Source organism: Erinaceus europaeus, chromosome 15 (genome assembly GCF_950295315.1).
Source record: "Erinaceus europaeus chromosome 15, mEriEur2.1, whole genome shotgun sequence".
NCBI classification, from domain to species: domain Eukaryota; kingdom Metazoa; phylum Chordata; class Mammalia; order Eulipotyphla; family Erinaceidae; genus Erinaceus; species Erinaceus europaeus.
Window position 1 is genome coordinate 18,101,868 of NC_080176.1, and position 69,279 is coordinate 18,171,146.

Sequence of the window (69,279 nt, forward strand, 5' to 3'; positions counted from 1 at the left end):
TCAAAGGTTCAATCCCCCCACACTACCATAAACCAGAGCTGAGCAGTGCTCTAGTAAAAAAAAAATGGGGCGGTGGTGATGCACCTGGTTAAGCACACATGTTGCAATGCACAAGGACCCGCGCTCTTGTCCCCATCTGCAGGGGGAAAGCTTTGGGAGTGATGAAGCAGTGCTGTAGGTGTCTCTCTGGCTCTCTCCCTATCTTCCCCTTCCCTCTCAATTTCTGGCTGTCTCTATCCAATAAATAACTAAAGGTGGGAGTCGGGTGGTGGCACAGTGGGTTAAGCACATGTGGTGCAAAGCTCAAGGAGCGGCTTAAGGATCCTGGTTCGAGGCCACCGGCTCCCCACCTGCAGGGGAGTCCCTTCACAGGCGGTGAAGCAGGTCTGCAGGTGTGTCTGTCTTTCTCTCCCCCTCTCTATCTTCCCCTCCTCTCTCCATTTCTCTCTGTCCTGTCCAACAGCAAGGACATCAATAACAACAGTAATAACCACAACAATGTTAAACAACAAGGGCAACAAAAGGGAAAATAAATAAATATAAAAAAATAAGGTAAAAAAATAAAAAAAGAAAAACTATGAACAAAATCATGGGGACATGAAAGCTCAGGATACATTTAGTGACTGGCTTATGAGGCTTATAGAATGTGACAACCAGGCAGTGACGCATCTGGTGTTAGCATAGCCACAGGTCCGGTTCAAGCTCCTGGTCCACACCTGCAGGAGGGAAGCTTCACGAGTGGTGGAGTAGTGCTGCAGGAGTCCCCCCATCTCAATTTCTTGATGTCTCTATAAAATAAATAAATGAATGAATAAACAAATAAGAACAGAATACGGTGAAGCATATTGACATATCCCAGCCTGTCATCCCTGTTCCATTTTCCTTTGACTTCTACCCCATCCCCATCACTCCTTGCCCCTCTCTCTATTCTTCTGCCACCCTCACCCTCCTCCCCCATCTCCACCTCCCCCCCAACCCTCCACACCTACCCTGCCACCCACTGGATTCTGACATCAACATTTTCACCTCCCCAAAAAAGAAATGGAATGCACTGCAATTGCCAAGGGAACCCAAGGTCAAGGGGAGTGGGGGTTGAGAGAGAGGAAGAATAGCTTCACCGAGGGAGAAAGCATGCAAATTCACACACAGGACAAGCTTCTGATCTTAGAGTGCTTTACCGGCACTGCCCAGCCCTGGCGGCCGGCTTTGTGCAAAGGAAGAGTCAGACCAAACTCTTTATAGTTTAGTAATCTTTTGCAAAGTCATTAGGAGATTTTTCAGTTTAACTGAGAGGGGCTTTCTTACTTTGCTCTTTATTTTTGGTGAGGGGGCTTTCTTAGGAAAGTTTTCATTGACATCTAACAGATTTGGATGCGGAGCGGGGGGTGGCAGCTCTGAAGTACGCAGCTGGGTGGGTTCTCAGAAAGCAAGCAGCCCTGTGTGAGCGAGCAGGTCCCCTCTAAGTGACAGATTATCCCCAGATCCCCACCTCACTCCTTTACTTTTTTTCTTAGATCATATTTAAAATGTTTTATTTACTTTATTTTAATGAGAGATACAGAGAAAACAAGAAAGGGATAGAGTCTAGAGCATTGCTTAGCTCTGGCAATTGAGTCTGAGACCTCAGAGCCTCAGGCATGAGACTCTTGAAGAACAATTAAGCTATTTGCCCAGACATATCCATATGTCTGTCTCTATCTCTATCTCTATCTATCTCTACCATCTATCTATATATCAGAGCACTGCTCAGCTTTGGCTTATGGTGGTACAGGGAGCTGAACCTGGGACTTCAAGGTCTCAGGCACGTCTAGTGCATAACCATCATGCTATCTCTTCAGTCCTTTTATTTCTTTGTTAACACAAGATAAAGGAGAGGGAGAGGGGGCGGTGGCATACCTGGTTAAAGTACTAAATGCAAGGATCACGGTTCAAACCCCCGGATTTCCACCTGCAGGGGGAACTCTTTACATGGTGTGAAGCAGGTCTGCAGGTGTCTATCTTTCTCTATCTCCCCCTCCTCTCTCAATTCCTTTCTGTCCTATCCAATAAAATGGTAAAAATGGTCACCAGGAGCATTTTAAAATGGCAAAAATTTATCCACCAGGAGTGGATTTATAGTGTTGATGCCAAGCCCCAGCAATAACCATGGAGATGAAGAGAAGAAGAAGGAGGAGGAGAAGAAGGAGAACAACAGAATATCTCTTTCTGTCTGCTCCATCTCTTTCCTCCCCTCTCAGTTTCTCTATGTCCTATCAAACATAAGAAGAAAGGAAGGAAAAGGAAGCAAGCAAGTTTCCAGGAGTGGTGGATTCATAGAGCAGACACTAAAACTCCAGCCTGGTGACAATAAAATAATAATAGTAATAATAAAATAAGTTGGTAATGGTGTACCCGGTTAAGAGCTCACATTACCATGAACAAGAACCTAGGTTCAAGCCTCTGGTCTCCACCCACATGGGGAAGGCTTCACAAATGGTGAAGCAATGCTGCCAGTGTCTCTCTCTTTCTTTCCCCTTTCCTCTCAATTTCTCTCTGTCCTATCTACTTAAAAAATAATAAACAGTGGTCCAGGAGGTGGCGCAGTGGATAAAGCATCGGATTATCAACCATGAGGCCCTGAGTTCATCCCTGGCAGTACATGTACCAGATATCTGGTTCTTTCTCTCCTCCTATCTTTCTCATGAATAAATAAATTCTTTTTTTTTTTTTTAATAGGACAGAGAGAAATGGAGAGAGGAGGGGAAGACAGAGGGGGAGAGAAAGATAGACACCTGCAGACCTGCTTCACCACTTGTGAAGCAACTCCTCTGCAGGTGGGGAGCCGGGGGCTCGAACCGGGATCCTTACATCGGTCCTTGCGCTTTGCACCACATGCGTTTAACCCGCTGCGCTACCGCCAGACGCCCGAATAAATAAATTCTTTAAATAATAATAATAAGGGAGTCTGGCGGTAGCGCAGCGGGTTAAGTGCACGTGGCGCAAAGCACAAAGACCAGCATAAGGATCCCCCCACTGCAGGGGAGTCGCTTCACAGGCGGTGAAGCAGGTCTGCAGGTGTCTTTCTCTCCCCTTGTCTTCCCCTCCTCTCTCTATTTTTCTCTGTCCTATCCAACAAGGACAACATCAATAACAATAACTGCAACAATAAAACAAGGTCAACAAAAGGGAATAAATAAATATTTAACAAATAATAATAATAAATAAGGGCCTAGTGGTGGCGCATCTGGTTGAGCGCTCATGTTACAATGTGCAAGGGCCCAAGTTTAAGCCCTGCTCCCCACCTGCAGGAGATAAGTTTTGTGAGTGGCAAAGCAGTGTTGCAGGTGTCTCTCTGTCTCTCTATCAACCCCTTCCCTCTCAATTTCTGACAGTCTCTACCTTATAAATAAATAAAGATAAAAAATAATAAATACATATTTAAAATACCCCCCGGGGGGCTGGGTGGTGGCACACCTGGTTGAGCACACACATTACTACTCACTAGAACCCAGGTTCAAGTCTCCACTCCCCACATGCAGGGAGGTGATGCTTCATGAGCAGGTGTCTATCTTTCTCTCTCCTTCTCGACCTGTCTTCTCAATTTCTCTCCATCCTTTCAAATGAAAAAGGAAAAAACAAAAGGAAAAGGAATGGTTGCCAGGAGCAATGGATTCATAGTGCAAGCACCCCGGTTCCATGGCTGCCAGTTCTTAGCAACATCGCCCCGCCAGATATTCGTCGGGATGCGGCATCATCTAAGTTCATTTCCCATGTCTACACTCGACGGGACCTGCCAATATACGCGGATATCTTCGCCCACCCTGTCCAACGCTTGACGTCTCGTCACCCAATCTGGTCCCCTACGCCTACACTGAACTTCTCTGTTCCAGACTCTTGGAAACAGAGTTGGCAGTCAGCTGAGGTAAAGAACAAACACCTCATCACAGACCCCTGCAAGCGTCAACCCGGCTTTGACCTAGCACGTTGTGATTGGGCCCTCCTCAATCGCTATCGAACAGGCCATGGCCGGTGCGGCGCTATGTTCCATCGCTGGGGAGCCAGAGACGACCCGAACTGCCCCTGCGGCTCCAGACAGACTATGACCCACATAGTCAACGACTGCCACCTCTCCAGATTCAAAGGAGGTCTCGAAACTTGATATCAGGCTCAACCTGATGCTGTTGACTGGCTACGGAAGAAGGGCAAACGCTAGAAGAAGAAGAAGTGCAAGCATAGAGCCCCAGCAAGTACCCTGGTGGCAAAAAAAAAAAAAAAAAAAAGAGGGCGTCGGGCTGGCAGCGGGTTAAGCGCAGGTGGCGCAAAGCACAAGGACCGGCATAAGGATCCCGGTTCGAACCCCGGCTCCCCACCTGCAGGGAAGTCACTTCACAGGCGGTAAAGCAGGTCTGCAGGTGTCTATCTTTCTCTTCCCTCTCTGTCTTCCCCTCCTCTCTCCATTTCTCTCTGTCCTATCCAACAACGACAACAACAATAATAACTACAACAATAAAAAAACAAGGGCAACAAAAGGGAATAAATAAATAAAATAAATAAAATTAAAAAAAAAAAGAAAAGAAAAAAAATCCCATAATCTTATAAAATGACCACAAGGGGCAGCACCACCCCACTGAGATGCTACTCAGGACCTGTCCTGTCCAACAGGACAGACACCTTTGGCTTCTATTTAACTTAACTCACAGAACATAATATAAATGAATATAAATGACATAAGAAATATAAATATAAATGACATAAGAAAGGAAAACTAGGGGGTCAGGCGGTAGCGCAGCGGGTTAAGTGCACACGGTGCGAAGGGCAAAGACCCGCATAAGCATCCGGTTTGAGGCTCCTGCTCCCCACCTGCGGGGGTGGCGGGGTCGCTTCAGAAGCGGTGAAGCAGGTCTGCAGGTGTCTTTCTCTCCCCCTCTCTGTCTTCCCCTCTTCTCTCTCTCCATTTCTCTCTGTCTTATCCAACAATGACACCAATGACAAGAATAGTAATAACTACAACAACAATAAAACAACAAGGGCAACAATAAGGAAAAAAAATGGCCTCCAGGAGCAGTGGATTCATGGTGCAGGCACTGAGTCCCAGCAATAACCCTGGAGGCAAAAAAAAAAAAAAGGAAAACTAACTCAGGGAGATAGCATTGTGGTTCTGTAAAAAGAATCTCGTGCGACGACATCAATAACAACAACAATAATAACTACAACAATAAAACAAGGGCAACAAAAGAGAATAAATAAATAAATAAATACATAAATAAATAAATAAATAAATACATAAAAGAATTTTGTGCCTGAGGCACCTCCCAGGTTCAAACCCCAGCACCACCAAACACCAGAGGTCAGCAGTGCTCTGGTAAAAACCATACAACCAGGTTGAGTGCACGAATGACAATGCGTAAGCCCCAGTCCTGACCTGCAGGGGGAAGGCTTCACAAGTGGTGAAGCAGTGCTGCAGGCATCTCTCTGCCTCTCTCCTTATCCCTCCCTTCTCAATTTCTGGCTGTCTCTAATAAATAAATAAAGATAATAATAATAAAAAAAAAACCAAACACACACACACACAACAACAACAACAAAACACCCATAAAGGGAAACTATGGACCGCTGTCTCTTAGGAATATTAATATAAAAATCTGTAAAACACGGAGTCGGTGGTAGCGCAGTGGGTTAAGCACACATGGCGCAAAGCGCAAGGACCGGAAGGATCCTGGTTCGAGCGCCCGGCTCCCAACCTGCAGGGGAGTCACTTCACAAGTGGTGAAACAGGTCTGCGGGTGTCTTTCCCCCCCTCTGTCTTCCCCTCCTCTCTCCATTTCTCTCTGTCCTATCCAACAACAGCGACATCAATAACAACAACAACAATCACTACAACAATAAAATAACAAGGGCAACAAAAGGAAATAAATATTAAAAAAAAAAAAACAAGGGCAACAAAAGGGAATAAAAAATAAATATTAAGTGGTCCGGGAAGTGGCGCAGTGATAAGGCTTTGGACTCTCAAACATAAGGCCCTGAGTTTGATTCCCGGCAGCTCATGTGCCAGAGTGATGTCTGGTTCTTTCTCTCTCTTCCTATCTTCTCATGAATAAATAAAATCTTAATAAATAAATAAATAAATATTTAAAAAAATCTGCAAAACAGTGCTCTAGGAGGTTTGAGCCCCAGTAATGCATTTGTCAGAGTGATGTTCTGTTCTTTCTCCCTCTTTCTCAGAGATAAATCTTTTTTTTTTTTCATCAGCAAAATACTAGACATCTAATAGATATACTGGAACCAGAGGGAATTTACTCAGTATACAAAGTCAGTTTAGGGGGCAGAGGGTAGCTAGCATAATGATTATGTAAACAGACTCTCATGCCTGGGTCTCCAATGTCCCAGGTTTGATCCCTCACCACCATAAGCCAGAGCTGAACAGTGCTCTGGTAAAAAAAAAAAAAATGTTATTCAAAGTCAGTTTAGGGACCCAGGAGCTGGCACAGTGGGTAAGTCAGTGGACTTGGACTTGGAAGCCTGAGGTTTCTCCTGGGTTCAATTCCCACTATCCCATGTACCAAAAGTTGTGCTCTGGTTCTCTCTCTTTCCCCTTATTGTGTTAATAAATAAAATATAAACAACAATAACAAAACAAAAAACAAGCGAGAATGCCGTAGTCAGTTTAACATGCACAAAGGGTGGTGGCCTGGGAGGTGGTGCAGTGCGTAAAGCTTCAGACTCTGAAACACAAGGCCCTGAGTTTGGTCCCTAACATCTCATGCACCAAAGTGATGTTCTACTTCTTTCTCTCTTTCATTAATAGATAATGAAATATTTAAAAAGAAAAAGCAGGGGCCAGATAGTAGTGTACCCAGTATAGTGCGCATATTACCAGGCAGAAGGGCCTGGGTTCAGTCCTCCAGCCCCCACTGCAGAGGGGAAGCTTCATGTGCTGTGGAGCAGTGCTGCAAACTGTCCCCACCCCCACCCCATATTTCTGTCTCTATAAGAAAAAAAGGGAGGAAAAGGAAGAAAGAAAGAGAGAGAAAGTTACTGGGAACCTTGGAGTCATGGTGTCAACAGTGAGCCCCAGTAATAACCCTGGTGGAAAAAAAAAGGAAAGGAATTGATAAAAGAAAAATTTCATTGGGAAGTCAGGCAGTAGCGCAGCGGGTTAATCGCACGTGGCCATGCAAAGCGCGAGGACCAGCATAAGGATCCCGGTTCGAGCCCCTGGTTCCCCACCTACAGGGGAGTCGCTTTACAGGTGGTGAAGCAGGTCTGCAGGTGTCTATCTTTCTCTCCCCCTCTGTTCTCCCCTCCTCTCTCCATTTCTCTCTGTCCTATCCAACAACGATGACATCAATAACAAAAACAATAATAACCACAACAATAAAACAACAAGGGCAACAAAAGGGAATAAATAAATAAACATTTATATAAAAAAGAAAAATTTCATTTAAAAACACACAATGAGTGGCAGCTCTGTGACAGCTCGTCAGCTGCTCTGTCAGCGAGTGGGGCTGGAAACCGGCGGGGCGCCCAGCAGTAGTGTTCTGTTCGCCCCCAATTCCCAGGTTGTCAAAGCCTTGTTTGAGTCTTCAACTACTGCATCCACTGACATTAAATAGGAAGAACTTGAGAACCTTCTGGAAGAAGGTTGAATTTGACTTGTGAGCAGGGACCTGATCTGTATGGCAGGCACCATAATCTTGGTGCTAGGATGTGAGGGTGATCTGGCTGCAACATTTGTCACCCCGTTGATTGCCAGGATTGATTCAGCTGATCTGGCTGGCTAGGCGGGTGTCCCCTTCCTCCCTCACCGCTCCATGTGTGTCCTTCCCGAAGCTGTACACTCCCCTGCTAGAACCTCCAAACAAGCTCTCAAGGTCCATTTTTAGGACAACATAGAGTAGTCAAGCTTCCAAGACTCCAGACACATCCAAATGAAACGCTGCATGTGGCAGTCTTCCTTTACACACACATACACACACACACTCACACACACGAAATTTTCATTTTAATCAGAGCATCCAACCTTGTATAATATTTACTGTCCCTGTACACTTCCCTTTTGAAATGCTGTAGGGAAGAATTTCAAAGGATGAAACCTGGGTTTGAAGACTGTAAGTTCCATGGATACATCCATAATCTTTCTGGTTTATATTCCCACCACACATTGGTCATCTCATCTTTCTGACCCATTTCTGAGCTGGTCTAGTGTGCAGATCACCATCAGATTAGTCTGAGTAAAGCACAGTTCTGATACACTGGCTCCTAATTCGGTAGTCTTTAATGGCTTCTCAATCCCAGCCATACACAGTTTAAATCAATGCTACTCGAATGATGATCCTTGATATAGTGCTAATCCTGCAGATCTTTTATTACCTATCTACAGTTAAGTAATTACAGAAATTGAGACTATTCTGAAGCTTCCTGTGTATTTTAACAGAATAAAATTAATCTGAATATAATTTTTTACAGCACATTACTCAAGTGAGCTAGTATTATTATACTATTATTATTGGATAGAGACAGAGGGAAATTGAGACTGGGAGGGGAAATACAGAAAGGTAAAGAGACAGAGAGACACCTGCAGCCCTGCTTCACCATTCATGAAGCTTTCCCCATGCAGGTGGGAGCCAAGGGCTTAGAACCTGGGTCTTTGGGAGTCGGGCGGTAGCTCAGTGGGTTAAGCACACGTGGCACAAAGCACAAGGACCGGCCTGAGGATCCCGGTTCAAGCCCCTGGCTCCCCACCTGCAGGGGAGTCGCTTCACAAGGGGTGAAACAGGTCTGCAGGTGTCTATCTTTCTCTCCCCCTCTCTGCCTTCCCCTCCTCTCTCCATTACTCTCTGTCCTACCCAATAACGATGACATCAAGAACAACAACAACAATAACTATTACAATAAAATAACAAGGGCAACAAAAGTAAATAAATAAGTAAATCTAAAAAAAATAAAAAGAACCCGGGTTCTTGTGCACTGTAGTGTGGGTGCTTAACCTGGTGTGCCACTGCCTGCCCCCCTGAGTATAATAATTTTCAGAAACTGGACTTATGTTTTGTTCCCCTCCCCATTTGTTTATTTGTTGCTGTTAATCAACTTGTGAATCAATGATAAGAGAAAATGGGGGGGTGGCTGGGCGGTGGCACACCTGGTTAAGTGCACACAGTACACAGTGTAAGGACTTGAAAGTATCCTGGTTTGAACCTCTGCTCCCCACCTGCCGGGGGTCCGCTTGATGAGCAGTGAAGAAGGTCTGTGGTTATCTTTCTCTCCCCCTCTCTATTTCCCCTTCCTCTCAATTTCTCTCTGTCCCTTCCAATAAAAAAAAATGGAAAAAATGACCACCAGTCAACAATTTTTTTTGACTTTATATGTTAACTCTCTTTTCAGCCACCAGGTTCCAGATGCTAACATGATGCCACCTGGACTTCCCTGGGCAAACGACCCCACCGATGTGTCTTGGAGCTCTACCTCCCCAGAGCCCTTCCCCACTAGGGAAGGAGAGAGACAGGCTGGGAATATGGATTGACCTGTCAATGCCCATATTCAGCAGGGAAGCAATTACAGAAGCCAGGCCTTCCACCTTCTGCACCCCATAATAACCCTGGGTCCATACTCCCAGAGGGATAAAGAATAGGAGAGCTATCAGGGGAGGGGATGGGATACGGAGTTCTGTGGGAGTTGTGTGGAGTTGTACCCCCCTTTTTTTTTCCGGTTGACGGTTTTATTTGCCGCAATAAAGTGATGGTCGGCTGAGTGTGAAGCTGTCTGACACGCACAGCTGCGTTCACGAGGGACTGTGGCTGCCAGCCAGGAGCGGAGCTACTTAAAGGTGCGTGTGCGGCACTGCCATGGCTGCCGGACAGCACGCAGTCACCAGGCTGTGATGGGGGCGCCGTGGCCACCTTTTCCGTCATTCATACATTTGACATTTCTAATCTGATTTTTTGTCTCTGAATGGGGGGAAATGCTAAATTATTCAGAAAAATCACATGAGCGTTAAAATTAACTCTCTTTAAACAACAGATCATTTTTTAACTTTTTGGTGAGTAGATACTGTGCCAGTCATTGTGAAAAAGTCTTTAAGAAAAAAATTTTAGTTAACAAAAAAAATTAACAAGTTTCACTTAGCAAAATACACCCAAAAGGAAATCACAGTACAAAGAAAGTTTTAAGTCAAGGCCTCACCAATTCCTACAGTATTAGTATTGTGTCTCAATTTTCAAAATTAACTTTTTAAAAAGCTTAAACTTAACCTAAAAGATCTTAAATGAAAATAAACTAAAATGAACAATTCTGAGAAATGCTCCTCTTTGAATTAGGGATCTAGCACCTTGAGGTTTTCCAAAAAAAAGACGTCTCGACCCCAGTGTGTTCTTGGTGGTGTGGGGTCAAAGATCCACATTGAACAAATTCAAAACTACTTTAACTCAGATAACATCACTCTGAAGTACACTGCCAAAATGTTAATTGAGAAAAGTTGAAAATAGTTTTAGTTTACTCAATATCACATGCTAGAAGAAAGTTTGCATGAGAAAACACTGAAGAGGTAATTTTTTTAATCCAGATTTTCACAAACTCATGGTGCAAAATGGGTCCCACAGCTTCGTCTAGAGTAGTATCTGCTTTTCACTGTTTATTGGTTGCATGTGAAAAAAAAATATTTCTTTATTGGGGAATTAATGTTTTACATTCAACAGTAAATACAATAGTTTGTACATGCATAACATCCCCCAGTTTCCCATATAACAATACAACCCCCACTCTGTCTTCTAGCATCCTGCATGGACATGTATTCTCCCCAACCACCCACCCCAGAGTCTTTTACTTTGATGTGATATGCCAATTCCATTTCAGGTTCTACTTGTGTTTTCTTTTCTGATCTTGTTTTTCAACTTCTGCCTGAGAGTGAGATCATCCCATATTCATCCTTCTGTTTCTGACTTATTTCACTCAACAGCATGTGAAAATTTGATTGAAATAATTTAAATGCTTCTACAAAACTAGTCATAGCCACCCATGCTGTTCTGGCCACTGTAGCCAGCCCTGTAACATCTGCTCACTGACTGGCTCTCAAGCCCACTGTAAGCGGACTGGGCGGACACTCCCATGCCTTGCATCATGTGACTACTATCTGCCCCGTCGCTGGCCCCTGTTGTGGAATTCAAGAAGAGTTCTATGTATCTGTGCTGCATGTTGGCCCTGTCTTTGGACATAGCTGTCACAGCTTCCTCATGGGTGGCAAACTCAACATCAGCTTCACCGGTGACTCTTCCATCTGGGTCAATCTCAATATGGACTCTCACTGGGTTGAGTGGAGAGAAGAAGTTGTAAATGTCGTTCTCAGTGGCTTTGTACGGCAGTCCCCTCATGTGGACGCAGTGTCCAGTGGTGCTCTGGACAGTGAACTCACCTTCTCCGTATCTGTGATCACACATCCCCGAGAGACAATAACTGAGGTCTCTCCCAAAGAGGTCGGCGGTGAAGCCGTAGCCATCAGTGAGGCCACTGTACTCCTCATATCCCACATTGCCTGCACTATAGGCACCAGACCTCATCCTATCCAAACCTGCCTGCTTGACAACGCCTATGTATCTCCTGCCTGTGCCGGGCCGGTCACAGACACGAACTTCAGAGGGGTCTGAGTAGGACCTCACTTCCTCCTGACTGCTCTTGAACACTTCAATGTACCTGTGCCCTATTCTTTGTGCTTGCCTAGAGCCTTCTCAGCTAACTCCTGGGAAGCAAACTGCACGAATGCCTCCCCAGTGATCTTGCCCTCGGGGTCAACAAGCAGTGTGATCCCATTTGGCACAGTCTCCAACCCCGAGAAGAACTGAGCAATTTCTTCCTTGGTGCATCCAAATGGGAGTCCTCGAAGGCCATCATCGGCGGTATCAGCGCTGTTGGGACCGCTCTGCTTCAACACCCAATCCATCTCGGTTCTGTGAGACTTGAACATCTCAATGTAGCGGTGTCCCATGCTTTCCCTGTCTTTTTTCAGGGCCAACTTTATCTCATCGTCGGATTCAAGTTCAACAAAAGCCTCACCACTCTGCCTGCCTTCTCTAGTGTGGATGAAATGCACACCTGCAGCCCCGTCATGAATTGTGCAGTCGGAGAGGAAGCTCTGCACATCCTCAACTGAGCAGGACCAAGGCAGGCCACGGAGCTTGACCACAAAGCCTTCACCTCCCTCAGGGCCCAGCATCATGGATATTTGACAGGGCAGATGTACAAGCTCAGATGCACATTTGTGGCTTAAGAGCACAAAGGGATACCTTCAGTTGGAGACTCTCCTGGTGGGTAGTGATTTGTCCTCAGGCTCCCGAGTTGTACCCCTTTTATCCCATGGTTTTTGTCAGTGTCTCCTTTTTATAAATAATAATTAAAATAAATAATGAATAATAAATAAAAAAACACACAAGAAGGCTGGGCAGTAGCGCAGCGGGTTAAGTTACATGGCGCAAAGCACAAGGACCGGCGTAGGGATCCTGGTTCGAGCCTTCTGGCTCCCCACCTGCAGGGGGGTCACTTCACAGGCAGTGAAGCAGGTCTGCAGGTGTCTATCTTTCTCTTCCCCTCTCTGTCTTCTCCTCCTCTCTCCATTTCTCTCTGTCCTATCCAACAACAATGACAACAATAATAACTACAACAATAAAACAAAGGCAACAAAAGGGAATAAATAAATATTTAAAAAAAGTTTATTAGAAAATTAAGCACTTGAGGGGCAGGGAGAAAGCATAATGCTTCTACAAAAAACTTCTATAACTGGGGGCTGGGTAGCGGCACACCGGGTTAAGCACACAGAGTATGACACACAAGGACTCATGCAATTCTTCTTCTTCTAGCGTTTGCCCTTCTTCCATAGCCAGTCAACAGCGTCAGGTTGAAAGCTGTCAGGAGCTGCTTGTTGCTAGCTTTGAAAGTGACTGGGATCCATGTGGATTCAGTCAGCTAGGAAGGATCGTCAGTTTCCCCAATGAATGGGTACTCACGGGATGCACCACGAGAAGGTCGATCCAATGCAATGATCCTGGTTTAAGTCCCCAGCTCCCCACCAGAAGGAGGGTTGCCTCACAAGTAGCGAAGCAGGTATACAGGTATCTATCCTTCTCTCTCTCCCTCTCCCTCCCACTTCCTCTCTCTCTCCTTAAAAAAATTATGTATAGGGTGTTGGGCTGTAGCGCAGCGGGTTAAGCGCAGGTGGCGCAAAGCACAAGGACCGGCATAAGGATCCCGGTTCGAACCCCGGCTCCCCACCTGCAGGGGAGTCGCTTCACAGGCGGTGAAGCAGGTCTGCAGGTGTCTATCTTTCTCTCCTCCTCTCTGTCTTCCCCTCCTCTCTCCATTTCTCTCTCTGTCCTATCCAACAATGACGACAACAACAACAATAATAACTACAACAATAAAACAACAAGGGCAACAAAAGGGAATAAATAAAATAAAAAATAAAAAATAAAAAAAATTATGTATAGGGAGTCAGGCGGTAGCGCAGTGGGTTAAGTGCAGATGGCACAAAGTGCAAGGACTGGTATAAGGATCCCTGTTCCAGACCCCGACTCCCCACCTGCAGGGGAGTCGCTTCACAGGTGGTGAAGCAGGTCTGCAGGTGTCTTTCTTTCCCCATCTTCCCCGTCTCTCTCCATTTCTCTCTGTCCTATCCAACAATGACGGCAATAAGAATAACTACATCAATAAAACAACAAGGGCAACAAAAGAGAATATTTTTTAAAATTAAAAATTATTTATTTATTCGCTTTTGTTGCCCTTGTTGTAGTTATTGTTGTTGATGTCGTCGTTGTTGGATAGGACAGAGAGAAATGGAGAGAGGAGGGGGAAGGCAGAGGGGGAGAGAAAGACACCGGCAGACCTGCTATACTGCCTGTGAAGCGACTCCCCTGCAGGTGGGGAGCCGGGGGGCTGGAACCGGGATCATTATAGCGGTCCTTGCACTTTGTGCTGCGTGCACTTAACTCGCTGCACTACCGCCCAACTCCCTGACTTTTTTTTTTACTTTCCCTTTTGTTGCCCTTGTTTTTTATTGTTGTTATTGTTATTATTGTTGTCATCGTTGTTAGGACAGAGAGAAATGGAGAGAGGAGGGGAAGACAGAGAGGGGAAGAGAAAGACAGACACCAGCAGACCTGCTTCACTGCCTGTGAAGTGACTCTGTTGCAGGTGGGGAGTTGGGGGCTCAAACCCAGATCCTTACACGGGTACCTGCGCTTCGCGCCACATGCACTTAACCCTCTGCGTTACTGCCAGACTCCCCCTAAAAGACTTTTATAAAAGCCATTGAACTCTCTCTCCTTCTCTCTCTCTCTCCCCCCAAGCCCACACGTACAATCACAGCTGGCTTCTTTGAAGAAATTGACAAATTTGCGTTAATTTGCATAAACAGTTTTGAAATCAAAGAATGAAGCTTTTTGCTTTATTCTTCTGCCAACTGCCCACTTCACAATCACAGTAATCACAACGGTGTAGTACTGGCAGAAGAATAAACATGCAGCTCGACAAAATCAAATTGAGAGTCTAGAAATTAACTCCCACGTTTCTTGCTAACTGATTTTCAACAAGGCCCCTAACAAGATCAATCGGGAAAGGGTCCAGGTGGTGGCACACCCAGTTGAGTGCACACATTGCCATGCTCAAGGACTGGGGTTCAAGCCCTTGGCCCCCATCTGCAGGGGGGAAGCTTCACAAGTGATAAAGCAGTGATGCAGGTCTCTCTCTCTCTCCTTCTCTAGCTCCCCTTCCTCAATTTCTCTGTCCTATCAAATAAAACACATAAAAAAATCAAAAGGGAGGGAGTCAGGCAGTAGCGCAGGTGGTGCAAAGTGCAAGGACCAGTGTAAGGATCCTGGTTCGAGCCCTTGGCTCCCCACAAGCGGTGAAGCAGGTCTGCAGGTGTCTATCTTCCCCCCCTCCATTTCTCTCTGTCCTATCTAACAACGATGACATCAGTAACAACAACAATAATAACTACAACAACAATAAAAAGGCAACAAGGGCAACAAAGGGAAAATAAATAAAATTACAAAAAAAATCAAAAGGGAAAGTCTTCAATAAATGCTAAGGGACAATTTAACACTCACAGGCAAACGAATAAAGTTGGGTCCACGTGTGTGTATGTGTGTGTGTGTGTATGTGTGTGTGTGTATGTGTGTGTGTATGTGTGTGTATGTGTGTGTGTATGTGTGTGTGTATGTGTGTGTGTGTATGTGTGTGTATGTGTGTGTGTATGTGTGTATGTGTGTATGTGTGTGTGTATGTGTGTGTATGTGTGTGTGTATGTGTGTGTGTATGTGTGTGTGTATGTGTGTATGTGTGTGTGTATGTGTGTGTATGTGTGTGTATGTATGTGTGTGTATGTGTGTGTGTATGTGTGTGTGTATGTGTGTGTGTGTGTGTGTGTGTGTATGTGTGGAACCAGGCCACATTGATTCAGTAGGAAGATGACATATGACTTAGCATAACAGGTTTATGGCTCTAATGCCATTTCTTTTTTTTTCTCCTCCAGGGTTATTGCTGGGCTCGGTGCCTGCACCATGAATCCACGGCTCCTGGGGGCCATTTTTCCCCCCCTTTTTGTTGCCCTAGTTGTTGCAGCCTCATTGCGGTTATTATTGCCATCGTTGATGCTGCTTTGTTGTTGGATAGGACAGAGAGAAATGGAGAGAGGAGGGGAAGACAGAGAGAGGGGGAGAGAAAGATAGACACCTGCAGACCTGCTTCACCACCCGTGAAGTGAGGGATCCTTAAGCCGGTCCCTGCGCTTTGCGCCACGTGCGCTTAACCCACTGCGCCACCGCCCGACCCCCTCTAATACCATTTCTTTTTTTTTTTTTTTTTTGCCTCCAGGGTTATTACTGCACATGGTGTGAAGCTCAAGGACCTGCTCAACAATTCCATTTCGAGCCCTTGGCGGGGAAGTCACTGCAGGGGAGTCACTTCACAAGCAGTGAAGCAGGTCTGCAGGTGTATATCTTTCTCTCCTCCTCTCTGTCTTCCCCTCCTCTCTCAATCTCTCTGTCCTATCCAACAACAAGGACAACAAAAATGGGGGAAAAAAAGGCCTCCAAGAGCAGTGGATTCATTGTGCAGGCACCAAACCCCAGTGATAACCCTGGAGGCAAAAAACAAAACAAAAAAAATAAATAAAACCACGAAGAAATGGCATTAGAACCATAAATAAGCCTGTTATGCTAAGTCGTGCATCATCTTTCTCCCCTTCCCCCCCTTCCTCTAAAAATATACACAAATGGCCAATAAGCCCATGAAGTCATTAGCCATTATGGGAATGCAGATCAAAACCACAATGAGATGCTACTTCACACCCACTAGATGGCTATAAGGCAAAAAAAACCCCAAACCGAGCAAACGAAAAAGGGAAATAGCAAATGCTGGTGTGGTTGTGGAGACTAAGAACTTTCATACACTGCAGGTGTAACGTGACACGGTACAGCCATTTGGGAAAAAAGCAGTTCCCCAAACGACTAAACAATTTCACGCCTATGTTTTTACTCAAGAGAAATTCAAGGGCTGGTAAACTAGCACACTTGGATAGTGCGCCTGTTTGCCATGCGTGCGTGAGACCCAGGTTTGAGCCCAGCCCCCGCTGCAGTGATGAAAACTTCGCTGATGTTTTTTTTCCCCTTCTCTATCTTGTGCTCTTTAAAAAATTAAAAAGAGAGAGAGAGATGTGGTCCGGGAGGTGGCACAGTGGATAAAGCATTGGATTCTCAAGCATGAGGTCCTGGGTTCAATCCCTGGCAGCACATGTACTGGAGTGATGCCTGGTTCTTTCTCTCTCCTCCTCTTATCTTTCTCATTAATAAATAAATAAATTCTTAAAAAGAGAGAGAGAGAGAGGAGGAGGAGAAAAGAGAAAAACAGAGCATCAGACGGACACACATGATGCCAGGGATCAAACTTGGGACCCCTATTTGCAGGTCAGACACTAACTACTGTGTCACATCTTGGGCCAGCTAATTCTTTCTTTTGCCTCCAGGGTTATCGCTGGGGCTCGGTGCCTGCACTACGAATCCACTGCTCCCAGAGGCCATTTTTTCTTTCTATTAAAAAATTTTTAGAATATTTATTTTCCCTTTTGTTGCCCTTAGTGTCTTTTTTTATTGTTGTTGTTGTTGTTGGATAGGACAGAGAGAAATGGAGAGAGGAGGGGAAGACAGAGAGGGGGAGAGAAAGACAGACACCTGCAGACCTGCTTCACCGCCTGTGAAGCGACTCCCCGGCAGGTGGGGAGCCGGGGGCTCAAACCGGGATCCTTATGCCGGTCCTTGCGCTTCGCGCCATGTGCGTTTAACCCACTGAGCTACCACCTGACTTCCCCCAGGCCATTTTTTCTATCGAATTGGATAGACAGAAATTGAGAGAGGAGGGGAAGACAGAGAGGAAGAGAGAAAGATAAGACACCTGTTTTACCACCTGTGGAGCAATCCCCCTACAGGTGTGGAGCCGGGGGCTCGAACTGAGATCCTCGAGCTGGTCCTTTCGCTTCATACTATGTGTGCTTAACCTAGTGTGCCACCGTCCACTGCCACCCCCTCCAAATTCTTTCTATCTGAAGAGTCAGCTCGGAGTAGGGGAGCCCTGGAGATGACAAATGAACACACACATACACACTCTTTCTCTCTTATTTGTTTTCAAGAGGTCAGCACACTGTTTAGCTCAGGCTTGGTGATGGGGATTGAACCTGGATCTCTGGGGCTTTAGGCATGAACCCGAGGATGCTATCTCCCTGGCCCACTTTTTGTTTTGTTAATGTGACACTGTCTGCCATACCATTATTTCTGAGCCAACTCTTTTTTTCCCCCCAATATTTTATTTATTTATTTTTAAAGATTTTATTCATGAGAAATGATAGGAGTAAAAGAAGCAGACAACACTCTGGTACATGTACTGCCAGGGATTGAACTCAGGACCTCATGTTCAAGAGTCCAGTGCATTATCCACTGCACCACCTCCCAGACCACTAAGCCAACTTCTTCTATTTTCCAGTTTTGGAGAGACAGAGAAGAGAGTTACCTCAGTACCACTCCACCATCCATGGGGCTTCTGTGTAGAGCTGGGGCTTGAACCAAGGGCTTCACAGATGGTGAGGCAAGTGTTTTACCAGCTGAGCCATCTCTCAATCCCTGAAGTGTTTCCTTTTCTTTTAAAGTTTTTCCCCCTTTTGTTGCCCTTGTTTATCATTGTTGTTATTGTTGTTATTGCTGTCATTGTTGTTGGATAGGACAGAGAGAGGAGGGGAAGGCAGAGGGGGAGAGAAATATAGACACCTGCAGACCTGCTTCACTGCCTGTAAAGGGAATCCCCTGCAGTTGGGGAGCCGGGGGCTCGAACTGGGATCCTGATGCTGGTCCTTGTGCTTTCTACCATGTGCGCTTAACCCGCTGCCACCAGCCAGCTCCCCTTGAAGTGTTTTCTTTACACTTTGCTGTGTATGTTCCAAAGAGGGGCATATGCTACTTTTATAATATTACCTTTTTTTTTTTTTTTTTTAGGAGGAATAAACAACACAAGAATCAGTTGATAAAATAGTCATTTATTCTAGGATGTGAGGCGAGAAGAAACTCCCCGAGGCCAGCTCAGGTGTGGGAGACAGCTGCTGCCCTGCCCACCAGCAGGCGGGACGGGGGAGCCTGGGCAGGGGATGCACCTGGCCCCCAGTGTCTGACGTGCCTGTCTGTGCACCCCATGTCAGTGTGTCCTGCGTCAGGAGAGGTGGCAGAGGAAGTTGTGCACAGGGAGGGCCACTAGCCCCGACAGGGAGATCCCCAGCGTGTCAGAGACACAGGCCGCTGTCATGGCGAACTCCAGGTGCTTGTGGCTGGTCTGGGGAAAGCGGGCAGAGAGCTGAGGCTTGGGCCTAGCTGCCCCACCCTAGACTCACCCGGGGGAAGCCTCCCACTGAGCTGACCTCCAGGGCGATGTTGTGGAAGGTGTTCACGTAGGCCGCGCCTCCCAGGAGCCCCTCGTACAGAATGATCAGGAAGACGAGGTAGATACTTGGCAGGAAGCTCAACCACACGTCCGCCAGCAGGAAGGCCAGGTTGAGGCACTGTGGGGGGAGGACAGGGCTGAGACGGGGCCTGAGAGAGGCTACTGTCCCTTCCAGCCACCTTTGGTTCTGCCGGTGAAGGAAAAGGCTGATAAGCCTGGATCAAATCCAAGACTGGGGGGAGGGCAGTGTGGGGGTACAGCACAGGACTTGATGAGAGGTCCTAGGTTTGACCCTGGTACCACCGATAATCAGCTGAATAGTGCTCTGTTCAAAAACCAAACCAAGGGAGTCGGGCGGTAGCGCAGTGGGTTAAGCACAGGTGGCGCAAAGCGCAAGGACCAGCGTAAGGATGCCGGTTCAAGCTCCTGGCTCCCCACCTGCAGGGGAGTCGCTTCATAGGTGAAGCAGGTCTGCAGGTGTCTATCATTCTCTCCCCCTCCTCTCTCCATTTCTGTCTTATCCAATGATGACATCAAAAACAACAATAATAACTACAACAGCAACAACAACAAAAAACACCAAGGGCAACAAAAGGGAAAAAAAAATAGACCAAAGGGGGCTGAGTGGTGGCACATCCAGCTGAGCACGAACATCATCACAGGCAGTGACCCCGGTTCTAGTCCCCACTCCCCACCTGCAGCTTTATGAGTGGTGAAGCAGGGCTGCAGATATCTCTCTTTCTCTTTCTCCCTTCCTCTCCCTTCTTAATTTCTTTCTGTCCTATCAAATAAAACAGGCGAACAAAAAACAAAAAATGAAAAAATGGCTGCCAGGAGCAGGAGCAGTGAATCTGTAGTGCTGGCACTAAGCCCCAGTGATAACCTTAGTGGCAGTTAAACAAAACACCCCAAACCATAATGGGGGCTGGGCAGCGGTGCACTTGGTAAAGCACACATTACCATGTGCAAAGACTTGGGTTCAAGCCCCCAACATCACACCTGCAGGGGAGAAGCTTCACAAGTGGGGAAGCAGAGTTACAGGTGTCTCTCCTTCCCTCTCCCCCTTTCCTTTCAATTTCTCCATCTCTAGAAAACAAATTCAAAGCTCACAAATTCCAACACTGAGATGGCCTGCCGACCCTCGGGTCTGGGTGGGCCCTCTCTTTCGCCCAACTTCACCTCCTGAACCTTGTGGGCCTCTCCACTCTCCCACCTCTATCTCTGTTCACTTGCCCTGATTCCTGGGAATGTCATTCCATCCTGTCACCTGGGACTCCGAGTCACCATAGTGTGCAGCTCAGCTGGGGCAGGAGCTCCCCATAAAAGCAGTGGTTCCCCACTGTACCATACTAAGCTTATGGTAATGCCAGTGGTGCTCAAGTCGGGGGTGAGTTTACTATCCAGGGGACATCTGACAGTGTCTAGAGGTGTGTGGTCATCACAGCAGGGGGGCAGGGCTGCTGCTACTGGGATCCAGGGCGCCGAGGCAGGACAGCTTGCTGTGTGCCCTCTGGAGGGTACAGGACAGTCCCATCTCCAAGGCAGAGCTGGCCCCAAAGGCGGACGGCGCTGAGAAACCTTGGCTTGAATGCTCCCACTTCTCAAGAGGAAGTCCCCCGCCTGTCTTGGTTAAAATCATAGCTGAACCACAAGTTTCACATTTCAGCAACATCTAAGGAAGAACCTCGAGCCACGAGCTGTTGATACAGGGGCCCAGGAGAGAGGGAGTTCAGGGGCAGAGAGCATGCCTTCCAAGTGTGAGCCTAGCTTCAGTCTCCAGAATCATACGGAGCACTGTGGACAGCACCCAGGGCGGAAATGGGTGGAGCGCCATAGATACTGCAACAGCAGTTCTTTCTTTCTTTCTTTCTTTCTTTCTTTCTTTCTTTCTTTCTTTCTTTCTTTCTTTCTTTGTTTCTTTCTTTCTTTTTTCTTTTCCCTCCAGGGTTATTGCTGGGCTCGGTGCCTGCACCATGAATCCACCCCTCTTGGAGGCCATTTTTTCCCCCTTTTGTTGCCCTTGTTGTTGTAGCCTCCTTGTGGTTTTTATTATTGCCATTGTTGATGCTGTTAGTTGTTGGAAAGAACAGAGAGAAATGGAGAGAGGAGGGGAAGACAGAGAGGGGGAAAGAAAGATAGACACCTGCAGACCTGCTTCACCGCTTGTGAAGCGACTCCCCTGCAGGTGGGGAGCCGGGGGCTCGAACCGGGATCCTTACGCCGGTCATTGCGCTTAGCGCCACATGCACTTAACCCACTGCGCCACCGCCCGACCCCCTCTTTCTTTCTTTTTTAAAGAATTTATTTATTTATTCATGAGAAAGATAGGAGGAAAGAACCAGACGTCACTCTGGCACATGTGCTTCCGGGGATTGAACTTGGGACCTCATGGTTGAAAATCCAATGCCCTATCCACTGCACTACCTCCTGGACCACAGTGCTTTCTTTTTTATATTTATTTATTTTCCCTTTTGTTGCCCCCCTTTTTTTTTATTGTTGTAGTTATTGTTGTTGTTGTTGTCATCGTTGTTGGATAGGACAGAGAGAAATGGAGAGAGGAGAGGAAGACAGGGGGGAGAGAAAGACAGACACCTGCAGACCTGCTTCACTGCTTGTGAAGGAGCCAGGGGAGCCAGGGGCTCGAACCGGGATCCTTATGTCGGTCCTTGCACTTCGCGCTATGTGCCTTAAACCACTGCACTACCGCCCAACTCCCAGCAGTGCTTTCTTTATCTCTAAAGACATACACAAGAGGGGCTGGGTGGTGGTACACCTGGTCGAGTGCACATGTTACAACATGCAAGGAGCGGGGTTCAAGTCCTCGGTCCCCACCTGCAGGGGGAAAAGCTTTGCAAGCGGTGAAGCAGGGCTGCAGGTTCTCTTTCCCTCTCTTATCACCCCCTTCCCTCTCAATTTCTCATGGTCTCTATCCAATAAACAAGTAAAGATTAAATAAATAAATAAATAAATAAATAAACACACACACACACACAAGATAGTGGCCTGGGAGGTTCTGTAGTAGATAAAAGTACTGGATTCTCAAGCACAAGGTCCCAACCTTGATCCCTGGCATCACACATGCTAATACTGGTCCCCCTGCTCCTGCTCTCAAAAATAAATCCTCTTGAAAAATAAAAAAATATATATGTACAATAAAAATTGGGTGGGGGCAGTGGGTCAGTTGTAGAGAGAAGTTGTGGGGCCCTTGGTTCATACTGGCAGTAGAAAAAAAAAACTGTGATGATTAGCTCAGTGGGTAGGCGTAAGACTTGCGCAGTGGTACCACATTAAGTCTGAAGTCCTGTTCTAGTCTGTTCTCTCTTGCTTGCTCAAAAAATAGTCATAAAAGAGTCCGGCAGTAGCACAGCGGGTTAAGCGCAGGTGGCGCAAAATGCAAGGACCACCTGCAGGGGAGTCGCTTCACAGGCGGTGAAGCAGGTCTGCAGGTGTCTATCTTTCTCTCCCCCTCGGTCTTCCCCTCCTCTCTCCATTTCTCTCTGTCCTACCCAACAACGACAACAATAATAACTACAACAATAAAAAACAAGGGCAAAATAAGGGAATAAATAAAAATAGTTTTTATTTGTTACTGGATAGAGACAGAGAGAAATGGAGAGAGAAGGGGGAGATAGAGAGGAAGAGAGACAGAGAGACACCTGCAGACCTGCTTCACCGCCTGTGAAGCAAGTTCCCTGCAGGTGGGGAGCCGGGAGCTTAAACCGGGATCCTAACTCGTCCTTTCACTTCGTGCCACGTGCACTTAACCCGCTGTGCTACCGCCCGACTCCCCAAATAAATAAATTAAAAAAAAATCTTTATTTATTAGATAGAGACAGCCAGAAATGAAGAGGGAAGGGGGTGATAGAAAGGGAGAGACAGAGAGACACCTGCAACCCTGTTTCACCACTCATGAAGCTTTCCCCCCTGCAGGTGGGGACTGGGGGCTCCAACCTGGGTCCTTGCGCACTGTAGCATGTGCGCTCAACTAGGTGTGCCACCATCTGGCCCCAATATATAAATATTAAAAAAAAATAGTCATAAAATATTTGGAGGGGGTAGACAGTGGTGCGCACTGTGAGTACACACATTGCCATGTGCAAGGACTCAGGTTCTAGCTGCTGCTCCCCATTTTTCTGCAGGGTGGGGGGGACGCTTTACAAGAAGTGAAACAGGTCTACAGGTGTTTTTTCTCTCTCTCTAAGATTAAAGATTTTATTTATTCATTAGTGTGTTAAGGAGGAGAGCAAGAAAGAACCAGGCATCACAGGGAGTTGGGCGGTAGTGCAGAGGGTTAAGCACACGTGATGCCAAGTGCAAGGACCAGTGTAAGGATCCCGGTTTGAGCCCTGACTCCCCACTTGCAGGCAGTGAAGCAGGTCTGCAGGTGTCTGTCTTTCTCTCCCCCTCTGTCTTCCTCTCCTCTCTCCATTTCTGTCTGTCCTATCCAACAATGACAACAATTAAAAAAAAAAAAAAAGAAAAAGAAAAAAAGCCAGACATCACTTTGGTACATGTGCTGCTGGCGATTGAACTCGGGAACTCATTCTTGACACTAAGGCTTTTTTCATTGCACTACCTCTCTTATCACCTTCTCCTTTCTCAATTCTCTATGTCCTAGCAAATAAATTAAAAAGAAAAAAATAAAAGTTGCAATTAACAAAACAAACCATATGTATACACTCTTCTTTTTTTTAGGGTTGGGTTGCTCAGCCTGGTGGGTCACAGAACCTGCCTGCCTAAGGCCTACAGCGTTAATCCCTAGCACTACTTATGCCAGAACTGAGCAGTACTTTAGTTTCCCTCTCCTCTTTCATAAAAATGTTGGCATAGGGAGTCGGGCGGTAGCGCAGCGGGTTAAGTGCATGTGGCGCAAAGTGCAAGGATGGGCATAAGGATCCTGGTTTGAGCCCCCGGCTCCCCACCTGCAGGGGAGTCGCTTCACAGGCAGTGAAGCAGGTCTGCAGGTGTCTATCTTTCACTCCCCCCTCTGCCTTCCCCTCCTCTCTCCATTTCTCTCTGTCCTATCCAACAACGACATCAATAACAACAATAATAACTACAACAATAAACCAAAGGCAACAAAAGGGAATAAATAAACATTTAAAAAAATTTTTAAATGTTGGCATAATAAGTTGATGTGGCGACTGGGTTATTAGCTCTAATGGTGGAGAGCTGGGCTTGCCTGCCTGAGCCTCCCGGCTCAATCACTTGCACTGCATGTACCTGAATGATGCTTTGGCTTGTGTCTGTGTCTCAAGTGAATTACTCTCTCTCATATGTGAAGAGATAAAATGAAAATAAATATTGAAAAAAGAATAATTTGAGCATCCATAGTGGACAAAGCATTGGACTCTCAAGCACAAAGTCCTGAGTTTAGTCCCTGACACCGTGCCAGAGTAATGCTCTGGTGTGTTCTCTCTCTCCCCAACCTCAGAAATCTTTTAAAAAGATAATTATAATCACAAGGACCAGTATCAGGATCCTGGGGACTTGAACCAGGATCCCTGTGCCAATCCCTGAGATTTTGCACTATGTGTGCTTAACCCAGTACGCTACTGCTTGGCCCCCTAGTAAGACTTTTATGCCTGAAGCCCCCCAAGTCAAATCCCCAGCACCCACTATGGGCCAGAGCTAAGAAGTCTTCTGGCAAAAACAAAACAACAAATTCTACTAATTTGAAAATAAAATGGGGAAGGGCTTTAATTTTTTAAATAGCTCAAAGTGAGTTTTAAGCTGTCCCCCCAGGGGTTGTAGATTTATTGATGAACTTGAAACAAAGAATGCTGGCTGTGTGGAATCACTTTGGCTGGGTCTCTGTAAAGAAGGGGCTTTGTTCCTTTAGAATTTTCTTCCCTTAGACTACTTTTGCCCAGGATACTTTATTCTCTGGCCTTGAGATAAACTGCTGAGTCCCTATACCACTGATTCTGTTATAATCAGCCATCTAGGAAGAAAGAACTATACATTTTCTGATGGTTGAGAAACTCTGTTTGGAAATCAGTCTCTGCATGAAGTCTGTACAAATCATTACTAAGTAAGAGTTACACATAACTTATACACCTAGTCGAATTCACACGTTACCATGCCCAGGGGCCTGCATTCAAACCTTTGGTTCCTACCTGCGTAGGGTAGGAACCTTCACGAGTGGTGAAGCAGGGTTGTAGGTGTCTTTCTGTCTCTCTTCCTCTCTTCCCCTCCCTTTTTCTCTTCCTATTAAAGCCCCAGTGATGGAAGAATAAAGGGGGCGGGGGCAGGTGATAGTGCACCTAGTTAAGGGCTCAAGAATCTGGGTTGAAGCCCCCGGTACTTACCTGCCGGGCGAAAGCTTCACGAGTGGTGAAGCAAGGCTGCAAGTGTCTCTCTGTCTCTTTACCTCTCTATCTCCCCTCTCAATTTCTGTCCCTGTCCAATAATAAGTAAGTAAATAACTAATAATAGAAAGGAAAAAACCCCACACACAATACAGAAGCTTTTTCTTTTAGTCTTCTCTCTTTCCTCAGTTCCCCAGGAAGGGGCTATTGGCCATGCCTAGTTTACAGAGGAAACTGAGACTCAGATTGGTCCAGAAAACTGCCCTAAGTCACACAGCAACTGAGAACTGAAGGTGTGATCTGGACCTTGGCTTCCCTAGGGTTCTATGTCTGTGCAATTCTACTGCTCCTGGGGGACTTTTATTTTCAAAGAGGCGAAAGACAGTGAGGGAAGTACAGAAAGAGAGAGAGAAAGAGAGTGGAGGACAGACACCACTGTATTGCTTTAGTTCTCGTGAAGCTTTCCCTTTGCATGGTGTTCCCATGTGGGGGACCAGGGACTCGAACCTGGGTCCTCATACATGGCTCTAGCAGGTAAGCTATCTCCCAGCTCCTGGGCCACACCTTTTTATTTATTTATTTTGATTTTTAAAAATATATTTATTTTCCCTTTTGTTGCCCTTGTTGTTTTTATTGTCGTCGTTGTAATTGATGATGTTGGGTAGGATAGAGAGAAATGGAGAGAGGAGGGGAAGACAGAGACGGGGAGAGAAAGACAGACACCTGCAGACCTGCTTCACCGCTTGTGAAGTGACTCCCCTGCAGGTGGGGAGCCAGGGGCTCTAACCGGGATCCTTATGCTAGTCCTTGCGCTTAGTATCACGTGTGCTTAACCTGCTGTGCTACTGCCCGACTCCCAATGGGCCATACCTTTTACACAGAGCCCTGCTGGCTTTTTGTTCCCCAAGTACAGAACACAACAGCACTTCCTGTGGAGGAAGGGGGGCTGGGAGCCGAGGCAGCTGGGAGCCCAGGTGGGATCGGCAATGACGGTGGGGGACTCGGTACCTGCAGCAGCGCCAGGATCCAGGTGAAGCGGATCCGAAAGCAACGCAGAGAAGAGCGGGAGGCGAAGACACCGGCCTGGTACAGCATCTGGTACCTGAGATGGGATGTGTGGAGGAGGGAGCCCTTCAGGGTGTCTACTGGGCAACGTGCTTCCCAGCACCTGAGGGAGGGGTCCTCCCTCGACTGATCCTCACCAGCGGTACTGCTGAGCGTGACTCAGGGTTGTGTTCCGGAAGTAGAGGAGCTCAAACTGCAACAAGGAGCAGACAGGGGCAGGCAGATGGGGCGGGTGGGCTCCCCAGTGGCTGACCCCGCCTCCCCATCAACAACCCCAACTCACGAGTCCCTGGTTGATGAAGTACTCAGCAAAGTAGACCAGGACCAAGGGGCCGATGTAGTGCAGCAGGCCCTGGAAGAGTGGGGTGGGGCGTTAGCGGGAGGTCGGGCGACTGGGCACTGGCCCCAGGGACACACCAGAGCCACCAGCCATACCTTGAATACGACCCATTTCTCCTCAGGGGAGAGGTCTGAGCTTGCACCTGAAGGGGAGCAGGCAGAAAGGTGGTGAGGTTGGCTCGGCAAAGAGGTGCTGGTGAGAAAGCCACAGCAGACACACGGGCACAGCAGTGGGGCTTGGGCGGTCGCTCAGTGGGCAGAGTGCAGGACTTGTGTGAGCAAGGATCTGGCTTTGATCCCTGGCACCAAATAAGTTTTTTTTTTCTCTCTCTCTTTTAAAATATTTATTTATTTGCTTATTCCTTTTTTTTTGTTGTTGCCCTTGTTTTTATTGTTGTAATTTCTATTGTTGTCGTTGTTGGTGGATAGGACAGAGAGAAATGGAGAGAGGAAGGGAAGACAGAGGGGGAGAGAAAGATAGACACCTGCAGGCCTGCTTCACCGCTTGTGAAGCGACTCCCCCTGCAGGGGGAGAGCAAGGGGGCTTGAACCGGGATCCTTACGCCGGTCCTTGCACTTCGCGCCATGTGTGCTTAACCCACTGTACCTGTCTCCCCCTTTTTTAAAAAATATTTTTGTTATTTATTTATTGGCTAGAGACAGAGAGAAATCAAGAGGAAAGGGAGAGATATGAAGAAAGGAAAGGCAGGGTGGGGAAGATAACATAATGGGGAGACAAAGACATGTGCATGTTCAAGGTTCCAAAGGCCTGGGTTCGATCTCTGGCATCACCATATGAAAGAGCTGAGCAGTGCTCTGGTAGAGAGAGAGAGAGAAAGAGAGGGGGAGAGAGAGAGAGAGAGAGCAAGAGTGTTAGTACCTTGCGGCATTACTACACCACTCATGAAGTTTCCCCCTGCAGGTGGGGACCAGAGACTTGAACCTGGGTCTTCAGAGTCTCAGGCATTAAAGTCTTTTTTTAAAACTTTTATTTTGTTTGCTAGGACAATGAGACATTAGGGATGAGTGAAGATAGAGAGGAGGGAAGGGGCCAGGTGGTGGTGCACCTGGTTAATCCCACACAGCACAGTGCGCAAGGACCCAGGTTCAAGCCCCTGGTCCCCATCTGCAGCTTCATGAGTGGTGAAGCGAGGGCTGCAGGTGTCTCTCCGTCTCCCTCCCTCTCTACCTCCCCCTCCCTTCTCAATTTTCCTATGTCTTTATCCAATAATAAGTAAAAGAGAGAGGGAGAGAGGAGAGGAAGAGAGACACCTGCAGCACTGCCTCAACACTTGGGAAGCTTCCCCTCTACAAGCGAAGTGGAGACCCAGGTTCAAGTCCCTGGGTCCTTACACATAGTAACATGTGTGTTCAACCAGGTGTACCACCGCCCAGTCCCCAGGCACGAAAGTCTTTTGCATGCTCTCAGCTCTGGCTTATGGTGGTACCAGGGATTGCACCTCCAAGCCTTAGGCTAAGAGTCTGTTGCATGAACTGCTGTGCTATTTCCTGGGCCACTACATCTCACAAAGAGGCTGAAGTGGTAAACTTCACATTGTGCATGTTCCCACACCCAGCGCAGATGTCCGTTTCCCCTCCCAGTTGTATGTTTGAAGGGGGGAGCAGATGAAAACCCAGACAGGGACAGTGACCTCTGGGGGGCCTGGGGCACCTGTCTCCTACCTGGCTTCGTCTCTGGGGTCTCACTGTCGATCAGGGGCTGCCGAGCGGCTGTCTCAGCCTCCTCTTCCCCTCCAGGGTCCTGGGACGCAGGGGACGTGAGCAGGATGAAATAGCTGCAAGTGAGCGGGATGGAGGAGTGAAGCGAGCCCGTGGGCAGGAAAGGTTGTGCTCCCCTGGCCTGATCCCCATGGCACCTCTGCATCCTGTGCCCGTGAGCTCTGATTGTGGAAAAACTCTCCCACTTCCTTCTCTGGAAACAAAATGTGTCTCTGTCTACTTGCTGGGACAAAACCACAGGCCCTGGTTTTGACGCCTCGCACCATAGCAGCCAGCTTTGTCTCTCTCTCTCTCTCTCTCGTGATGCCTGGCTCACAACAGGAAAGCCAGCTCTGCTTCCTTCCTTCCTTTCTCTTTTTCTTCTTCTTTTCTCTCTCTTATTTATTTATTTATTTTTTTTTCTTTCTATTGCCAGTAGGGTTATCACTGGGGCTTGGTGCTGGCACAACAAATCCACTGTTGCTGGCAGCCACTTTTTTCCCTTTTTTTTTTTATTGGATAGGTCAGAGAGAAACTGAGAGGAGGGAGAGACAGAAATGGAGAGTGAGAGAGACAGACGGATAGACACCTGCAGACCTGCTTCACTGCTTGTGAAGCTTTAGAAAAAAATTTAAAAAATATTTATTTATTTATTCCTTTTGTTGCCCTTGTTTTATTGTTGTAGTTATTATTATTGTTGTTGATGTCATCATTGTTGGATAGGACAGAGAGAAATGGAGAGAGGAGGGGAAGACAGAGAGGGGGAGAGAAAGACAGACACCTGCAGACCTGCTTCACCGCCTGTGAAGCGACTCCCCTGCAGGTGGGGAGCCAGGGGCTCGAACCAGGATCCTTAACACTGGTCCTTGCACCTCGCGCCACATGTGCTTAACCCGCTACGCTACCGCCCGACTCCCCAGTGAAGCTTTTTAAAAAAATATTTATTTATTCCCTTTTGTTGTCCTTTTTTTTTATTGTTGTAATTATTATTGTTGTCGTCGTTGTTGGATAGGACAGAAAGAAATGGAGAGAGGAGGGGAAGACAGAGAGGGGGAGAGAAAAACAGACACCTGCAGACCTGCTTCACCACCTGTGAAGCGACTCCCCTGCAGGTGGGGAGCCGGGGGCTTGAACCGGGATCTTTACTCCGGTCCTTTCGATTTGCACCATGTGCGCTTAACCTGCTGCACTATCGCCCGACTCCTTTGAAGCTTCTTTTAAATGACACAGAGAGAAACACCAGAGCACTGCTCAGCTCTGGCTTATGGTGGTGTTGGGATTCGAATCGGGGACCTCAGAGCCTCAGGCATGAAAGTCCTTTCAGAAGCACTGTACTCCCTCCCTGGTCCCAGCTCTTTCTTCTTGTCACTGCTAACTGAACACCTACTCCAGCCTTTATGGTGGCCTTACAGTCAACAGGTCAGGTTGAAAGCTGTCAGGAGCTGCTTGTTGCTGGCTTTGAAAGTGACTGGGATCCATGTGGATTCAGTCGGTTAGGAAGGATCGTCAGTTTCCCCAATGAATGGGTACTCACGGGATGCACCATGAGAAGGTCGATCCTTCTCCCCCCGCTCTTCACCCCCTGCTCTTCACCCCAGCATCAAAACTTTCTGTGACCCAGGAGGTGGTGCAATGGATAAGGCACTAGGCTCCTAAGCATTATGTCCTGAGTTCCTGCCCCAGCACCACTAATAAGTAAATGTCTCAGAACAAACAAATGGGCCAGGGGGTGGCATGCCTGATTGAGCGAACATATCACCATGCACAAGGAGCTGGGTTCAAGCCCCCACCCCCACTTGCAAGGGGAAAACTTCATGAGTGTGAAGTAGTGCTGTAGGTGTCTTTCTTCCTCTCTATCTCCCCATTCCTTCTTAATTTCTCTCTCCATCCAATTAAAAAACACTCATACGGGTGGTGGTAGATAGCATAATGGTTATGCAAAGAGACTTTCATGCCTGAGGCTCTCAGGTCTCAGGTTCAGTCCCCCACACCACCATAAGCCACAGCTGAGCAGTGCTCTGGTAAAAAAAAAACAAAAAAACAAACAAACAAACAAAAAAAACCACCCAAAAACCAAAAACACTCAGACAAACAACACTGGAAAAACTTCCTAATACACATAACACCACGTACTAAGTAAGGAGAACAAAGCCCACCTGTGTCTCCCAGCCCCATCACCTGGGAAATCCCACACCTTTGCCTCACACATGGCCTCAGAGGGATGGCAGAGAGCTACTGCTGACTGAGACAGCAAGGGCCAGAGAGGGGTGGAAATGGGCCCCAACTCTCTACAAACAAGTGGCAGCATCAGAGCCCAAGGCTACCCGTGGGAGCTGAGAAGCCACACCCCCTTGGGCCCAGGCAGGGTCTCCAGGGACCAGGATATTGACAGAGCCTTCTCCCCATCACAGCCCCTGGCGGCTTACCTGGCCAGCAGCAGGGCGGGGATGCCCAGCATGGACAGCAGCGTGTGCTGAGGGGAGAGGCCTGCCTGCGTGAGGCCCAGGTAGGACAGCGCCCCCAGCAGCCCTGCTCCTCCGGTACCTGAGGACCACCAGGAGATCACAGCCCTGAGGAAGAGAATGTAGGATCACTAAGGAGGTCCCAAGTGGGGTGGGGGGCATGCACATGGAACGGAATACTACTCAGCTGCAAAAAAGGTGAGGTCCTGCTAATTGCAACTACATGGGTGGGCCCAGAGCACACTGTCCTCAGTGAAACATGTCAGACAAAGGGAGTCAGATGCCTCAGGATCTCAGTAACATGGCACATGAAGAAATACAGCAAAGCAATGAGCTGAACAGAAGCAAAATAAGCTTGCAGATGAAAAGACCAAACTAGTGATTTCTAGAAGGAAAGGGGGGATGTGGCTGGGGACAGGGGATGGAAGGGGGCAGCTCCCTGGGGGAGGATGGAATAGGATTCTTCATGGTGAACTTAATTTGAGGCACAGAATTCTGATGGCTACTGCAATAGGCCTGAAACTCACACACTGTCACACTGCCATGAAGAAAATGTCACACAAATGAAGGAAAAAGCCAGTGGGTGGCTGACACAGGGGAGAAAGTATTGGGACACTCAGGTGTGAGGTCTTGAGCTCAGTCCCCAGCATCACATGTGCCAGAGTGATGCCCTGGTATTTTTTCTCTCCCTTTTCCTTGCTCTTAAAATTTTTTTTTTATTACTATTTTTATTTACTGGATAGAGACAGCCAGAAATCGAGAGGGAAGGGGGAGATAGAGGGGAAAAGAGGGGGTAGATAGCGTGATGGTTATATAAAGAGACACATGTCTGAGGCTCTGAAGTCCCAGGTTCAATCCCCCTGCATCACTAGAAGCCAGAGCCGATCAGAACTCTGGTTTAAAAAAAAGAGAAAGGAAGAGAGACACAGAGACACCTGCGGAACTGCTTCACCACTCACAAAGCTTTCCCTCTGCAGGTGGGGACCAGGGGCTTGAACTCAGGTCTTTGCGCACTATAATGTGCACTCAACCAGGTGTGCCACCACCCACCCTCCCCACTCTCATAAATAAATCTAAAGCACTTTAAAGAAAAAATACATAGGGTGGCCCAGGAGGTAGAGCAGTGGATAAAGCACTGGATTCTCAAGCATAAGGTCCTGAGTTCAATCCCTGGGAGCACATGTACCCACCACGTTCCCTCCCTCCCCGGGAAGCCTGCTTACCTGGGGTAGAAGGCGGTGAGAGAGAGGAAGGTGACCTCCCCCAGACCAGAGGAGACGCTGGCCAGGACCACACCTGGGGATGAGGGAGGGTGACAATCACAGCGTGGCCACACCCAGCTCTGCCCCAGGGCCCCATCCCCATGGTGCCTGGCTGAGGACTCCACTGCGTCAGCTCTGAGCAGAGGGCCAAACTGCATGAACCTTGGTCTGGGTGGGTGTCAGCTCCGAAGCGGGACCAGCCCCCTCCTCTGTGGGTTCTCTCACAGGGAGCAATAGGCTCGTTTGCTCAGCTGTGAAGGGGGGGCATGAACTTATCTGACATGGTCTCCCTGGGCTACTGACAACACTCAGCTCAAGCTCCGCCCACTCCACCAATTTCCTCCTACTTCCTCCCCCGAACCTGCTCCCCCAAATCCACCTCCTACTTGTGACAGTCTTAGTAGACTTTTTAAAATTTATTGATGGGGGTCGGGCGATAGCGCAGCGGGTTAAGCGCAGGTGGCACAAAGCGCAAGGACCGGCATAAGGTTCCCAGTTCGAGCCCCTGGCTCCCCACCTGCAGGGGAGTCGCTTCACAAGCGGTGAAGCAGGTCTGCAGGTGTCTATGTTTCTCTCCCCCTCTCTGTCTTCCCCGCCTCTCTCCATTTCTCTCTGTCCTATCCAACAACAATGACATCAGTCATAACTACAACAATAAAACAAGGGCAACAAAAGGGAATAAATAATAAATAGAAAAATAAAAAAAAATTATTTACTCCCTTTTGTTGCCCTTGTTTTATTGTTGTAATTATTTTTAAAAAATCATTTATTTATTTCCTTTTGTTGCCTCTTTTATTGTTTTAGTTATTATTGTTGTCGTCCTTAGAAAGGACAGAGAGAAATGGAGAGAGGAGGGGAAGACAGAGAGAGGGAGAGAAAGATACACACCTGCAGACCTGCTTCACCGCTTGTGAAGTGACTCCCCTGCAGTGGGGAGCTGGGGGCTCAAACTGAGATCCTTATGCCGGTGTTTGCACCACATGCACTTAACCTGCTGTGCTACTGCCCGACTTCCCCCCCACTTTTTTTTTTTTGAGAGAGAAAGAAATTCGGGAGTCCGGCGGTAGCACAGCAGGTTAAGCGCACGTGGCGCAAAGCACAAGGACCAGAGGAAGGATCCCGGTTTGAGCCCCCGGCTCCCCACCTGCAGGGGAGTCGCTTCACAGGCGGTGAAGCAGGTCTGCAGGTGTCTATCTTTCTCTCCCCCTCTCTGTCTTCCCCTCCTCTCTCCATTTCTCTCTGTCCTATCCAACAACGATGACATCAATAATAACTACAACAATAAAACAACAAGGACAACAAAAGGGAACAAATAAATAAATAAATGTAAAAAAAATTAAAAAAAAAAAAAAGAAATTGACCACAGCACCAAAGCCTCCTCCACTGCGGTGGAGGCCGGGATTGAACCTGGGCTGCACACATGGCAAAGCAGCACACTATCCAAGTGAGCTATTTTGTCAGCCCTCAGCAGGCTTTTAAAGGTGACCCAGAAGAACCCCTTTCCTGTGGGAAGCAGGGGAGACTACCCCCCACCAATGCTCTGCTCAGGCTCTCAGGACCCCCACCCAATGGTACACCCCACACTCACCACAGAGGCTGAGAGCCACAGACTGAGAAAAGGCCACCAGCAGGAAGCTCCCTGCAGCAGAGACGCCACTGACGAGGACCCGGGGGCTGAGGACAGGGGTGGGGCAGGTCAGCTTCTGCTTTCAGCCCTCTAGCCCACCCAGTCCCCTTCCCTCCACAGACCCCCCTGACCTGTAGGGCAGCAGATGGAGCCCCAAAGGAGCCAGCAGCTTGATGAGGAGGGTGGGGAGAATGTCTGCCAGGAGCACTGCCTAGGAGCAGAGGACAGGAGGACTCAGACCTCCATAGAGATAACCGTCCCCCACCAGCCGGCCCTCTGACAACCACAGGCTCCAAAGCCAGTCAGATCTGTGTGGCCATGCGTTCACACGCTGTGTGAGCCAATTCTTTTAGCTGGAGGCTGGGATAACTGTGGTTCCCACGTCACAGGGCTATGGCATGGGTTAAATCAGCTAACAGCCATCACACAAGGAGGTCCTGTTATCACAGGCTGGGACAGTCCTAGGCAGGTAGGTGCCCAGGGGCACAGGGAGATTCACAACCCAGAGGGGGCCGGGCAGGGCAAACTGGGCACTCACAGCTGTGGAGACAGAGTTGCAGTCAAACCGAGACGAGGTGTTGTGCACGGTGGGCGTGGGTTCTGGGTTCACCTGATGGGAAAGAAGAAGGTCTGACACCAGCGAGGCAGGAGGACAGACAGCTAGAGGCCAGGGTCCATCTCAGCTCTGCTCTGACCTGAAGGATGGCCTTGGGACTTCAGTTTCTTTCCAAGGGCACAGAAAGGTTTCCATAGAGACGTCACAAACCCATGGGCTAAAAGATGGCCCCATCAATGGACTTTATTTAGGTGACAAATTTGTAAGCCTTTGCTTACAAACCTAGGCACCCAGGGGGAAGGAAGGTAGAACACATGCGTTTACCATGAATGAGGAGCTGGGTTCAAACCCTAGGCCACCCCATGGGAGCACCTGTACAAGGGAAGCTTCATGGGTGGCGGAGCCGTGCTAGAATGTCCTCACTCTGAGTCTCCTTCTCTCTCAGGTGGTGGCGCGCCTGGCTGAGCGCACATTACAGTGCGCAAGGACCCAGGTTTGATCCCCCGGCCCCCACCTGCAGGGGGAAAGCTTTGCAAGTGGTGAAGCAGTGCTGCAGGCGTTTCTCTGTCTCTCATTCTTTCTAGTAATTAAGCCCCTCCCCTCTTGATTTCTAGCTGTCTCTATCCACTAAATAAATAGAGATAATAAAAAATAAAGATAAGAGTCTGTCAGGAGTGGTGGACTCACGCAGATGCAAAAGCCCTGGTGGCAAAAAAAGCCAAATAGATTTCTAGGAAATCTGATCTTGGGGATGGGGGGTAGATAGCATGATGGTTATGCAAAGAGACTCTCATGCCTGAAGCTCCAAAGTCCCAGATTCAACCCCCCTGCACCACTATAAACCAGAGCTGAACAGTGCTCTAGGAAGAAGAAGGAGAAAGAGGAGAAGGAGAAGAAGAAGATGGTGGTAAAAAAAAAAAAAAAAAAAAAAAAGGAAATCTAAATCTCAGATCAAGTTCCCTGTTGGACCTGCAAGGTGGTGGCTGTCACTGTCTATATGCTGTGCCCTCCAGCTCAGAGCAGATAAACTACCCTGCCCACCCAGGAACCACTACTTCTTCTTCTTCTAGCGTTTGCCCTTCTTCCGTAGCCAGTCAACAGCATCAGGTTGAGCCTGATGTAAAGTTTCGAGACCTCGTTTGAATCTGGAGAGGTGGCAGTCGTTCTGTTAACATTCTTGGCTGTCACAATTGGAGGGTGGGTGGCATCTACTGGGAAGGAGCCAAGGATGCTGTGAAACGTTCTCCTCTACACAAGGCAGCCCTATGGCATGATGTTAACCTGCACAATGTCAACAGGCCAGTTCCATCCGGCCAACTTTTGAGGCTACAAAGCTGTAACCAACTGATTCTGTGTGCATGTGTATAGTTGGGGGGGTCTCATGCAGGTGTGGTTTCACTGCTCTGGGTGGTTTTTTTCATTAATTATTATTATTTTGTTTAAAGATTTACTTATTAGAATTATACATGTTACAATACACAGAGACCCAGGTTCGAGCCCCTGGTCCCCACCTGCTGGGGGAAAGCTTTGTAAGTGGTGAAGCAGTGCTGCAGGTGTCTGTCTCTCTCCCTCTCTATCTCCCTTTTCCCTCTCAATTTCTGGCCATCTCTATCCAATAAATAAGTAAATAAAGATAATTAAAAATTTTCAGAAGGATTTACTTATTTACTAGTGAAAGATGAAGAGAGAACCTGAACATCATTCCAGCACACGCAATGCTGGAGGATCAGGTATGGGACATCACGTTTGACAATCCACTGTGCCGTCATCTCCTCATCTACTATTTAAAAATTTTTTTTCAATTATCTTTACTTATTGATAGAGATATTCAGAAATCGAGAGGGAAGAGAGCAACAGAGAGGAAGAGAGGAAGAAAGACAGAGATACCTGCGACGCTGGGGACTGGTGGCTCGAACCTGGGTCCTTGTGCTCAACTAGGTGCACCACCACCTGATTCAACGTCTTTTTAAAAAAATTTTTTTTTTATTTAGACAGACGGACATAACAGATACCACTGCACCAGAGCTTCTTCCAGTGCCACAGTGCTTCCCATGTGGCATTCTAGGCTGTGTACTCAGCAAGGCACAGGTCCTACCGGGTAAGCTACCTCTCCAGCCCGACCAGTGGATTATGAAAGCTCCCTCCTGCTTTGAGGCTTGGAGACTGGGAACTTTAGCCCTCTTACCCCATCCCCTTGACCAACCCACTCCATGTCAGCGCTCCTTGTTAAGACCTTCCCTTTCCCAGGTCTGGAGAGAGTTACATACATGGCTCTGGTTCCCAGGTGCCCTCTGGTGGCTGAGGATGTCATGCGCAGCACTGAGCATCACCACGTAAGAGAAGTTGTTGCAAAGGCCCAAGAGCCTGGAGGGGGGACAGATCTGTTTGTTTGGTTCCCTTTAAGTGAGTGATAAAACAGAGCTTGATCGCCTTCCAGATCAGGCCTGCGTGAGTGCAATTAACCCATGGTCCTAGCACCAAACCTTCCTATCTCCGGTGCCTTTCAATCAGCTCTGTTTCCCTCTGCCAGCAGGCCCTGTTTCTGCTCAGAGTCAGTTAGAAATATGGGTTTCAGTCCCCGGCTCCCCACCTGCAGGGGAGTCACTTCACAAGTGGTGAAGCAGGTCTGCTGGTGTCTTTCTCTCCCCCTCTGTCTTCTCCTCTCTCCATTTCTCTCTGTCACATCCAACAACGATAACATCAATAACTACAATAAAACAACAAGGGCTACTAAAGGGAAAATACATAGATAAATATTAAAAAAAATAAAGAAAGATGCGTTTCAGCACCACAGACCTGGGTTCACATGTAATACCTGCAACTTCTCCAGAAGAGAAGGAAGTCATCCTTTTTCTTTTATTTTCTTTATTTATTAGGTAGGGACAGAGAGAAATTGAGAGAGGATGGGGAGATAGTAAGGGAGAGACAAAGAGACACCTGCAGCCCCGCTTCACTTGTGAAGCTTTCTTTCCCCCTGCAGGTGGGGACCAGGGGTTTGAACCTGCGACCTTGTGCACTGTAATTCGTGCGCTTAACCAGGTGCACCACCACCTGGCCCCATCCTTTTTCTTTTTTATAAAAAAATATTTTACTCAGGAGGGGTGGGTGGTGGCCAACTGGTTGAGCACACTTGTCACAGTGTACAAAGACTAGGGTTCAAATCCCAGTTTTCACCTGCAGGGGGAAGCTTCATGAGTGGAGAAGCAGTGCTGCAGGTGTTTTTCTTTCTCGATCCATCTCCCCCTTCCCTCTCGATTTATCTCTATCCAATAAATAAATAAAATATTCGAAAAACAGAGACATAACTTTCTTTTTAATTTCCCCCTATATCCTTCCTTCCTTCCTTCCTTCCTTCCTTCCTTCCTTTCACCAAAGCACTGCTCAACTCTGGCTTATCGTGGTGCAGAGGATAGAACATGGGACTTGGGAGCCTCAGTCATGAGAGTCTCTGCATAACCATCCTTCTATCCCCTCCACCCAAACTCTGTTTAAAACTAAGTACATTTACCAACTGCATTGGCTGGAGCCACAGGTGGTACGAGGACCTGGTCCAAACTGGAAGTTGGTAAACAAACCGGGCACAGTGCACACACTGCCTCGGGTCAAACCAAGTGGATCGGGAAATGCCAGTCGCTCCAGCTCCTTTGTTGAAGTGCAACTGCTTTTTGTTGGGTTGTCTGTCCGTCTCCCCCTCTTTTCTTCCAGTCTTTTCCCTCTCCCCACCCCACTGTGTTCAGGTCACTCACCAGAAGCCCGCCGAGTTCTTCCAGTGGGTGCCGGGCCGGTCCATGGCGGGAACCCGGGAGCCCCTGGGCGCCTCCGCTGCTGGGTCCGGGAGAGGAAAGGCCGTGAGCCCCGGGGGTTCGGGGGCCGGGGGTGCAGTGACCCCTGAACACAAGGTGGGCGCTCGGGTGGCGGCGGCCCGGGGCCCTCACTCACCCTCGGAATCCGAAAGGCGGTGCCGCGCGGCCGCACAGCCTTCCATGGCATCGAGTTCGGGTCCCCCGACGGGGCCGGGGTCCGCAACAGCTCAGGGCCGGCTCCCACCGGCCGGGCGAGGGTCTTCGGGGGGCGAGAAGGATCAACGCCCCGGCTGCCGTGCCGCCTCCCGCTGCGCCACTGCACTCGCGCCCCCGGGCCCCATCACGCCCCCTCCCCCGCCCCTGCCCCCGCACGCCCACAGTACCGCACCCGTCGGGCTCGGCGCCCGCCCCCTCTAAAGCCAAGGACCCTGAAGCCTGTACCTTTAAGAGCAGCTTGAACGTCTCGGTTGCAGAGGCCGCAGGTGGACGGGTCACGTGACAGCACCGGCTGGTTCCCCCATCACGTGCGCTTGGAGCGCATCTCCACTTCCGGGTCCTTGCTGCTTCTTGACTTTTTCTTTCCAGTGTTGGAGCGTGAGGCTGGTGGTGACCTGGAGTCTCTGGTTTAAAACGGGAGGGGGAACATCAAGAAGAGCACCGGTGGTCCGGGAGGTGGTGCAGTGGATAAAGCATCGGACTCTCAAGCGTGAGGTCCTGCGTTCAAGCCCCGGCAGCACATGTACCAGAGTGATGTCTGGTTCTTTCTCTCCCTCCTCCTACCTTTCTCATCAATCAATCAATAAAATATATTAAAAAACCAACAACATGTTAGATTAGTCGTCTCGAGGGACGGTGACGATTTTTTTCTGCCAGCACTTGTCATGGCCACAAGTGGCTTCAGCTCCTTCCCCAATACTCACTTGCCAGAAACAAACATGGCCGTCTGACTCCCAGGTTTCAGGCAGGTCTGTTGTTTGGGAACAAAGGTTCGCCCTTGGTTATTCTTAATTCCTATCGGTTGCTCTTAGGTTGCCTCGAAAACCGAAAATAAAGAAACCACCCAATTAAAAGGGTTTCACGACTTATCAGTTGGCATGTTAACTTTCAGAGAAGCTTTTTCCCCCAAAACTATCCTAGGGGCAAAGAATACCACAGAAATCGCCTTCCAGTTTTATAGGGGACAAAAACAGAAATACAAACAAAGTTTCCAGCCACCCCACAATATTAGACCTACAGGTGGGGCTAGAGACCCTTTTAGTAGTAAGAGGCAGAGACCCAGAGGCAGGGGTTCCTGCCTGCCTCAGGGGTGCTCAGGTCGGGCGATTCTAAAGCTGGGGAGTCTAACTCGGTGATCTCATCTGGTTCCTCTACTTGGAGATTAGCAAAGTGGACCTCAGGGAGGAGGCTGAGGCAAGAGGCATAAAGGTCAGCTCATGTAGTCCCAAATAAGGAATGATTCGCTTACCTTCCTCTGGGTGGTAAGGCAGCATTCCTGAATCTTCTTTCTCTGACGCTTCCCAGCCAGCCTCTCCCGTGGGCTTCTAACAGCCAGTGCACAGTTCTGTCAGCTCTGTCTCACCACCAGACCCTCAGACTGTGGCTAGAAATGGGGCCCATTTTGCTTCCCCAGCCATTGAAAACTGGGATCCTAGGGTAGGGGAGATGGTTCAACAGGTAAAACACAGAACTTGCGTGTATGAGGGCCTGACCCCTCTTTCTCATGAAATAAATACAATAAACACATTTTTAAAATGGAGTTCTGTTAACGAGTTCGGAGCTCTAGAAATGCAGCAATGTGACCTCTGCTCTCAAGGAGCTCACAGGATGGTAGGAGGGAGACACAGCCTCCCAGGGCCGCAAAGCTGAGCCAAGTTTTGTTTTGCCCGAATGACCATAGCTAAGGGGCTGGGCATCAGAGCTACCAATCCAGGCCCTTTTCTCCCTTGGGGAAATATTAATGATCCAGAAATGAGAAGCCAACAGGCTTGCCAGCCCCCTCCTCACTCCTACTCCTGTCCCCTGGCAAAACAGGAACCACAAACCCCAGCTTCCTCTTGCAGAGTGGCTGTGGCTTATGGGGGGGGGGGGTATGTAGGCGGAAACGGCTGAGGTGTGAATACATGACAAGACCTGAGTCACTTGAGCTACCATTGCCACACACCCCCTCCCCCACCCCAATCCTAAGGTCCCCTGCTCTCACTCCCCTCTCCCCTTTCTCTGATCTCTTCTTTATCTTCAAATATGTACCTGTGTCTCTCCTAGGTAATGTCTACTCATTACCCAGCTTGGGCTGGGATCTGCTGGGGTCATTGCAAAGGGTGGGCAGGGCCTGGGGTGGCTGTGCGTCAGGGGAAGAGGAAGTGTCTTGGGTCCTAGGGAAGACCGGCTTGTCTTGGTGGGTGGGGACGGTCATTGTCGGCCTTCTGGACACACAGACAGAGGCAGAATGGATTTCCTCCGGCTCCATCTCCCTGGGCTGCATCAGGCCTTGCGGGGGGCACTGGTGAGAGGGACCAAAAACACCAGAGGCCTTCTCTCTGCTTCCTGGGGCCTCATCTTCCTTCCTTTCTTTGAGCCTCTCTGCAGACTTGAAATTCCTTTCCCTGGCAGCCACCTTCTCCAGTGTCTTCTGGATTTCAGCCCTCCTCCCCCAACACCTCCACAAACTCACTCAGATATCCCTCATCCAGGCCTTCCTTGCCCCATTCCCTGGCACCTCTTCCTTCTCCCCTGATGGGCCCCAGGGCACTCTAGGGAGAGGGCTGGCTCTTCTCTTATGCCTTCTCCCTTTTTTCTCTTTCCTTCCAGGAGTCCTTGAGCAACTTTGTCTCCTACCTTATAGGAGATGAAGTCCCCACTGCAGAGAGGAGGGGGGCGCAGGCAGCAGAGGAGCTGGGAGAGCTGGATGCAAGAAATCTGGGGAGGCCTGTAGAGGAGGAAGCCCTGGAGGCCCTGGGAGGCAGCCGAAGTAGGGGGGCTGGAGGGCTGGAAGGGCTCGAAGAGGCTGGGAGATGCCAGGTAGGAAGCTCATCTGCAGAGAAAGCTTGGAGTTGGGCAGAAGGCAGCTCCCACACATTCCAAGCAAAGAGACAGGACTCTGGGGTCTGCAAGGCTGCTGAGGCAGGGTCTGGGGCCGAGCGAGACAAGAGCGTCCAAGCCCAGGACAGTCAGGAGCTCGATGAACAGGAAGTGAACAGAGAGACTCAGAGAACCTGGGAACAGGAGGAGGAGGAGAAGGAAGAGGTCAGGACAGGAGAGCCAGGGGTGGCCAGAGGGGTGGAGTCAGACTGGACCTGGTGCAGACAGCCTGAGGGGACAGCAGATGGACAAGAGGTGGCAGGGGATGGCAAGAAGGCAGAGCAGGTGGCAGAGGAGGAGATCCAGGGGGTTGGGACAAAAGAGGAGGTAAGAGTAGAGAGAGGTGGTCACAGCTTGGGGACACAGGGAGCATGGGAGCTAGAGGCAGATGCTGAGGACTGGGCAACCTCAGCTAGGCAAGAGACCAAGGCATCCTCTAGCTGGGAAGATGACAAGACAATCTCAGGTAGGGAATTTTCTGAAACAGCCATAGGCAAGGAGGAGGCTTGGATAGCCTTAGGTAGGCAAGATGACCAGAGGGCTTCAAGTGGGGAAGAAACCTGGACAGCCTCAGGCAAGGAGGAAGCCCAGCCCATCTCAGGTGGGGAGGAGGCCCCGGCCATCTCAGGCAAGGAAGAGGCCTGCACAACCTCAGGCAGGAAAGATACTGGGATAGATGTGGGCAGGGAAGATCATGGAACACCCTCAGTTGGGGAGGCCTGGACAACCTTGGGCAGGGATGAGGCTGGCACAGACTCGAGCAGGGAAGATCATGAGACAGCCTCAGATGGGGAAGAAACCGGGACCACCTCTGGTGGGGAGGAAACTGACTACTTTGTAGGCATCAGGGAGACAGAAGGTGGGATGGTCCCAGGAGAAAGGGTAGCAGAGAGTGCCCAGGGAGTCTGGGCCCTGGTGGAGGCCTCCCTGGGAGACCAGGAGGTGGCAGAAGAGGAAGAGGATGAGGGGAGTCCCTTCTTTGATCAGGCCCAAGTGCTGGGAACTGAGGGAGCAGGAGGAGAGACCGAGGCAGCAGGCAGGGAGGCTGCAAGAGGCCAGCGTTCAGAGGTGGAGGCGGAAGAGGGTGCTGAGAGGCAGGCAGACCAGGGCAGGGAGGGAGCCAAAGAGGGAAGAGACTCAGAGATTGGGGCTGCTGCAGACAGTGAGGAAGAGGCAGTGCAGACAGAGGAGTGCAAAAACAGATGCTGGGTGGTGAAGGCTGAGCCACCCTCGGACACAGAAGTGACTGAGGCTGAGGCTGAGGCTGAAGACTTAGAGACTGTCCCAGAGGCCAGGCCTGATGAGCTCTCAGGGGACAGGAGTGAGGAGGAGGAGGATCTGTTGGATCAGGAAGCATTGGGGGTGGGGTGGGATAAGCCTAAATGTGAGGCCGGTGAAGATCAGGAATCCAAGTGGATGGGAGCCCTCCAGACCCCAACACAGCCACCTGAACAAGGACTTGAGTGTGAGGCAGAGTCCTGGGATGGCCCAGGCATCTGCAAAGAGGAGCCAGACATGAGCCTGGAGGAATGTCCCGGAGCTTCAGAGCATGCAGAGCCTAGAAGTCTGAGGGCAGGAGTCTGTGAAAGCCAGAGAGGAACTATCCAGGAGGAGCAAGAAATTACTGGGAAGACGGAGGAGGAGGAGGAGGAGGAGGAGGAGGAGGAGGAGGAAGAGGAGGAGCAGGAGCAGGAGCAGGAGCAGGAGCAGGAGCAGGAGCTGGAGCTGGAGCAGGAGCAGGAGCAGGAGCAGGAGCAGGAGCAGGAGCTGGAGCTGGAGCTGGAGCTGGAGCAGGAGCAGGAGCAGGAGCAGGAGCTGGAGCTGGAGCTGGAGCTGGAGCAGGAGCAGGAGCAGGAGCAGGAGCAGGAGCTGGAGCAGGAGCAGGAGCTGGAGCAGGAGCAGGAGCAGGAGCTGGAGCAGGAGCAGGAGGAAGAGAAGGCTGCCAGGGACCAGGCCCTGGAGCCTAAGGCCTTGGAGAAAGAGGAGGAGGTGGCTACCAGATGCCAGACCCTGGAGGTTGAGGCTAAGGGAGGCCCGGAGTCTGCAGTGGCAGCAACTCCAGGGGCATATGGGGAGCAGGCAGAGGAATTGGGGTGCAGAGAAGAGGAGGGAGAGGCCCCGGCAGCAGCAGAGAACCAAAAGCTGGGTGGATGGTACAGGGCAGAAGCTGGGTCAGCCCATGGGCTGGGAGAGGAGGAGGAGGCCGCTGGAGGCCAGGAGCTGGAGGAAGAGGTGAAGGATGGCTTAGAGTTGACAACAGAGACTTGGGGGGCAGAAGGGGAGAAGGCAGAGGAATCAGGGTGCAGAGCAGAAGAGAGAGAAGCTCCCATAGCAGAAAACCAAGAGTTGGATGGACTACATGGGGCAGAAGTGGAGACAGGCCAGGGGCTGGGAGAGGGAAGTGAGGGGACACCCAGGGGAGGCTGGCGGCTGGCAGAGACTCTGAGCCTGCAGAACGCTTGGGACACAGGTCCTGTGCCCACCCAGATCATGGAGGATGAGGCCATTCCTGAGGGACAGGTGGCTCAGGCTGGGGAAGAAAGAGAGAGTGGGGGTGGATGGGATGGTGCATTTAGGAGAGACTGGGGCCTTGTAGGGAGAAAGGAAGCCCACCCAGGTGAAGAACTAGTGGAGGCTGCAGAGAAAGATGAGAGCAGTGAGCAGGGGTTAAGCCTGGTGGGATCCTTGGAGGAGGCGCTGACAGGCAGGGTTGGCCAAACAGAGACTTTTGAGGGGAGAGAGGGTGAGCTCGGAGGACATCAGGTGGAGACTGGGGACTCTGCAGTGGCGGAAGGAAGCTGCGGGATGAATGGCTTTACCTGGAACTCTCAAGGTGCAAAGCTGCAGGGGATGGTGGTTGTAGTGGAGGCTGAGAAGCTTCCAGAAGGACAGCCACTGGAAGAAGAGGCCATAGGAAGGCAAGCAGAGGAGCAGGGGCGAGACAGGGAGGGGCAGTCTGGGGATCACCTCCCTGAGGGAGAGGCACCAAGGCCACTTGAAGTGGATGTTGACGAAGTGACCAGAGAGCAGAGGAAAGAGGCCGAGGAGATGGTTCCAGAAGGCCTAGAGAACATCAAGTGCCACGAGGACGGGTCCACCAGCTGGGCTCCTGAAGAGGCCGAGCTTGGGCCTTGCAGGGAAGCCGAAGGAAGTCCCACTCCTGGTGATTGGTGCGAGGTAAGGTCCAGGTGGGGTCCAGGGCTGGGCAGAGAGGGGACCTGGGGGCTGGCATGCAGAACTCTGGGCCACTTCCTTGCAGGATCCTCTGCCTGGGTCTCGCCTGGACGTCTCTGTTCCACGGAGCCGAGTCCTTCTGTCCCGCAGCGCCTCCCAGCGGCGCTCTCGACCCTCATTTCGCCGGACCCCCGCCCCGGAGCTGCAGGAGCAGTCCCCCAGCCCCCCATCAGAAGAAGAGCCAGCAGCCCCCCAGCAGAGACTTCTGCCTGAGGAACCCCCACAACCAAGTCCCCCGAGGCCTGAAGGGACCCCAATACCAGCCAGGAGGAGGCCCCTGGGACTCGGGTGAGCACAGGAGGAGGGCCTGGGCCAGGCAGGTGGGCAGAGGGTTATGGGTGCCCCAGACTCACTCCCATAGCCTGTCTCCCCTGCAGGTTTGGCCTTGCACACTCAGGCATGATGCAGGAGCTACAGGCCCGCCTGGGCCAGCCGAAGAACCAATGACGGCTCCTCAGGCCTCAGGTGCCAGGTCCCGAGTGGACAGTGCTCTGCCTGACTGCCCCAGACACTCTGGACACCTCCCTTCCACGTTCTGGGCCTCAGTTTCTCCATGTGTCCTTCATGAAGCAGATGGAATGACCGCCAGGAGCCTGAGTCTCCCCCTTGATGGACTGATGGGCTGGGCCTCTGAGATGGCTTCTCTCGACCTGTCGTGGCTGCCCAGAGGACCGAGAGGCTTCTAGACAATTCTCCTCACAACCTGCCTTCTCCAACTTACCCACGTTCCACTCTGCTCCCCACTTCCCCATGCTGGGACCTCAGAACACTGTGTGGGAATCACAGCAACTTCTGGGGGGTGAAGCAAGCCCAGAGGGGAGGGGCCCAGAGGGCCCCCGGAGGTCTGTATGCAGTCAAACAGTGGGCAAGGAGATGACCTGACCAAGCTGCTCAGCCTCAGCCTCAGAAAATGGCAGGTTGCTGTGGCAGTGACCAGCTGAACCAGCAGAGTGGGGAAAAAGTGGATCAGGAACCCCTAAATTTAGGAGCAGAGAGACACCCAGGGGGATGGGGCTGGAGGCTATATACCCCCTTCTCTGAGAAGAAGCTGAGACAGAGAGAGGATGAGAGTGCTTTATTGGGCACCCAACATGGCGGCCTGGCTGGAAAAAAACCAGCCAGGCCCCGAAACAATAAATAAACCATCATTTCCCTCAAGAATAAATAAATATCTGAGCAATAAATATCTGAAAGGACTAAAGGGGCCTTAAATTATCGGGGAGGGTCTGGGCTTGGAATTGCGGCCAGAGATTGGCCTCAGCTGAGGCAAAAGAGTCTGAGGACTGGAATCCACCCTTGCTGTCCCGAAGGGTGAAAAGAAGGGGCCTGGAAGTCAGTCACCCCATCAGGGCTGGGGTGTAAGTGTGGGGGACCCCAAGGTCTGGGTGGAGTCCCCGGCCTGGGAGAGCAGCAGCAAGTCCCGAACAGCCCGGGACAGGACAAGTTCCAACGAGTGCAGTGTCTGGTAGGTGTAGAGGAGCTGGGGCCAGGAAGCCTGGGAAGACATGGGTGGGGGGCCTCCGGGGGCCCCTCGGGGCAACCCCATCCCCTTCTTCTCTTCCTCCTCCTCCTCCTCAGGGGTGTGGAACCCTGCTGCCAGCACCTGTAGGGAGAGTCCTGAGGGTCAGAGAACAACCAGGCTGACAACCTGAGTGAATTTATGTGCCACTGTGTGCCCAGTGGAGCAAGAAATCAGAAATCACAAAGGCCATGATTTCCCTGGACACCCCTGGCTCTAGAACTTCCGTTATGTCATCATCTCATGTGTCCTATCTGACTTTTTTTCCCCCTTCGAGAAAATGGAAGTCACAGAGCAAGCTGGTGAGGCACACAGCTGGGCCACTCATTCAGGATTTCCCTGGGTATTTGGGGTTCGGGTAGTTTCTCTCTGCTGTTTAGGGTTGTCTTTTGATTCAAAGTGGGCAGGGAGGTGATAGAGCGAGGTTTCGTGATGTCTGCATTTTATATTCTCCTTTTGCAAAGGATGAAATTCCTGTTTCCTCCAGGGGTGAGAAGGAGGGGATCCAGTTCTGCCTTTGGGTGGGCTGAGGCCACAAGTGCTGTCCTGGGAGCTTCAAAGCTGGGATTGGGGTGTCTCTCTCCAGAATAACCCCACCTATGTGCAGGGGACACTTTTTTTTTTTGCCACTAAGGTTATCTCTAGGCTCCACACCTGCACAACTTCATCACTCCTGGTGGCCTTTGTTTTTAAATTTTATTTATTTGTGGGTAGAGACAGAGAAATTAGTGGGGGTAGATAGCATAATGGTTATGGAAAAAGACTCTCATGTCTGAGGCTCCAAAGTCACAGGTTCAATCCCACGCACCACCATAAACCAGAACTTATTAGTGTTCTGGTAAAGAAGAAAGAAAAAGAAAGAAAGAAAGAAAGAAAGAAAGAAAGAAAGAAAGAAAGGGACAGAGTAATTTCTTTCTTTTCTTTTTCTGCTTTGTAGACAGAGAGTGAAAGATAGAGAAGGGGAGACAAAAAGAGATGGAGAGATAGCACAGCACTGCTCCACTGCTTATGAAGCTCCCCGCACCCCGGCAGCTGCTCCCATATGGTGGCTGGGGCCTTGAACCCAGGTCCTCTTCACGTAGTAATGTGGGTGCTCTACTGGGTAAACCAATTTCACTGCTCCTGCATTGAGTTTTTCACTTATTTTTCATTTCTGATTCGGGGGGAGGTTGAAGAAAAGAAAAAAAGGAGAGGGAGAGAGAGGCCACGGCACTACAACTTCCCACTTTGGGGTGGCACTCGGATGTGGTGCCAGGGCTCAACCCAGGCTGTGCACATGGCAAGGCATGTGCCCTACCAACTGAGCTATCTTCCAGCCTAGGTAGAGATTATTTTTTAAAAACTAATTTGTTTTATTTTAATGAGAGGAGAGAGAGAGAGAGACTGAGTCAAAGACCAGAGCACCATTCAACTCTGGCTTATGGTGGTGCTGGGGACTGATTGTGAGATCTTTGGCGTCTCAAGAATGTAAGTCTGTTGTGTTACTGATGGCACTATCTCCCCAGCCTACAGGGGTTAGTATATATTTTATGAGAGAGGGAGAGAGAGAGGGAGAGAGAGAGGGAGAAAGAGAGAGAGAGAGAGAGGAGACACCAAAACACCACTTTGGCATATAAAATACCAGGAAACGAACTTGGGACCTTATGCTTAAAAGTCCAACATTTTACCCACAGCAGCACTCCTTGGTCCATGAGTTAATTTTTTTTAAGTTTATTTATTTATTCCCTTTTGTTTCCCTTGTTGTTTTATTGTTGTAGTTATTATTAATGTCGTCGTTGTTGGATAGGACAGAGAGAAATGGAGAGAGGAGGGGAAGACAGAGAGGGGGAGAGAAAGACAGACACCTGCAGACCTGCTTCACCGCTTGTGAAGCGACTCCCCTGCAGGTGAGGAACCGGGGGCTCGAACTGGGATCCTTACACCGGTCCTTGTGTTAATTTAATTTTATTTAAGGTTATATATTTTTGCAGTCTTCAAGTTCAATCTCTGACACCTCATAAGCCAGAACTGAGAAGTGATTTGGTACCTCTCTCCTTTATGTCTCTTATAAAAACAAATAAATTAAAAAAATACTTATAAGACCTGAACAGAAACCAGAGCATGAAGGAATCTTTCTTAATGTATTGATTTATTTCCTGTGAGAGATCGAGTAAGTTTCACATGAGAGATACAAGCCAGAGCCCTGTTCCAGTACGCGCTGGGGATTGAACCAGGAACCTCAGGCTTGGAAGTCCAGTGCTCTACCAGTTGAACAATTTCCCTAGCCACTTAACAAAACAAAAAAAGTGTTGAATGTATGTTAATAAAAAGAGAGAGGGAGAAGGGGAAGGAGAGGTCTTTGAAAGGGAGCCCTTTACCTTGACTCTGTGTGTGGGACTGCTTCTGGGGGCTGGGAAGGGGGAGGACACCTCACCTGAAATCCGAAATGTTGCTGCAGATCCCGGAGATCCAGCCTCATAGCCCACAGTTGCCTCCTCTCTGAGTCGATCCAGCCCCCCCAGTGCCCCAGCCTGCCCAGCAGCGTGTGGAAGGGGCGCAGCGTGGTGGACAGGAAGCAGAGCCGGTCTGGGTGCTACCGAAGATATAGCAGGGGTCAGGAAAGGGCCCCAGGCCAGGGGTGACCCACTTTAGACCCATCCTCCTCTTTCCCTAGGTCCCATTTTCTTTTATTTTTTTTTAATTTCTTTATTGGGGAATTAATGTTTTACATTCGACAGTAAATCCAATAGTTTGTACATGCATAACATTTCTCAGTTTTCCATATAACAATACAGCCCCCTGTAGGTCCTCTGTCATCCCCTAGGTCCCATTTTCATCTCAAACTCCATTCCTCCATTCCATACCCAAATCCACCTTTAGCCTCAGCCTCAGCCTCATATTCCCCAGAACTCCTGACCCTACCGTAGTTCCATCTCTCTCCTGTCTCCATTCTTTTTTCCCCCCGCCCCTCCTGTCTCCATTCTAACCTCCTCCTCCCTATGGTGTGTATGTGTGTGTGTGTATGTGTAAGGGGGGGAGAGAGGGAGAGGGAGAGGGAGAGGGAGAAGAAGAGAGAGAAAGTGAGCCACAGCTCCAAAGTTTCCTTTAGTGTGGGGGCCAGGCTGGAATGGGTTGAGCACATGGCAAAGTAGCACGCTATCATTTCACCAGCCCCCCCCCCCCCCCCACACACACACCCGTGTCATCCCTAACCCTGGCCCTATCACCATCCTCCTGGCCTCTTCCTCATCCTTACTCTCACACCCTCCTCCACCTCCCTAGAGAAGCACGGCCCCTTCTCACCACCTTCCCTTCCATCTCTAACTCCATCTCAACCCTACCACCTCCGTCCTCACCCGAAGCCCTCCCATCTTCCTCTACCCTCCGCTTCATTCATCCCTCATTTCCGGCTTTCTACCCACCTGACCCTTGCCCCAGCCTCACATAGCACCACCGCCATCTCTCCATGTGTCCTTTACACTAATCTCTACCTCCCACTCCATTCTGTTTCCATTCCCAGCTCTTTCCAATCCTGGTGGCCCTCTTACACACCCCCGTATCTGGTGCCACACCCAGTCTCACCCAGAATCTACCCCCAGAGAGATTGGAGGGTGGGCTGGGAGGTGATGCGGTGGATAAAGTGTTGGACTGTGGAGCATGAGGTCCTGAGTTTGATCTCCAGTGTCACATGTGCCAGAGTGATGCTCTGGTTCTCTCTGCTCTCTCTCTGATATATACATATACACATGTCCCTGGCACCACACACATTGAGGTAGTGCTCTGATTCTCATTAAAATAAAGCTTGGAGGAGGAGCTGGGGAGACAGCATAAGGGTTTTGCAAAAAGACTCTTGTGCCTGAGGCTCCAAGGTACCTGGTTCAATCCCTAACATTACCATAAACCAGAGCTGAGTACTGCTCGGTTTAAAAAGTAATAAACAGGGAGTTGGGCGGTAGCACAGAGGGTTAAACGCAGGTGGCACAAAGCACAAGGACCAGCATAAGGATTCTGGTTTGAGCCCCCGCTCCCCACCTGTAGGGGAGTCGCTTCACAAGTGGTGAAGCAGGTCTGCAAGTGTCTGTTTCTCTTCCCTCTCTGCCTTCCCTTCCTCTTTCCATTTCTCTCTGTGCTATCCAACAATGATGACATCAATAACAACAACAATAATAACTATAACAATAAAACAACAAGGACAACAAAAAGGAATAAACAAATGAAAAACAAAAAGTAATAGACAGTGGTCCAGGAGGTGGTGCAGTGGGTAAAGCATTAGACTCTAATACTTCAGGTCCTGAGTTCAATCCCTGGCAGCACATGTACCAGTGATGTCTGGTTCTTTCTCTCTCTATTCCTTTACTGCTGTCTTTCTCATTAATAAATAAATAAAACCTTTAAAAAGGTAATAAACAGACAAACAAAAAGAAAGAAAGTAGAGGGCTGGCAAAACAGCTCTCCTGCGTGGTGCACTTGCCTTACCATATCACACCCCACGTTCGAGCCCAGTCCTTGCCACCCTGGAGGAAGCTTTGTTGCTGTGGTGTGTGTCTCTGTGTGTCTCTTTCTGTGTCTATCAGCCCAGATCAGTGAAGCCCCAGAGAGAACAACACAGGAAGCATATGGATTTGAGCCCCCTCCATTTTAATCTCAGCCTTCCTCTCCATCCACCCAGCCCCTCTCAAAACCCCATCCCCTACTCACAGAGAGGCGATGCCAGGCCTGGAAGGTCAGGGAAACATTGGGGAGATGCTCTCCTAGGGGCAGAAGGTCTAGGTTCACTCCTGGCAGGTGAGATTCAGCCTGTGGGAGGCAAATTCTGTTAGTGGAGGTGAAGGTGGGGCCAGGGGGGGGGATCATCTGGGGACCAGAACCACTCAACCCCAGAGCTGGAAGCATTGTGGAAACTCACAAAGTGGAGGGCTTGGACCCGGACCTCGGAGAGCAGTTTCCTGGCCAGCTGGAGGCTGACCTTGAACTCCCGGCGCAGCTCCAGCAGACTCAGGGCAGGCCTCCCCGGGGGCCTGGGGAATCCCCAGACTCCAGCTCGAGCCAGGAGCAAGGTGAGCAGCAACAGGCTGAGCCCTGGGGAGACGGGGGGGGGGTGTTTGAGGAGGGTGGGAGAGAGGTGGGGATGTGCCTCTTCTGAGCACTGTCATAGCTCACTGGAAGACCACAGGACTTAACGTGGGGAAGGTCCCAGGTATGATTCTGTGATTCCTGGCACCATATATAGCCAAGCTAAATCTGGTCTCACTCTGTGTCATTTTCTCTCATAAAAATAAGCCCACCTTGTGCTGGACTTACAAGCAGGAAGTCCTAAATTCTGTTCCTGTCATCAGATGTGCTGAAGTGATGCTCTGGTTCTCTCCCCCTCTCTTTAGCAAGTAAGTAAAATTTTAAAAGAGAAAATACATTTTTTTTGGGGGGGAAATCCACTAGTAGTCTGGGAGGTGGTGCAGCAGATAAAGTGTTGGACTTTCAAGCATAAGGACCTGAGTTCAATCCCTGGTAGTACATATGCTAGAGTGATGCTCTGGTGTTCTCTCTCATAAATAAATAATATTTCATTTAATGATATTTGTTTAAGTTTCATGAGAGAGACCAGAGCCCTGCTCTTCTCTGGCTTATGGTGGTGCAGGGGGTTGAATCTGACACCTCAGAGCCTCAGACATGAGAGTCATGAGAGTCTTTTTTTTTTGCAGAACCATTATGCTACCTCTCCATCTCCAAATAAATAAAACGTTAAAAACAAACCCACTGGTGAGATGGACACTATTGAGAACACTATGTACCGAGCATTCCTCTCCAGGCAGACATAGCCCAGCACCCAGAACCCCCTCTGTGAGCAGATGTCAAGCTGGACCTTGATCCCTGCAAACTCCCTGGCCAAGCACCTTTTCCTGTGAATGCCCTGCACAGCCACTCATGGCAGCCTGGGAGCTCTTATTCCCTCCAGCTTGCAAAGGACGAAAATGAGGCTCAGCAGGGTTGACTTGCTCTAGGTCAGGGAACTGGGAATGGAGGGTGTGTGTGTGTGTGTGTGTGTGTGTGTGTGTGTGTGTGTGTGTGTGTGTGTGTGTGTGAACCAGGACTGGTTCCAGGTCTGTCCAAGAGCAGAGCCTCCCGGGCATGGGCACGCTCTGCCCTGCCAAGCATTCCTCTGATTTATCCAGGCAGATCTGATGGTCTGAAGTGAGGCTCAGGTGACACTGCGTCCCTGTGTAGCAGAAGGACAGACTGGCCCAACCTCCACAAGGTAGATGAATCACTGGATCACTTTGCAGTGAGAGAGGGAGAGGGAATGCAGGGGAAGGGAGGAGGGAGGCAGTGCCTCTTTCTATTTTTTGAGTAAATATTTGTGTATTGTAAGAGACAAGGGTGTGGCCTGGGAGGTGGTTCAGTGGGTAAAGCATTGGACTCTCAAACATGAGGTCCCCAGTTCAATCCCTGGCCATCACATGTGCCAGAGTGATGCTCTGATCTCTCCTCCTCCTCCTCCTCCTCCTCTTCTTTCTCCATCTTTCATAAATAAATAAATAAATAAATGAGTTTTGAGCTGAGGAGACAGCATAATGGTTCTGCAAAAACACTCTCACATCTGAGGGTTTGAGGTCACGGGTTTCATTCCCAGCACCACCATAATAAGCCAGAGCTGAGCAGTGCTCTGTTCATTCTCTGTCTCTCTCCATATATATATATATATATATATATATGTTTTTTTTTTTACTAAAAATAAATAACTTTTAACTTACTTCAAGTTTTTATTGTAATTAGAAGAGAGAGAATCAGAGCATCACTCTGGCATATGTGATGCTGGGGATCAAACTCAGGACCTCTAACTTCCAATCCCAAAGTAAATGAGAGAGAGACAGAGACAGAGAGTGAAGAGAAGAGAAGAGAAGAGAAGAGAAGAGAAGAGAAGAGAAGAGAAGAGAAGAGAAGAGAAGAGAAGAGGACCAGAGCACAGCTTAGTGCTCTAGACTAAGGGTTCTAAGGTTTGAACCTACAGCCTCTGGGGCTTCAGGCATGCAAGCTGGTGCTCCAATAGGCTGAACTATCTCCCCAACTCACAGTCTCTCTCTCTCTGCTCAGCTCTGATTTATGGTGGTGCTGGAGACTGAACCTGGGAGCTTGGAGCTTCAGGTATGAAAGTCTTGTACATAACTATTATGCTATCTCCCCAGCCTTCTCTTTCTCTCTTTTCTCCGTACATCAGCCCCCAAGCCCAACCCCAGCTGATTCCTGAAAATGCTTCCTGCTCTGTGTTTCTTGGACAGAAGGAAGAGAGGTGGCCCTGGGTGGGAGGGGTTCTCCCCAGGGAGAGGAAATCTAGCAATCACCGGAGTTACATAATTCTCCTCGAAACCCAAACCAGAACAGTCTCCCCTTCCCTCCACGCCCAAGTCTATTCCGGAGCTCTCTCTCCTCCTTCTCTGAATTCCATTCCCTGAAATGTCCTTTCCATAAGGACCAAGAGGGAGCTTCTGGAGACTTCTACTGCCCCAGAGGCTTCTGGAGGTCCCTAGTGTATGGGTTCCCCGGCTCAGGGATCTGCTCTGGCATCTTGGAGACTGAAGGCAGAGGGAGGCTCTTCCCAGTCCTGTGCTGGGCAGCCTGGTGCACCTGGCCTTAGTGGATGGGACCCATCCAGGAGTAACCTTCAGGCCTGGGAGCTGGCACAGTGGATAAAGCATTGGGCCCTCAAGCATAAGGTCCTGAGTTTGACCCCTGGCATTGCATCTGCCAGAGTGATGTTCTGTTCTCTCCCCTCCCCTCTTATTAGTAAATCAAATCAAATTTTATAAAAGCTTAGAATAAACCTCCAATTCCTGCCCAGATTCTGAGTCCTTGTCTTGGCTTCTCACTCTGCTCTGCAGTCCCTCCAGGCCCTTGAGGGTGCTGGTCCCATTGTCCAGTCCTAGGTCCTCCTCCTGTCTCCTCCTTGGCCATCCCAGACTCTGAGGCCTCTACTCACAGATGACACAATGGGTTTTCTTCTGAAATCCTGCCACAGAACTGGACCCAGGCAGTGTTGACTTGGCAGCCTTGGTTCCCCCCCCCCCCCGCCGGGATCAGCTCCTCCTGGAACCGGGTCCCAGCTCTCAGCCAAGCTGGGGATCCCCTTCTCCCCTAACACACAGCACACCTGCTCGTTCATTCCAGCCAAAGCCTTGATGTACCTGCTCTATGCTAGGCTTGGTCAACTCTGCCCATCCATGCCACCCCAGGTTTCAGCCAAACCCACACTCTTGTCCCGTCCCACCCCAGCCCAGCTTCATTCCCACCCTCCAATCTACCATGGACTCAGTATCCCATGGCTTCCAGGGTGGTCAAGTGGTCGCCCCTCGACCTGGCCCCCTCAAGCATTGAGGTCAAGCCCCATGCCCCTCTCAGTCTCTACTGTCCCCCCACCCCCCGGCCTCACACTCACGCCAGCCAAGGTCGCCTGCCTCCTGGCCCATGGCGGGGCCCAGCCTCTTTGGCCAGCCATCTCCCGGGCAGGGGGTGTCTTATACTGGGGGCTGCACCCGGTTTCACTTTCAGCTTTGCATTCACTCAAAGGCTCTCCTCACCACCCCGCACTAAAATGGGGAAATGTGATTTCCCTTCCCAGAGGGGGTGGAGGTGCCGTGGGGGTGGCGGGAAGCTGGGGTTTCAGTTAAATCCAAGCTCCTGGCATCCCCACCCCACCCCACCCCCTGCCTCTGCCCAGATCCAAAAGCCAGTCCTCCCCTCATTTCCCTGCTCTGAGGCTAGTCTCCCCCTCTCCTGACTGAGACCCCCATCCTGTCTCTCTCTACTCAGTCCTGATTCCCCTATCCCCTCCCAGGACAGTCACCATGATGGACACGTGAGGAGATTGCTCCCAAGGGGGGGCTTGGGGTGTCAGTGCTTGCTGATTGACCAGAGGGCTGAAGGTATGGGTGTGAGGAAAGTGGAGATTGAGTGGGGGGCAAAAGTGGGGGTTGGGTCGGGGCTGCATTGGCACAGGTCTGTTGAAGGTCAAGAGTTCAGAGTCAGGCCCAGGGTTAGAGTTCCATCTCCAGGCAGGGCCAGGACTCGGGCTAGGGCTGGACTAACCTCCTGGCCTTGCGCTGGGCACAGAGAGAGCAGTGACAGCTCTCCCACTTGGGGTTTGGAGCTGGGTCTGAGTGTGGTCCAGGTTCCAACCAAGCCCATGACTCAGATCTGGGCTCCGCTGGGGCTGGGACTAGAGTTCATTGAGGGCTCAGCCTGTGGCCAGGTTGGGGTTACATGAGGTCAGGATGGGGTGCAGCCAGCTCCCCAAATAATGCTGGTGTTTCTGCCCTACCCAGCCCTGCCCATCCCTCTGCCCCACCCTGGAGTTCCCATCTGCTGGGAGAAGCTGGGGTTTTCTTCATCTTCCCCAAGGTCGGCTGCTGCCACTTTCCTTTTGGGACCTGCGGGGTTTCCCTGCTAGGTCCCTACTGTGAGACAGAAACCAGGGGGGGCTTCCCCTTCCTAGACCCTACTTCCTCAGGTCTGACTGGCCACTGCTCACCAGGTTATGGGTGACCAAACACCAGGGAAGTACCAGGACCTGCTGGGAGCAATCCTGGAGGCCTTCTTCCAGAACTGTGAAGCCTTCTCCGGCCACTACCTCCTGGTCCTACTATCCTCCTCCAAGGCTCCCTGACTCTCTGATCCCTCTGTCTGTCCTGTTCAGCCTGGCTGCAATGAGTTCCACCCTCCGACCCCAGAGCTGGAGCTTCATTCCTGTCCTCTCTGCCTCAGAGTCCTCACTGGCTTGTTTGCAGCCCTTAGCCCTCCCCCTTCTCTGTGCCCATACCCTCGGTCCAGCTCAGGCACCACAACCCCTGAATGCTTCCCGCCTTCCAGCTGGAGGTCCGTCTCCGGCACACAGTGCACACCCACCCGCCTCGTTCTCTGTGTTCTCACTGTTCCTCTGTTCGCTCCCACCAGCTGGACCTCCTAGTAGGTTCTAGAACCTGCTGGGCATGGCCTTACCTCCACGCCTTCACACTTGTGGTTCCTTCTGCCTGCAACACTCTTCCAGAGAGCTGCAAAACTCCCTCCTTCCGTTTTCCGTTTTTATTTTTGTTTTTGTTTTTGATCATCACTGGGGCTTTACTGCTCTGGACTGACTTTTTCAGTGAGAGACATAGAGACAGAACGACAGAGAGAAGGTAATACACCACAGCACTGAAGCTTCCTCCAGTGTGGTGGGACTGGGACTCGAACCTGGGTCGCAAGCATGGCAAAACAGGCACACCATCCAGGTGAGCTATTTCACTGGCCCTCACTCTCTCCTTTTGAATAGGATGTCATATTAGACGGTGTTTTACTTATCCCCCTAATGAACAATATAGCCCTGCCCATGGGATTCCCTACTTTTCTGTGCATCATTTCTTCTTTTTTTCCTTCAGTGCCCACAGCACTGAAGCTTCCTCCAGTACGGTGGTGACCAGGCTTGAACCTGGATCACACGCATGGCAAAGCAGCACCTATCCAAGTGAGCTATTTCGATGGCCCTGTGTATTATTTTTCTGCAGGACAGTGCCAATATCTAACAGGGCAGACTGTGCTAGAGATTGAACCCAGGGCTTTCTGTGGGCGAGGCGTATGCTGTATCCCTGAGCTTTACCTCCAGTCTGACATCTAACATTTAAAATTTTTTTATGCCTGCCCATATGCACTGGAATATAGATTCCATAAGAGTGAGGATTCTTGCCTGTTAAGTGCACTTACATAACTAAATAAACAGTAGGTGTTTAGGAAAATATTTATTGGGAGTCGGACAGTAGTGCAGCTGGTTAAGCTCACGTGGCGCAAAGCGCAAGGACTGGCAGAGGGATCCCGGTTCAAGCCCCCGGCTCCCCACCTGCAGGGGAATCACTTCGCAAGTGGTGAAGCAGGTCTGCAGGTGTCTATCTTTCTCTCCCCCTCTCTATCTTCCCCTCTTCTCTCTATTTCTCTCTGTACGATCCAACAATGATGACATCAATAATAATAACTACAACAATTAAAAAACCAAGGGCAACAAAAGGGAATAAATAAATTTTTTGGTTTTTTTTTAAATATTTATTTTTATTTATTTATTCCCTTCTGTTGCCCTTGTTGTTTTATTGTTGTAGTTATTATTGTTGTCATTGTTGTATAAATAAATTTTTTAAATAAAGTATTTATTTATTAACTTTATTACTTTTATTTGATAGGACAGAGAGAAATTGAGAGACATCTACAGCACTGTTCACCACTTATAAAGCTTCCCCCCCGCAGGTGGGGAACGAGGGCTTGAATTCAGGTCCTTGTGCATGATAATACATGCACTTAACCAGCTGTGTTACCATCCAACCCCTATTTATTTCTTCTAATACAGAAAAAGTTTTGGATGGAAGAGAGTGAGAGACAGATGTGGGGGCGGGGAGAGAGAAATGAGAGCTATGGAAGTCCTGTGCTCTATCAGTTAACCTATTTTCCCCTGCTACCAATAATAATTACTTGGGGTGGGGGCTAGTAGTTATAGAAGGACCTTCACTATTCTGATCAAAATTTTTGCCTCCAGGGTTATTGCTGGGGCTTGGTGCTGGCAGTAGAATTTATTGTTCATGGTGGCCATTTTTCTTTGTCTTTTTTAATTGGATAGGACAGAGAGAAATTGAGAGGGGGAGGCAAGGTAGAGAGGGAGAGAGAAAGATAGATACCTGTAGACCTGCTTCACTACTTATAAAGAGACTCCTCCCCCTGGCAGGTGGGGAGCTGGGGCCTCAGACCCTTGAACAGGTCCTTGTGCTTCTGACTATGTGCTCTTAACCTTGTGCACTACTATCTGGCCCCCTGGTCAAACTTTTTCAGATAGAAAAGGTGGCACAGGGGCTAGAGTGATGGACTTACATAAGGTCCCAAGTTTGATCCCCAGCATCACTTGTGCCAGAGTGATCCTCTGCTTCTCTCTCATAAATAAATAAATAGATAAATAAATATAATATAATATAATATAATATAATATAATATAATAACAGTGATAGAGACAGAGGGACATTGGGAAAGACACCACAGCACGGAAGCTTTCCCCAGTGCTTTCAGGGCCAGGTTCAAGCCTGGGTTGTGCACAGGGCAAAGCTGGAGAGTTCCTTTGCTGACCCGATAACCCAACTGAAGTTACTGAGGAGGGCTGGCAGAATAGCACTTTGTCTTTGGCCACAAGTGCTAATCTAGGCTCTGCTCCTGGCTGCTGATCTGGTTATTGTCCAGCCATCTCCCACTAACTAATAAATTAATAAATAGATTAATTAATTTTAACCAGAGCACTGCTCAGCAGCTCTGGCTGATGGTGGTGCTGGGGATTGAACCTAGGACTTCAGAGCCTCAGGTATGAGAGACTTTTGCAGAACCATGATGCTGTCTCCCCAGCCCCTGACTCCCATTCTGACTGAGGGTCCAGAAGGTGCTAAGGGATAGGAAAGGCCCCCTGGGCTGTTGACTCTGGCAGATCACTAGTAAGATGACAGATGGTCAGAGAGCCAAGCACCTGCTTCTGCTCATGCCCTTATCGTTGGACCTGGACCTCAGTTCCCCTGAATGGCTTTTGGCTTGTGGGATCGAGGTTTGAGCTGGGGCTGGCAGGAAATGGAAGGGATGTGGGGCAGCCAGAGAACTTCTGGAAGGGAAGCCAGGAACCTAGGTCATGGGCTCCAGGGTGCAGCCAACCTGTGCCCTCAGGTGACTCACCAGCCTGCTCCCAGGATTTCAGTTTTCAGTTTCCAGTTTCCTGACTGAGTGATGACAGCATTTGGTGCTGTAGGGAAATCAAAACCTAGCTGATTCAAACAAAGAGGAAAGACACCCCCCACACACACCCACACACCTGCTCGAGGCTGATTTGCCTCTCCCCCTCCCCAGCCCCTTTCCAGGGAGAGGCCTGCAGGGCACTCCTTAGCAAGCAGGAATCCTGAGGTCGAAGCAAAAGTCAGGCGCTTGGGTGGTGACATCATGTGGAGTCAGGGGAAGTCTCGGTCAAGGTCTCACAGTGGTCTGGCCACTGAAAGCAGCCTGGAACTCTGGTCCCAGTTCTCGGCTCAGGCTGGGGAAGGGGAACCCCTGGGCTCCGTGATGTCAGCTCAAGGCTTGGAAGTAACCAGTCAAATGAAACCAACATGGTCTCTGGTGAAGGTGAAGAGGTTGGGGCCACACCTCTGAGGCTTCCAGATGCAGATGGGAGACCTTGGGGATGGGTACAGCCCGCCCCCATCTCCCTCACCTGAGAGAGTGGAGCTAATGGAAGCCCAGAGTCCCAGCCTTGATGACCACAAGTACCAGCACCTCGTAGCACCCCCAAAGGAGGGACTTCCGGGGTTTTTCAGTGGGGGGCCATGTCATGGCTGTGGCAAGCATCTGAAGAAGGTAGAGAAGAAGGGGGTGAATAGGGTGGCTCCTGTGAGCTCGGGCAGTCAGCGAGGGAGTGTGTGGAGAGGGTCATAGCAGGAAGCAGGGATTCAGAGAAAAAACACCAGCCTGGATACAGAAAGTCCCAGATCAAGTCCCCACTTGGCTCTGCCCTTTCCTATATGTGCTCTACTTCTTTCCTTCTTTCCTTCATTCATTGAGTCTTTCTTCCTTTCCTCCTTTCTTTCTTCCTTCTTTTCTCTCTGTTTTCTTTTTTTCGTTAACATTGATTTCTCTTTAAAAAAATTATTTTATTTAATCTTTTAATTGCCATTGGGGTTATCACTGCAACTTGGTGTTAGCACTATGAATCCAAGGGTGCTGGTGGCTATTTTCCCTCTTTTTTCTATTCTGTTTAATCTGCTTGGATGAGGGGGCGGGGATAAGCAGGAGAGAGAAAGAGAGACATCTGCTCATGAAGCTTCTCCCCTGCAGGTGAGAAGTAGGACTTGAACCTAGGTCCTAGCTCCTGGTAATACGTGTGTTTACTTGGATGTACCACCTGCTGGCCCCTCTTCCTTCCTCCCTTTTATTTCTTTCCTACTTCTTTCCTTCCCTGTCTTTTCTTTTTCTTTTCTCTCTCTCTCTCTCTCTCTCTTTTTCTTGATAGGACAGAGAGAAATTGAGAGGGGAGGAGATAGATAGATAGATACCTGCAGCTCTGATCTACTATTGGTGGTGCTTCTCCCCTGCAGGTGGGGACAGGGTCCTTGTGCACGGCAATGTGTGCCTCTGCCTGGCCCCTATGTATTTCTTTTATGAGCACGATGTGGTGCTGAGAATTGAACTCCTCTCACTGTTCCAACTCATCCCAGGTAGATCTAGGCTGGAAGCCTCCTCAGCCAGGTGGGGGCGCTCTTCATGCCAGGAGGCCCAGGAGCTCAGTGGATGGACCACATTGCCTGCCAGTAGCTGTGTGTGCTTAGGAAACTTGCTTAGCCTCTCTGTGCTGTGGTTTCACCTTCTACGGAATGCAGAAATACACACAAGGAAATAAGCTTGAAGGAAGCAATGCAGATTCTTAGGTCTGTTACGGGAGTCGATGAGCTATTCTTTGCAAAGAGATTCATAACAGAACCTGACAGATATTACTAATAATATCTAAAAATCCCAAGAAATGCTTGTTGAATCGGGAGATGACTCAGCTGTGGAGTACCTGGTTTACACCTGTGGCAGCCTGGGTTTGATTCCTGTTACCATGTGAGAGCAATTAATGTAGAAAAAAAAAGTGGTGAATGATTGGACCTGTGAAATAGCTCACTTGGATAGTACGCTATCTATAGGTCCTAGAACATGATGGCAGAGGAGGACCTAGTTGAATTGTTATGTGGAAAGGTTTTATGCATGTTCAAACTATTGTATTTTATTGTCAACTGTAAACCATTAACTCCCCAATAAAGACATTTAAAAAGAAAGAGAGAGAGAGAGAGAGAGAGAGAGAAAGAAAGAAAGAAAGAAAGAAAGAAAGAAAGGAAACACAACATTGCTTCACTGCTTGTATAGCTTACTCCATGCAAATACACCCATATAATGGCTGGGAACTTGAACCTGAGTCTTCACACATGACAAAGTGTGTGCTCTACTGGGTGAGCTATCTCTTGCTCATGTGTTATCATCATCATCACACTATCATCATCATCATCATCATCATCATCATCATCATCACTAACTACTACTACCAGAGCACTGCTCAACTCTGGCTTATGGTGGTGGTGGTGGGAGCGATTGAACTTGGGACCTTGGAGCATGAGGTATGAAAGTCTTTTCGAATAGCCATTATGGTGTCTCCCTCTGCCCCATCTGCATCATTTTATGTAGAAGAGGAAAGTGAGGCCCAGAGAGGTTAAGGTTTTGTGCTTAAGATCACAGAGCCAGTAAGTGGCAGCTCTAGGATTCGGACCCAGGACACCTGGCTTTCCTCATCACTATTGTGTTAGAGCCTGTTAAGCACTTAGACTGGGATTTGTCATGTTTTCTCTACATGCCAGGCACTGTGCTAGTGACTTTCATTCATGAATTAAAACAGCCCACGGGAGGCCGGGCAGTAGCACAGAGGGTTAAGTGCACATGGCACGAAACGCAAGGGACCAGTGTATGGATCCCAGTTCGAGCCCCCGACTCCCCACCTGCAGGGGTGTCACTTCACAAGCGGTGAAGCAGGTCTGCAGGTGTCTATCTTTCTCTCCCCCTGTCTTCCCCTCTTCTTTCAATTTCTCTTTGTCCTATCCAACAACAATGGCAATAACACCAACAAGGACAACAAAAATGGGAAAAATGGCCTGCAGGAGCAGTGAGTTCATGGTGCAGGCATCAAGACCCAGCAATAACCCTGGAGGCAAACAAACAAACAAACAAAAAATAAAATACTCCATGTTGCTTCAGAAGAAACCGAGCTCAGATTTTTAAAAAAAAAAATTTATTTACAAAAAGGAAACACTGACAAAATAGGATAAGAGGGGTACAACTCCACACAATTCCCACCACCAGAACTCCATATCCCATCCTGTCCCTCAAGAGATTTCCTATTCTTTATCCCTCTGGGAGTATGGACCCAGGTCATTATAGGGTACAGAAGGTGGAAGGTCTGGCTTCTGTAATTACTTCCCCGCTGAACATGGGCATTAACGTGGTTCCATTCTCCCAGCCTGCCTCTCTCTTTCCCTAGTGGGGTGGGGCTCTGGGGAAGTGGGGCTCCAGAACACATTCATTGGTGGGGTCGTCTGCCCAGGGAAGTCCAGTTTGCATCATGTTAGCATCTGGAACCTGGTGGCTGAAAGAAGAGTTAACATATAAAGACAAACAAATTATTGACTTATCATGAACCTAAAGGCTGGAATAGTGCAGATGAAGATTTGGGGGGGGTATCCATTTTGTAGATAGTTAGTAGGCCTATTTTAGTTATATTCCAAAGGGCCCATGACTATACTAGTTTTTTTTTTTTTTTTGAGCCTGACATCTGATATGCTGTACAACATACTCTATGCTACACCTGAGGAAGATGGGTCCTGAAATTGGGTCAGATTGGAATGTTCCTACTCATGAACACAGAATGTGAGCTCAGATCTACAGGGGTGCAGAGGTCACATAGGCTCATAAGCTGATTATGGGCCCCAGATCACATCAATTCGATGGGGTTTACAATCAACAATATTTGTACACCTTTTCCATACTTGAGAGCTCAGATTTTAACCAAGGGCTGGGGACTTTCTCCGCAAATGACTCTCATGCCTGAGGCTCTGAAATCTCAAATTTAATCCCCAGCACTACCATAAGCCAGAGCTGAGCAGTGCCCTGGTCAAATAAATAAAACTTAAAAAGATTTTAACCAGGTTGGGAAGACAGCATAATGGTTTTGCAAAAGACTTTCGTGCCTGAGGCTTGGAGGACCTAGGTTCAATCCCCAGCACCACCATAAGCCAGAGCTAAGCAGAGCTCTGGTTAATTAATTAAAAATATTTAAACAGTTTGAGGAGATAGCATCATGGTTATGCATAAAGCTTTCATGCTGGAGGGTTTGAGGTCCCAGGTTCAATTCCCAGGACCATCATAAGCCAGAGTTGAACAGTGTTCTATCCTCTGTCTCTGTATCTCTCTCATTAGATAATAGGTAAACATTTTATTACCACGGGGATCATCACGGGGCTCAGTGCCTACATAATGAATCCACCGTGCCAGCAGGCCTTTTTTTTCTTTTAGTTAATAGGATAGAGAGAAATTGAGAGAGGACAAGGAGAGAGAGAGAGAGAGAGAGAGAGAGAGACAGAAAGAGAGAGACAGAGAGAGAGAGATTGAGTTAGAAACCTACAGACCTACTTTATCACTCATGAAGCTTTCCCCCTGCAGGTGGGGATTGGGAACTGGAACCTGGGGCTCATGGTAGCGTGTGTCCTCAACCAGGTGTGTCACTGCCTGGCCCCCATCCATCTTATTTACTCTGAACTATTTTAATCATAAGGGGTGGGGGCTGTATTCAGATAACATTGCTCCAGACATGCTGCCAGATTCGGGTGTTACCCTCCGTGTGTGCTCTAAACGGACATGTGCACAGAGCAGAAAATGGGCAGGAGGGGAGAGAGGAAGGACCGCCACAGGACAGCCAAGAATCTCCAACAGGGGACCTTCCCCAGGCTCTGTCCCCAGAGCTCCCGAGTCTAGGCAGGTTCTGACAGCACTGTCCTCTCTTCTCAGATGAGCAAACAAAATTTAGAGGTGAGGAGATAGCATAGTAGTTATACAACAGACTTTTTTTTTTTGGCCTCCAGGGTTATTGCTGGGGCTCGGTGCCTTCACCATGAGTCCACTGCCCCTAGAGGCTATTTCTTTCTCCCTTGTTGCCCTTTGTTGTTTTATCATTGTTGTGGCTATTATTATTGTTGTTATCGATGTCATTGTTGGATAGGACAGAGAGAAATGGAGAGAGGAGGGGAAGACAGAGAGGGGGAGAGAAAGATAGCCACCCGCAGACCTGCTTCACTGCTCGTGAAGCGACCCCCCTGCAGGTGGGGAGCTGGGGGCTTGAACCGGGATCCTTGTGCCTGTCTTTGCACTTCGCACCATGTACGCTCAATCTGCTGCACTACTGCCCGACCCCCTACAACAGACTTTCATACCTGAGGCTCTAAGGTTCCAAGTTCAGTCCCTGTCACCACTATAAGTTAGTACTGAGTATTTCTGGTGAAGCAGTGATAATGATAATTCTAATTTTAGGGCCAGAGAGATATATCAGCCTATTTACGCATATGACTTGCACACCTGTTTCTCCCAAGTTCATAACTTCAATCCCAGTGCCCCTTATATTAGAGATGAGCAGTGCTCTGATTTCTGCCATAAAAAATCTTCGGGGGGGGGGTGGCCGGTAGCGCAGTGGGCTAAGCACACATGGTTCAAAGAGCAAGAACCAGCATAAGGATCCCAGTTTGAGCCCTCGGCTCTCCACCTGCAGGGGGGTCGCTTCACAAGCAGTAAAGCAGGTCTGTGGGTGTCTATCTTTCTCTCCACACCTCTGTTTTCCTCTCCTCTCTCAATTTCTCTCTGTTCTTCTAGCCAACAACAATGACAGCAATAACAATAATAACAAGGGCAACAAAAAGGAAAATAAATATTTTATAAAAATAAGAGACATATATTTTACTTAAGGTCAGGCTGCTTTTATTTATTGAATTTTGATTTTTGCTGCCAGAGTTCCAACAGAGAGATTTCCCTGCATGATTCCACTGCTCTTGGTGGGCTTGATTTAATTCCAGACAGAAGGTAAGAGACAGAGAGGGAGAGAAAGGAGAGACATCACAGCACTACTCCACTGCTTGTAAAGCTTTGTTTAAAAATTATTTAGTAGGGGAGTCGGGCCGTAGCGCAGTGGGTTAAGCGCATCTGGCGCAAAGTGCAAGGACCGGCATAAGGATCCGGGTTCCAGCCCCCGGCTCCCCACCTACAGGGGAGTCACTTCACAGGCAGTGAAGCAGGTTTGCAGGTGTCTGTCTTTCTCTCCCCCTCTCTATCTTCCCCTCCTCTCTCCATTTCTCTCCATCCTATCCAACAACGATGACAACAACAACAATAACTACAAAAAAAAAAAAAAAACAAAAAACAAGGGCAACAAAAGGGAAAATAAATAAATATTAAAAAATTATTTAATAGGAAACAGAGAAATCAAGAGAGAGGGGGCAGCCAGAGAGGGAGAGAGACAGAGAGACAGCTGAAGTCCCACTTTACTACTTATGGAGCTTCCCCCTGGAGTGGGGACCAGGGTTTGAACTTGGGTTCTCGTGCATTGTAGCTTGTGCATGCTGCCAGATGTGCCAACACCTGGCCCTCTGAAGCTTCCCTTCTGCACTGAGCTCTGATGTGGCATCCGGGCGCTCACACTGGATCCTTGTGAAGCATGTGCTCTAATGAGCTAGCTCTGGCCCCTCACTGCCTGGCTGCTTTTAGACTTCCCGGGTGAGCAGGAGGTGGGGCTAAGCATAGCTTGCCAGTCCTTGCGCTTTGTGCCACCTGCGCTTAACCCACTGTGCTACCGCCCGACTCTCTCTGAAGGCCTCTTGAAGACAGCTTCTGCGTTTTTCTTTATCACTGAGACGGGGGGGTCAGTGGACCACACAGAGGAAAAGTAGAGACACCAGAACATCACTGCACCATCAGTGGTGTTTCCACATGATCCCGGGACTTGAACCCAGAACATCACACATAGCAAGAGATGTGCTCAGCTGTCAGGGATTGGATTGAACTCAGGACCTCATGCTTGAGACTCTAAGGCTTTATCCACTATGCCACCTCCTGGACCATGCTCCTCAATATATATATATATATTGCTAGAGCACTGCTCTGCTCTGGCTTATTAAGGTGGTGCAGGAACTTTGGAGCCTGTGGCATGAGAGTCTCTTGCATAACCATTATGCTATCTACCCCTTTGCGATTCTCAATATTTAATATTGTCTAATTACCTATTGCAACCAGATAGCCTCAGTGTCTTGCAATGTAAAGTCACAATGCTGCAAGTGCAAATAAACTGTCACATGTACTTGGACCATAAAGTTTTAATGGGCACAGGTCCAAGTAGTGACGCACCTGGTTGAATGTACATGTTACAATGCCCAAGGACCTGGGTTCAAGGCCCCAGTCCCCCCTTGCAAGGGGAAAGCATTTCAAGTGGTGAAGCAGTGCTGCAGATATGTCTCTGTTTCTCCCCTTCTCTGTCTCCTCTTCTCTCTTGATTTCTGGCTGACTCTACCCAATAAATAAATTATTTAAAAATTTTTTGAAGTGGGGGCCAGGTGGTCGTGCACAGGGCTAAGTGCACATGGCCTGAAGCTCAAGGACCTGTGTAAGGATCCCAGTTCGAACCCCCAGCTCCTCACCTGCAGGGGAGGGGCTCACTTCACAGTCAGTGAAGCAGGTCTACAGGTGTCTTTCTCTCCCCCTCTCTGTCTTCCCCTCCTCTCTCCATTTCTCTCTGTCCTATCTAACAACAATGACAGCAATGATGACAACAATAACAACAACACCAGTAACAAAATGGAGGAAATGGCCTCCAGGAGCAGTGGATTTATAGTGCAGACTCTGAGTGCAGGCAATAGCCCTGGAGGCAAAAATAAATAAGTAAATAAAAATTAAAAAGTTTTTTTAGTATTTATTTATTTATTCCCTTTTGTTGCCCTTGTTGTTTTATTGTTGTAGTTATTATTATTGTTGTCATCGTTGTTGGATAGGACAGAGAGAAATGGAGAGAGGAGGGGAAGACAGAGAGGGGGAGAGAAAGAGAGACACCTGCAGACCTGCTTCACTGCCTGTGCAGGGATTCCCCTGCAGGTGGGGAGCCAGGGCTTGCCCGGGTCCTTGCGCTTTGCGCCATGTGTGCTTAACCCACTGCGCTACAGTCCGACTCCCCAAATTAAAAAGTTTTAATGGACACTGTTATTGCTGCAAACAGAACACGTTTGAATGACCTTTGCATAGATTTAAAAAAACGAGTAAAGGAAAAAAGCTTTTTTCTCTCCTTCTCTACCTCTACCTTCCTCTCAATTTCTGGCTGTCTCTATCCAATAAATAAATAAAGGTGATAAAAAAATTTTAAAAGAAAAAAAGTTGCATGGTTCTGTGTGGTTTTAAGGAAACAGGAATTTCAGCATGAATCCCTGCCCGATGGCCTCCCTCCGGGCCTTCACTTTAACGCCACATTCTCAGCCAAGTGTTCCTTACCCAAGGCATCTTCAGTTGGATAAGTCTTGGCAAGATTTTTATTTATTTTTGGTTCATTTCTTTTTTTTAATTTCTTTTTTAATGTTTTATATTTATTTATTTTCCCTTTTGTTGCCCTTGTTTTTTTTATTGTTGTAGTTATTATTGTTATTGGTATTGGTGTCATCATTGTTGGATAGGACAGAGAGAAATGCAGAGAGGAGGGGAAGACAGAGAGGGGGAGAGGAAGATAGACACCTGCAGACCTGCTTCACCACTTGTGAAGCGACTCCCCTGCAGGTGGGGAGCCGGGGGCTCGAACTGGGATCCTTATGCCTGTCCTTGCACTTTGCGCCACCTGCGTTTAACCTGCTGCGCTCCCTTTGGTTCATTTCTAAGTTCTGTCTGCCTCCAACTGCACTGTAAGTGCCATGATGGAAAGAATTCATTTTCTAAGTAAACCAGTGGTACTACATCAAATTGAAAAGCTTCTGCATAGCAAAAGAAACCACCACCCAAACCAAGAGACCTCCCACAGAATGGGAGATCTTTACATGCCATATATCAGACAAGAGGCTAATAACCAAAATATATAAAGAGCTCACCAAACTCAGCAACAAGAAAACAAATGACCCCATCCAAAAAGGGGGAGAGGATATGAACAGCATATTCAGTACAGAAGAGATCCCAAAGGCCAACAAATATATGAAACAATGCTCTAAGTCATTGATCGTCAGAGAAGTGCAAATAAAGACAACAATAAGATACCATTTCATTCCTGTGATGATGTCATACATCAGAAAAGGTAGCAGCAACAAATGCTGGAGAGGTTGTGGGGACAAAGGAACTCTTCAGCACTGCTGGTGGAAATGTAAATTGGTCCAACCCCAGTGGAGAGCAGACTGGAGAACTCTCAGAAGGCTAGAAGTGGACCTACCCTATGACCCTGCAATTCCTCTCCTCGGGATATCCTAAGGAACCAAACTTACCCATCCAAAAAAGATTTGTGTATACCTATGTTTATAGCAGCACAATTTGTAATAGCCAAAACCTGAGATCAACTCAGGTATCTAACAACAGATGAGCGGCTGAGTAAATTGTGGTCTATATACACAATGGAATACTACTCAGCTATTAAAAATGGTGATTTCACCTTCTTTACTCCATGTTGGATGGAGCTTGAAGATATCATGTTAAGTGAGATAAGTCAGAAACAAAAGAATGAATATGGGATGATCTCACTCACAGACAGAAGTTGGAAAACAAGATCAGAAGAAAAAACACTAAAGCAGAACTTGAACTGGAGTTGTTGGCACCAAAGTAAAAGACTCTGGGGTTGGGGAGGAGGGTCAGGTCCTGGAACATGATGTCAGAGGAGGACCTAGTGGGGGCGGAATTGTTCTGTGGAAATGTTACGTATGTTCAAACTATTGTGTTTTGCTGTCAACTGTAAACCATTAATTCCCCAATAAAGAAATTTTTAAAAATCCATTTTCTGCCATGTTTGTTTATAGCTCTTAGAAAAATTCCAAGCTCAATAAATTTCTGCAGAATGAATAGATGATTGATTATTTCCTCAAACAAATCAGAACTAAACTCTTCAAACCAATTCCCCAGAGGAGAGAAAGAGAGAGAGAACAGGACCACAGGTGACATGCCACGGAGATTACAAACAGAACTTTAAGCTTATAAATTTATAATTTTAAGGTAAGTAGATTCTAGGGGAGGGGGATCTTCATCAGTTCAAGCAGACTTTTTCAGACAGACAGAATGACAGACAACGACGCCACAGTACTGAAGCTTCCCCCAGTGCAGTGGGGGCTGGTTTCAGACCTGGGTTGTGGAGGCCAGGGTGGTGGCACACACAGGTTAGGCACATATAGTATGAAGTGCAAGGATCTTGGTTTGAAACTCCAGGCTCCCCACCTGCCAGGGGAGGTCACCTCACAAGCAGTGAAACAGGTCTATCTTTCTTTCTCTGCCCTCTCAATTTCTCTCTGTCCTATCCAAAAAAAAAATAGAAATAAGTGGCCACAGGAGCAGTGGATTTGTAGTGCAGGCACGAAGCCCCAGTGATAACATTGGCGATAAAATTAAAAAAAAAAACTTAAAAAAAAACACCTGGGTTGTGTGCTTGACAAAGCAGATGCACTATCCAGGGAAACTAGAGGCAAACAAGTTAAAACAAAACAAACAAAAAACACTGCAATTGGGAGTCGGGCTGTAGCGCAGCAGGTTAAGCGCAGGTGGCGCAAAGCACAAGGACCGGCATAAGGATCCCGGT

The 69,279-nt window shown here is 48.9% G+C and overlaps 4 protein-coding genes across 7 annotated transcripts; 1 reads left to right on the plus strand and 3 right to left on the minus strand.

Annotated features, from left to right (window-relative positions):
• Positions 1–10,929: 10,929 nt before the first annotated feature.
• LOC103123965 (heterogeneous nuclear ribonucleoprotein F-like) lies at positions 10,930–12,297 on the minus strand. Its single transcript, XM_007534643.3, is given in 2 exon segments — positions 10,930–11,671; positions 11,674–12,297. Coding segments are annotated over 2 exon segments (1,209 nt in total). The 5' UTR covers positions 12,185–12,297; the 3' UTR covers positions 10,930–10,973.
• Positions 12,298–18,521: 6,224 nt separating this feature from the next.
• On the minus strand, positions 18,522–39,790 carry CLN3 (CLN3 lysosomal/endosomal transmembrane protein, battenin). Of its 4 annotated transcripts, none has more exons than XM_016193203.2 (18): positions 39,549–39,790; positions 39,004–39,050; positions 38,525–38,703; positions 38,220–38,342; positions 38,027–38,105; positions 36,548–36,644; positions 34,263–34,334; positions 33,856–33,935; positions 33,686–33,771; positions 32,059–32,131; positions 30,800–30,943; positions 28,338–28,450; positions 26,751–26,797; positions 26,599–26,667; positions 26,453–26,508; positions 26,259–26,352; positions 18,917–19,057; positions 18,522–18,831 (listed from the first exon to the last, which is right to left on the minus strand). In XM_016193203.2, the coding sequence occupies exons 4-18, from the start codon at positions 38,263–38,265 to the stop codon at positions 18,712–18,714; spliced, it is 1,317 nt and encodes a 438-aa protein (XP_016048689.1). In that variant the 5' UTR covers positions 38,266–38,342; positions 38,525–38,703; positions 39,004–39,050; positions 39,549–39,790; the 3' UTR covers positions 18,522–18,711. The 4 variants fall into 4 exon arrangements, with proteins under 4 accessions (XP_016048689.1, XP_016048691.1, XP_060028986.1 ...); XM_016193205.2 differs by having other exon boundaries at positions 38,027–38,102; positions 39,549–39,788; XM_060173003.1 differs by lacking the exons at positions 38,525–38,703; positions 39,004–39,050; positions 39,549–39,790 and having other exon boundaries at positions 38,027–38,102; positions 38,220–38,410.
• A 712-nt stretch (positions 39,791–40,502) lies between these two features.
• On the plus strand, positions 40,503–45,596 carry APOBR (apolipoprotein B receptor). Its single transcript, XM_060174109.1, has 5 exons — positions 40,503–40,586; positions 40,892–42,874; positions 43,001–44,338; positions 44,421–44,683; positions 44,773–45,596. Exons 1-5 carry the CDS (start codon positions 40,530–40,532, stop codon positions 44,840–44,842), a joined length of 3,711 nt encoding a protein of 1,236 aa, XP_060030092.1. The 5' UTR covers positions 40,503–40,529; the 3' UTR covers positions 44,843–45,596.
• Positions 45,458–54,473, minus strand: IL27 (interleukin 27). Its single transcript, XM_007534646.3, has 5 exons — positions 54,322–54,473; positions 50,800–50,972; positions 50,592–50,690; positions 48,328–48,486; positions 45,458–45,998 (listed from the first exon to the last, which is right to left on the minus strand). The coding sequence occupies exons 1-5, from the start codon at positions 54,350–54,352 to the stop codon at positions 45,741–45,743; spliced, it is 720 nt and encodes a 239-aa protein (XP_007534708.1). The 5' UTR covers positions 54,353–54,473; the 3' UTR covers positions 45,458–45,740.
• Positions 54,474–69,279: the final 14,806 nt, after the last annotated feature.

Bases quoted from the DNA above. Each gene is read 5' to 3' on its own strand.
- CLN3 (XM_016193203.2), bottom strand. From the start codon at position 38,265: ATGGAAGGCTGTGCGGCCGCGCGGCACCGCCTTTCGGATTCCGAGG. The intron at 34,335-36,547 runs GTATGTAACTCT...CTTTCCCATCAG, and splicing joins CACCTGGGAACCAGAGCCAT to GTGAACCCAGAACCCACGCC. The intron at 19,058-26,258 runs GTACCGAGTCCC...CTCCCCCCACAG, and splicing joins GGATCCTGGCGCTGCTGCAG to TGCCTCAACCTGGCCTTCCT.
- APOBR (XM_060174109.1), top strand. From the start codon at position 40,530: ATGGATTTCCTCCGGCTCCATCTCCCTGGGCTGCATCAGGCCTTGCGG. The intron at 44,339-44,420 runs GTAAGGTCCAGG...ACTTCCTTGCAG, and splicing joins CTCCTGGTGATTGGTGCGAG to GATCCTCTGCCTGGGTCTCG. The intron at 44,684-44,772 runs GTGAGCACAGGA...TCTCCCCTGCAG, and splicing joins AGGAGGCCCCTGGGACTCGG to GTTTGGCCTTGCACACTCAG.
- IL27 (XM_007534646.3), bottom strand. From the start codon at position 54,352: ATGGGCCAGGAGGCAGGCGACCTTGGCTGGC. The intron at 50,691-50,799 runs GTGAGTTTCCAC...TGCCTCCCACAG, and splicing joins GGGTCCAAGCCCTCCACTTT to GCTGAATCTCACCTGCCAGG. The intron at 45,999-48,327 runs GTGAGGTGTCCT...CTCTCCCTACAG, and splicing joins AGCAACATTTCGGATTTCAG to GTGCTGGCAGCAGGGTTCCA.